General features: G+C 47.5%; 1 protein-coding gene across 1 annotated transcript; it reads left to right on the top strand.

Annotated features, from left to right (window-relative positions):
• Positions 1-27,807: 27,807 nt before the first annotated feature.
• Positions 27,808-64,225, top strand: LOC142766076 (solute carrier family 13 member 4-like). The gene is made up of 14 exons (XM_075867909.1): positions 27,808-27,991; positions 28,495-28,644; positions 29,106-29,381; positions 32,976-33,219; positions 37,669-37,731; positions 44,757-44,823; positions 46,657-46,776; positions 48,628-48,744; positions 50,918-50,998; positions 52,685-52,792; positions 58,031-58,199; positions 61,522-61,683; positions 62,367-62,504; positions 63,874-64,225. Exons 1-14 carry the CDS (start codon positions 27,857-27,859, stop codon positions 64,036-64,038), a joined length of 1,995 nt encoding a protein of 664 aa, XP_075724024.1. The 5' UTR covers positions 27,808-27,856; the 3' UTR covers positions 64,039-64,225.
• Positions 64,226-72,089: the final 7,864 nt, after the last annotated feature.

Here is a 72,089-nt window from a genome sequence, read left to right as displayed (position 1 = left end):
CAGCGAGAAAGCCGTTCTCTCTGCGTGTGAGAAGCTTAAGTGTGGAAATGGGTGTTCCGCTGCTAGAACTTTGTCCTATGCCCACAACAAAACATTTACCGCCGTGGCAGTGGCAGCTCATACATTGTGACACTTTCTTTGTCGAGATCACTAAACATGCACCAGAAGCACATATTAAAATGCATTTCCGACAACTTCAGTCCAACTACTCATGCGTAGAGTTTTATACTGATGCTTCTAAGTCGCATGCAGGGGTGGCTTATGCAGCCGTCGGACCATCCTTCTCGGGATCCGGTGTGCTGCACCCGGAAACAAGTATATTTACGGCTGAGGGATATGCACTATTGTCGGCTGTGAAGCATATACGGAAGTCAAACATACAAAAATCTGTTATATTCACAGACTCATTAAGCATCGTAAATGCATTAAGATCCCTTTTCAGAATAATAAATCCGGTTATAATTGAGTTGTATTCCGTCCTAAGTACTGCGTACATGTCCAACCAGCATGTTACTATTTGCTGGGTTCCTGGCCATAGAAGCATCGAGGGCAATGTGTTAGCTGACCAAATGGCCACGTCAATTATATTGCGTGCTATTAACCCCACCGCTACTGTCCCTGCAACAGATCTAAAACCCTTCCGACGTAAGAAACTGCGAAACCACTGACAACGCTTGTGGGACACAGAAATAAATAATAAGCTTCACTTGATTAAGCCGCGGTTGGGTTACTGGCCCTCCGCTACAAGAACACGGCGAACTGATGTCCTATTCTGTCGCCTCAGAATAGGACACACTTATGGTACCCATAGCTTCCTGCTGACTGGCGATGAACCTCCTACTTGTGGTAGATGTGGTGAGAGGCTAACCGTCCTCCACGTCCTCCTGGAGTGTCCGGAAGCTGAAAGTGAGAGAAAAAAATATTTTGCTTTAGCATACCGCTATAATCTTCCTTTACATCCGATTATGTTCCTCGGCGAAGAGCCGCTTTTCGATGCAAAATCTGTTTTAAGCTTTTTAAAGGATGTAGTATTGAATGTTTTTAGCCCAAAATTGCATGTTTTTAGCCAAACAGGTTCATAGCGCATCCTCTGTTCAGAGGATACCGCTGTGATAGCAGCCTTTAATGAGCCCAGGCCTCCATGCTCTTGTTTTAAGGGTTCTGTCGAGGCACTGGTGTTCCATGTCAAGTTTTTATTTCAGATACATATCACTTTTAAACCATTTTATGTCTCCATAGCACACATCATTTGTCATTGCCATAATTTTACTATATATATATTTTTACGCACCTACAGCGACTGTTTTTAGGCCCATTTACAGCCACATCATATCTGTTTTATCTACACTGCACATCGTACAATTCATTATCATCGTTCTGGCGCTCTTTGGCCACATCTGGCCCTTGCGCCAATAAACTGCACTAATCATCATCATAGGTTTAAAAATAAACGTGGAACTAATTTTATCCTTCGGAGTGATTACATTAGGTTATAGCCACGGGGAGGTTTTCTCTGCTGTGTGCGAGTACATAAGGGCAACAAAGAGATTACCCTGTTAGCCTATTGTTATTATTTACGGCTACGAGACTACCTGAATGCCTGACTGAACACACCTGATGATCCTGCCGCCCGGTTCTTGGCCGATCCCCCTTTGTGGGCGAGTGCGAGCAAAGCCGAAGGTTCATCATCATCATCATCAGCAAGCCCACATACTTCTGTCCACCATTCGAGTCGGCAAGCATCGAAAAAGATACCGTCTGGGTCCATCTTCAGGATCCGGTGATGAAGGTTGAGCAAGACGAGTCCCTGGGCAAGCAGTCGGAAGACACCTGCGCCATTACTTTTGCTGCTTCGGTACAGCCCTTCTTCAAAACCGACGAAGAGGAGAAGCACTGCTCGGGCACAGAACGGCCGTTCGACACATGCCCTCTCGCTGCCAAGACGTTGAGGAACAAACCAATCAGCCAACCGTTCAACACTATTCGTGGTGGTTCCAGTCGCGACCATGACAGCGTTCCTTGGTACAAATCCGCGAACTGTTGCAGCGTCGCTGGTGGCTTCTCGAACATTAACCATGCACTTGAAACGCCACGTCAGAGTTCCAACGCTTCTGTAACCGAAGACGCCGAAGAAGATTGTTCCAGAGCTCTGCGATGGCACATCATGCTGTCTTTCGGAGCAGGCCGGCCTATCGAACGACGCTTGCCTTTTGATGGACTTAACTCGCGACCACGGGGACTCTTCGTAAAGCAAGCGAAGAAGGCAAGCGAGTGCTCGCTCGGCGTCATTCGATATCCTCGTCCCGGCTGCCAACGCGCCCATTGCCATTCGTACATTCTGCGAGACTCCGAGACTCCTGGTGGGGCATCGAGAGTCAGCGATCGCAGAAGGTCACGCTACACAGGAGTCCAGCTCGCTGTCCCGGCATCGACGTTGTCCTGCGTCGATGTTGTCGTAGCGTTGGTGCGACACGGGCGTCGATCGGCACGTAAATCTCCTCGGCCAGGACCTGGCGCATGAGACGGGAGAGTCGTCGTCGTCGTCTGAACGCTGGAAGCGAGAGAGAAAGACTGGTGGTTCGCTTCTTTGCTGCGATGAAGACGAGACGACAATGAAGAGCAACTTTCAGAGTCTTGATGGCCTTGAGTTGAACAGAGGAGCTGCTGTGCTTCCCGACCTCTAAGATCCTTTGTGCAGTCGGCCGTGTCCAGTTGGCGTCGGCTGTCATTGCCTTGGATGTCCTAGGCCAGTAATGCATCTGCTGGCCCAAAGCGTGCCCAGAGTGCTAAGCGGCGGGCTTCTGAAGGCCGGTACCAAGGAGCACAAGAGAACCAAGGCTGGGACTCCGGGTGGGGTTTTTCGCAGAGATGGTTCTCTGTATTTTGTTAATATTTCACTTTAGTATTCGTTTTCTTGGCTTCGTATTTTCTGAAGTGTGTTAATTGTGATAAATGTGCGATTCCAAAACTCGTCGTCTTCGCAGTTCGAGACATGAAGCTTCGCGAGTACTATACCGCACTATCAAGCTGTGAAACCTCTATGTGCAAGACCTGTATCGAGTGTGGCAAAACTTTTGAGTTTAGGAGCTAGATGTGGAGGGCCCCATCTCCAAGGCTGCACTTGCTTGTGCCGTCAGCTGAAAAGGTTCTCACGAGACATGATATAAGTGGCGAGTCGCGGCACCACATTTTGTGCAATCCAAAAAAAAAAAAAACAAATTGGATAGACCCCTTTTAACCTACAGATGTGTATGGTGCCTTGCCCTTCAAGGGACCCGGTAACACTTTCTTACGAATTCAGCCACACAAAAAAATTTTTAGAGGCCGTCGTGTACGAGCGAAGTTACAAACATTTGTCATACGCCACAATTGCATCCTCTCGTCCCATCGAAAGCGCTGGAAGCGGAGCAGAGATGGATGGCGCGGACAAAGAAAATTGGCTGTTATATGCCAACCACGAAAAAGAAATGTTGATACGTCACTTTGAAAACAGCACAACATTACGAGGGGGGGTAAATGATGCGGTACATGACTTCCGTGTCATGATTATTATGTTTGGATGTGTCGTTCACCTTCGTCATCAATTCACGTCACGAGATACCAAATTTAGTGTGTGGAGTTAGCGAAACGGCCGCGAGCACGCTATGAGCGAGGTATGTTGTCATGTTCTTACATGGCACGCGTGTCAGAATTATTCTGTTTGCATCAATCATATATTTCGTCATTCATTGACGCCACATAATACCAAGTTTGGTATTTGTGGAGCTAGCAAAACGGCCGAGAGTGCATCATAAAGAACCCAATATACTCCGATGTAGCGTTGATGCGCGAGAACGCTGGGCGCAGCGACGCTACGTTAGCAAAACGCGAGCGTGCTATAGTCAGATGCCAGGCGCGACCAGCGTCCGTCGGAGCGGCCCGACGGCAACCGGCGCGAAATGCGATGCGTTATCCAAACAACATTGCGTCTCCCTCTTTTCGTGACGGAGGGACGCCGCACGCGCTGAAACGCGCATGCGTCAAAACAACGAAGCATGGCGCGCGCCTGCTAGTATATGGCAGGACCGGCACCGGGCGCGGCCACGCCGCCGTGACGCAACGAAATGAACGCCAACGAGCACGCCCACTGTGTCACGTCGAAATGTATGGGCGCGTTGACTGTGGCATGTAGTCATGTTCTCACATGACACCCATCTCATGATTTTCATGTTTGCACCAGTGACATGCCTTCGCCATCCGTTGGCGTCACGTAATACCAAATTTGGCATATGTGCAGCTAGCGAAACGACCGCGAGTGCATCATCAGTGTGGCATGTAGTCATGTTGTTACATGACACGCATCTCATGTTTATCATGTTTGCACCAGTATCATACCTTCGTCATTCATTCAGGTACCGTAATACAAATGAAGCTAGTAAAATGGCCGCCAGCGCATTAGGGGCATGGCATGTATAGTCTTGTTGCTACATGACACACATCTGATGATCATCATGTTTGCACCAGTCACATAACATTGCCATCAATATACGTATATTGTAATACTAACTTTAGTATATGCGACGCTAGCGAAACAGCACCGAGCGCATCACGAGCATGGAATGTAGTGATGTTGTTAAATAAAACGCATGTCATGATTTTTATGTTAGGGTTAGTCGCTTGTGTTTGCCATCCAATCATGCCATATCATACCAGTTTTGCAACATGCCATGTGAACGAAACCACCGCAAGTGCTGCAGGACCGCCAAATGTAAATCATGACATTCATGACATACATGTCATTATTTTCATGTTATAACTAGTCAAACATGTTCTTCATACAGTCATGTTATGTCATACCAAGTTTGGTATCGATACCATTAGCGAAACGGCCAGGAGAGCTAAATGTCGTAGGCGGCTAGATAGATAGATAGATAGATAGATAGATAGATAGATAGATAGATAGATAGATAGATAGATAGATAGATAGATAGATAGATAGATAGATAGATAGATAGATAGATAGATAGATAGATAGATAGATAGACAGACAGACAGACAGACAGACCGATAGATAGATAGATAGATAGATAGATAGATAGATAGATAGATAGATAGATAGATAGATAGATAGATAGATAGATAGATAGATAGATAGATAGACAGACAGACAGACAGACAGACAGACAGACAGACAGACAGACAGACAGACAGACCGATAGATAGATAGATAGATAGATAGATAGATAGATAGATAGATAGATAGATAGATAGATAGATAGATAGATAGATAGATAGCAACTCAGCTCACACGCGGCGCCGTTGTCATCCGTCGTCGCCGCGGCTGTCCGTAACCACTTTGCTCGATAGAGTGAGAAAAACAACATGTATTAAGAGTCCGGCGATGATAAATCGGTGCGGGCTTGAACCCCGGCCTAGGCATCGGCCGCGAGCCCTTGGGCTCGGGTGGCTTCCTCGGCTCGCTGGGCGGCTCATACTTGCGGAGCTGAGCAGAGCCACCTCCCAGCACGCCCTGCAGTTCGAGACTGCCTCCATGTTTGTACTGCTGACTGTGTCATTGAGACTCGAGCACTCCTATAACATATGCCCCAGGGTTGCGCGGGAAATGCATGCTTTGCATTTATCTGTCGAATACAGGTCAGGGTAACAGAGGCAAAAGATCACTGGATTTGGAAAAGTGTCTGTTTGGAGTTGTTTCCGTGCAACTGACTGCTTCTTAGTTAATTTGCTATGTCTCTTTGCTCGAAATAAAGAAAACTGGTACCAAAAGCGCAGTGGGGCTCGAACCGGGGTCCGCTGTGTACCAGCCCTGTATTCTATCTCTGAGCCACACCGGCGCTTGGGACTTGTTTGCAACGGGGTTTGCAATTGAGGTGGCGATACGCACAATGCCTGATTAAACGCTATCGCCTTCTGTTTTTATAATAATATTATTTGGTGTTTCACGACCCAAAACGACGATGTGATTGTTAAAAACGCGTAGTGAAGGGTTCCGAAAATTGGTACCACCAAGTTTACGGGCGTCACACATTTTCGCCTCAATCGAAATGACTTCTATTCTCGAAGGCGCAGCTCAAGCGTCCTCCAAGTTTTTTTTTTCTGTAACGCACAAAACGTTTTACCCTTTTAAAATGTACAACGCAGCCCACTTTCTGGAAATAAAGGCTTCGTCATCGATTTCCCGTCGTGCATCACGAGGAAAAGATGATGAGGAAGCAACGACCTCGTGCAACGCGCACCGAGAACGGTGAAGAAGTTCGTAGTACTGCCAGATATATCCAATTCTTTCTCCCCCTTCCTCATTCTTGTTAATTTGTTTCATATATTCTGGTTTATCGCATTCTTCTGAAATTTTTCACGTTTTTTTAAAGGAACATTATTATTGTTTCTATCTAATTTCTCTTTATTCTTTAGCAAGCGTTGTAAAAAATGATCTATTATGAGGTACACTGTGGCCAATCCCCCTTGTGGGTATGAGCCAAGATCTCCTAGGAGACAAGACAAGACAAGACAAGTTCCTGCAGTAGTTGGCGCTTTCGATTGCACGGCCTGTGAGAGGGGATTGGCCACACTCATCACCTTTGGTTCTTTATTAGCGGTAGAATTTCTTTTTGCTGATTTTTCAGGAGCCATCAATGCCGGTCTCCGGCCCCGGCCGAGGCTCGCCCTGGTCGGCCAGTCGCCCTGCTGAGTCTGTACCACTGGAGTGTTTCCTCAAGAACGGCGTAAGCAGTTTGCCTGTCGCGCTTGTGCCCACTGACGGTGGAGCCATTCGGTTGAGTGAAACGGAGGTGTTCCAAGAAGAACTTCGCAACATAAGCGGTAATTTTCTGGACATCTCGGAGGTGAGGCGTTTCGGCAAGACTGGCATACTATGCAGGTCTTCAAATATTCAATGCTTAACAGACTTACTGGCCGCCACGAGATTTGCGTTCATTGCTGTTCGCGCTTTTATCCCCCCTCATCTTGCTTGCGTGAACGGCATTGTTCGTGGTGTTCCAACTAACATTAGTCCTGAGGAATTCTTAAAGATGGTCTCTCCGGCTGGCGTGACATCTGTCTACAGATGCACCAGACCTGTAGGTGATACGCGAGTCCCTACTGAAAGCGTCATCGTTACCTTTGCTGGTCTCAAACGCCCCTCTGAACTGAAGGCCTGGCCTTATGTATTCCGTGTGGAGGCATTGACACCTCGCCCACTGCAATGCCGTAACTGCTGGCGATTTGGACATAGCGCTAATGCTTGCAGGTCCTCATTGAGATGTGCGAATTGCGGTGGGGCACATGCCGCATCAAATTGTCAGGTAGACAACTGCAGGTGTTGCCTATGTGATGGAGCACACACAGCCACGAACAATAGCTGCCCTGCTCGAGAACGTGAAACACAAATTCTAGATATAATGGAGAAATGCCGTTGTTCTCGATCTGAGGCAACTTCCTTCATTAAAGAGCGCGAAGTGGGGTACGCTGCTGCTACGTCACGCCAGTGTGGGTCAATTGAAGCGACGCTCGCTTCCGCATTGTCGGCAGCAATAGATAAGGCCATGCCAATGATTATGGAACGGCTTTTCAACACCTTTGCTGAAGGTCTGACCGAGATGCTCGCCGCCAGGTTAAACAGCCTTATTCCCTCCTTCGCTGCACACACTGTTACGGTCCAGGGTGAAGCTGAGCACCTCGACAATGAACAAAATAATCGGTGTCAAGAAGATGTTACCCCTGAAACGTTCGTCAGCACTCAGTCGCCGACCCCTGCGGGGCCCAGTGGGTCGTTTGGGGGCATGAGGCTTGGTAATATCACTCATAAACGACGCAATGCTCCAATGTCTCCAACCAGTTTGCCAATGTCAAAACCAAAAAAAGTTATTACTGATACCAACAATGACCAGGACGTTTTGCGTTCTGCAGTAGAGTCAACTATATTAAGTCCATCATAGCGCCTGTAAAAGTTCTTTAGTGGAATTGTCGCTCCGTATCTTCCGCGTACAAAGATCTTATTTATCTCATACAGCAAACAAATCCTAATATAATTTTACTTCAAGAGTATTGGATTTCAGTAAACCAAACATTTACTCTGAAATATTTTCGAACTTTTACGCTGGATCGGCCAGATAGAGGAGGTAGATTATTCGTTCTAATATCTTCAAAAATGTGTCATCATGTTACTGTAACTTTTGAACATATTTGTCTGGATTGTGAAATGTTAGAAATAGATTGTTTGTTACCTGACTCCAACAGGATAACAGTGATTAATGCGTACTTTCCGAATGAAGTAAGACGCACAGATCACCTAAATTGTGTTATCAAGAATTCTACGTCAAATTCAATTTTATTGGCTGGGGATTTTAACTCGCATCACACTTCTTGGGAGCTTAAAACAGATGGCTGTGGCAAAAGATTGTGGAATTGGTTGCAGGATAATAATTTTCGCTGTCATAACTCTGGACAAGTTACCTTTCTACGCGGGATAAGCTCATCAACATTAGACCTAACATTTTCGTGTGGCCAGTTTATGATTTCATCGTGGGAAGCGTTTCATAATGGGACGAGTAGTGATCATGTACCAATTACCTATAAAATCATGCTACCACTACTTACCTCTGCTATCCGGCAACAACGGTTCACCAACTAAAAAATTTATAAAACTGTTTTAAACTCCGCGCTCTCGTCATTGAGAGGACGCGTCGGACAGCAAAGAGCTGCTTCAGTCGTAGAGTGTCTAAGTGACTCTGTTCAGCCGGCAGAGTTTACTGTTAAGTACGGCAGCACACCGTCAAATTCAGCTTGGTGGAATGAAGATTGTACGCTTGCGTATAGGCGACGTAAGGCTGCTTGGAAACGTTTACGCCAAAACCATACTCCGAAAAATTGGGTTGACTATAAATTCCACGCAGTGCTGTTTAAACGTACAGTTGCAATAGCTAAAGATTAAAACAATTCTGACTTACATTCGCGTTTATCAAAACCTGATAAAAGATCTGCCCTGTACAGGTTTCTCCGGAACAAAAAATCGACGCAGGTACCAGCATATTTGCATTCAGTAGTGCTGTCTCCTAAAGAGACAACAGATTTGTTAGAGGGCATCGCGGAAGGACTTCAAGCGCGTTTCGCTTCGTCATGCTTGAGACCTGTGAGATTAAAAAGCGCAACCTCGGACTTTCGGGAGGTCACTATGGCTGAACTGGCAGATGTCATACTAACTGTAAAGCAAGCGGCTCCCGGTCCAGATCAGATTACAAACTCTATGATTAAATTGATATTTAATTCCCATCCCGAGGAGCTTTTGAATATTGTTAACTGCTCCTTACAGCACGCATCAATTCCAAGCGCATGGAAAATTGCTAAAGTTGTGTTGCTGCGAAAAAATCCAAGCCTCGGATATGTCCTGGATAACAAACGGCCAATTTCGCTTACTTCAAACCTAGTTAAAATAATTGAAAGAATTCTTCATAGAAGGCTCAGTGAATTCATCACTCGTCAGGACATCCTTTCACCAAGGCAAGTAGGATTTAGACAGGGGTGCTCTATATGGTCGGCTCATGTTGATTTGGAAAGCCGAATTCACCTTGCAAAAGTATCTGGTGAGCTTTCTGCATTAGTCACGTTAGATATCGCCAAAGCCTACGATAGTGTGGAATACAGTACATTAATTTCAAGATTAGTGAACTGTGAGGTTCCCAAGTACATTATATCTTGGATTCAGGAGTTTCTCTTTGAGAGACAATTCTTTTGTTGCCACGAGGGAATTACTTCGGCTTTATATAAGCAAACAAGAGGTGTTCCGCAAGGATCAGTCCTGTCACCTCTTTTATTTAATATATTATTATCATCTATTCCTGTTCATAAAAATGTTCCTCTTTACGTCTACGCCGATGACATTGCTTTTTTCTCGTCATCCCGAGATATCAATAGTTTGTATCAAATCTTACAGTCATATTTCAGTGAGCTTGAGGTATGGCTTGGCGGGCTGTCTTTTTCACTTAATGTTAGCAAATGTGCTCTGTTTGTATTCCCTCTATCCGTTCCCGTATTTCTTTCACTGCATTATCGAAATGATCCGATTCCACAAGTAACAGCGCTAAAATATCTTGGTATTGTTTACGTGGACAATTTAAATTGGCAGCAACAAATAGAATCAAACACCCGTAAAGCAGAAAGCGCCGTAGGATTGCTCCGCCGGTTTTGCAATAGGAAGTCAGGGATGCGTAGGGATACGTTACTTATGATATACAAACTTTACGTACGCCCAATTCTGGACTTTGGCTGCCTTTTGTTTTCTGGAAGTGCTGAGTACAAATTAAGACCTCTTATATTGCTAGAAAGGCAAGCTCTGCGGCTTTGTCTCGGGCTACCTAGGTGTGTCGCGAATAGCGTGCTTTATTTGGAAGCTAGAATCATTCCACTTGATGCTAGATTTCGACAGCTTACTGTGCAAACATTTTTAAAACTTTACGATGCACCCTTCGTCTGGTCACAGACAGTTTTCATCCAACATCCAGTTTCTTTCTTTCAGCGCCCGTGGTTTCGTTATCAAAGACCCGATGTCATTTTTGTCGAGTCTCTGTTATCAAATATTCACGTTTCCCTACGGTATTTAACCCCCTAAACCCAATGCTCAGTGCCAGTTGACTTAATTTTCGATGATATTTTTCCGAAAAATGCCAAGTTACTTCCAAAGCATGTTCTGGAGGGCCTCCTTCAAGACCATCTCAGTCATTTTCCTAAATACGTAGTAATTTCGACGGACGCAACGCCAAATCTTCAGAAGGCTGAAGTAGGTATTTTTTCTCATCAGCTTAATTGGTATTTTGCGCTCCAATTGCATGACTTCACACCAATTTATCTCGCAGAATTCCTGGCTATTACATTGGCTCTTCGAAAACTAAATTATCTGCAATCAAAAGCTATTATTATTTCGGATGCTTTGTCTGTATGTACACATTTCACGTCCGCAAAAAATTCTTCTCTTCTCAGGATATTTTGGTATCTCGTACCGCATAGCCTATCGGAAGTTCGGTGTATTTGGGTCCCCGGGCATGCTGGAATTGAACTAAATGAAATTGCTGATTCGCTCGCTTCGGCATCTTTAAATTTCTGGGTGGTGCTAGTAGCTCCACAGTTTCCTTTTATTACTGCCGAACGATTCAAACGCCTGTTAATCTTAAAAATCAACGAAACGTCGCTTATACAATCTGAAGAATTTCGGCACTTGCAATTAACGTGGAACACCGCGAAATGCCTTTCCCGTCAAGGTGAGGTGACGCTCACAAGCTTTCGCTGTAGAGTTCCTCTGTTAAATTTTTATCTTAACAAATCAGGATTTTCATTAACTAACCTATGTGTAGTTTGCAATGAACCGGAAACAACAGATCACTTTCTTCTCACATGCCGCCGCTTCGCCTCACTGCACCGAATAATTCTTGAAAGACCGATTGGTATGCTCGGATCGCCAGTCAATACATCCACCCTATTATCGTTTGGAGCCAGTCAGTTGGGTGTGGGCCGCAGTGCTATTCTGTCAGCGCTACATAAATTCATTCAGGCAACCGGAAGGATACGCTGCTAGTGGTACTGCCAGATATATCCAATTCTTTCTCCCCCTTCCTCATTCTTGTTAATTTGTTTTATATAATCTGGTTTATCGCATTCTTCTGCAATTTTTCACGTTTTTTCAAAGGAACATTATTATTGTTCCTATCTAATTTCTCTTTATTTTTTTAGCAAGCGTTGTAAAAATGATCTATTATGAGGTACAGTGTGGCCAATCCCCCATGTTGGTATGAGCCAAGATCTCCTAGGAGACAAGACAAGACAAGATAACGTGGCTTCGCGAAGCAGAACGCAAGCCTGCGTGCTGTGGGAGTTGCCGAGCGTCAGAAGAGGAAGTCGCGGTCAGAAGAGAGACCGTCAACGGTCCCCATTCGGGATATGGTGATGCAGCTTCAGGAAGACGAGTCCCTGGGCAAGGAGTCGCAAGACACAAAGGAAGACACCTGCACCACGACTTTTCCTTCTTTAGCTCAGCGCTGCTTCGAAACCGACGAAAAGGAGCAGCGTTGCTCGGGCGTGGAACGGCCGTTGAGAGCCACAGCAGAGAAAGAAGCAAGCAAGCGAGCAAACGCCATCCACGGCTGCTCGAGTTACGACCACGACAGCGTTTCCTGGTACGACTCCGTCGACTACATCGGCGCTGCCAGTGACTTCTGGAGTATCAACTATGCACTGGAAACGACACGTCATAGTTCCGATGCTTCCGTAACCGAAGACACCGAAGACAAACGCCACAGAGCTCGGCGAGGGCACTTGATTTTGCCATTCTTAAATGGCTCGCCTACCCGACGATACTTTCCTTTCCACGGACCTGTCTCGCGACCACGTGGACTCTTCGGAATTGTAGATGGCAAGCGGGTGCTCGCACGGCATCGTTCCATCACCTCGTCGCGGCTGCCAACGCACCCATTACCAGCCTTACATGCAGCGAGACTCCAAGACTCATGGTGTGGTACCGAAGTACACGATCTCAGAGGCGTCGCTACATAGGAGTCCAGCTCGCCCACCCGAAGTCGACGCCGACGCGCGTCGGTGTCGGTCATAGCGTTGTCGCGTAACGGGCGTCCATCGGCGCGCGGATGACGTCGGCTCTGACGGGGCGCACAACGCGGGAGTGTCGTCGTCGTCGTCGTCCAAACACGCGAAGCGAGATTAGCACACCCGCGGTTCGCTTAGTTGCTGCGATGACGACTGTACGGTGATTACGAACAACTTCCTGAGTCTTGTTTGCCTTGCGTTCAACAGCGGAGCTACTATGCCTCGACACTTCTAAGAAGCTTCCACGTGCCGTCGTGTATGTCTTGTTCGCGTTGGTGATGACAGCCGTGAAAGTGTGAAACTAGCGATGCATCGCAGCGGGACATGGGCGCACAAAGAGTGCGAAGCGGCCGGGGGCAGAAATCCAGTGCCAAGGAGCACAAGTCGTTCAAGGCTTGAAATGCAGCTAGAGTTCTTCACGCAGATAATTCTTTTTTTTGTTACAATATCTTGCTATAGTATCTTTATTTTGGTTGCATATTTTATGAAGTTTGTTTTGTTGAATAAATATTCGAATCGAAAAGAACTTTTAGTCGTCACTGTTTGCGGCACGGAGTTTGGAACCTAATATTTCACACCCCCTAAGCCGAGAACTCTACCAAATGGGTGAGACCTGTGCTCGTTGGAGAGAACGATTGAAATTTTAAACCTATCGGTGCACAAAAGTTGGATGACCCGTATCTAACGGAAACAAAATTCTAGTTATCTTACCAGCAGGCCTTGACTGAAGCGGTCTGCGATGATAGGCTCAAAAAACTTGTTACTGCATAGAAGTGTTGCCATTTGGGTTGTTGTAATGGTGAAGTGAAACTGTCGACTAGACCTATCATCCTCTATGTTTCGTTGCACCTTCATTTCATCACAGGGGAAAAGAAATATTTTGTGAGCTTGACTGCGGTCGTGAAGAATTTTATTATGGCTGAAGATAAAGTTGGCCACCATTCGACTTACGTAGCCACTAGATCACCATGGCAGAAATAAAACGTTCCCTACGAAGAACGTTCGTGGCGGCGAGTGGGTTGTCTGAAGTGTTATTCGTAAAATAATTCCCACTCCAGCAATGGCTATTGACGCCTCCCCCCCCCCTAAAAAATAAAAGACGTCAAAGGTTTGAAAGTTCACGCAGTTCGTTCAGACAGCGCTATCTTTGAGATGCGATCGATACCAAGAGTTGAGACATGATAGAGTGCACTCTAGACGTGACCACGTATGAGAATCAAATTTCAGGAGCCCGCATCGTCATTGTTTGTCTTTGTTCGCGCATAGCGAGCGCAGATGTCTACGTAGGTTAGGTGCAACGCTGTGGAGGCCAGCCAGACTTCTTGCAATGAATGCGTTCGCAATAAGAGACAGCACGATTTTTTTTATCTGAGACATGACTTCCTTTCCTCTTGGAGCTAAGTAATAAATGAAGGTGCTAGGTTTGTCGGAAATAAATACACCCTGTTGTACGGCTGTCTATAATTCGTTATGGACCAGATAGTGGCCCGCGGTGTCGCTGGCAATTCTTCGGATCATTATTGTTCTTCGTACCGTACTTACTGTATCTTTCTTCGGATTTCTTGATGTTTTTTGTGAAGGCTTTCGCGACGCTGTGCGTTTGTGCTGGTCTCGCACGACTGTTTACAACGATGAAAGCCAAGAACAACACAAGCGTAATCACACATATTGCCGACCAAACTTCTTCCACAACGTTGCAGCCCAAGGAGAGTTTTTTTAACAAGATATCTGGAGTGGAAATTATTGCCCAGGAATGAAGCCGTACCTAAGGCAAGATGGCGGCTGTGGCTGCCATCTAACTAGGAACATTATAAACTATCAGCGTTCAGCGATTTAAAATGAAACGTTTCCCTCGAACGCCAAACGAGTTTATTGTAGAAACTTTTCGGGTCATTAAGTGCTGCAAGTGTGTCTTATAGTGTTACTAGTTTTTCTTAGTAAGCCTATGATTGGAGGCAAAGTTCATTGGAAATTCAGTCACCTATACTCGTTTCTACGTGTTATTTCGTCGAGAGCTATCTTTTGGTGTATGATACCATTGCATTTGAACTAACATATCTGTTGCATCGTACGTAATGACAGTCACGGCATAAATGGGGGCATCATCTTTTCCATCTTCTTCTTCTTCCCCGTGGCGGCCACCGAGCGCGTGCCACCGCACAGCGCTGTAGTCGGTAGCGACGCCTTATACCACATATCCCCTCTTGCAAAAAAAATAAAATAAAATAAAAAATAAATGGTAGAAACACACAAAACTGTTTTTGTCTACTTCCTAACGAAGTCCTTCAATTTCTTTGGGGTCTTCTTTTTACGCTTGCTTTTCCTTGCAGGCGCATTAAATCCTGGACTGGTCAAAGTTTGCGTGCCGTCTGGTGGAGATGATACGGGGTCTGCCCTTTCATGACCATCCGCTCTTGATGTGTCCCATTGGGGCGCACTAGATGACCGATCAGATGCAGGGGACCAGTTCATAAGAGCAGAGGTTTCAGGCTGTAATGCATGAGAAGACCGATTAAATGCAGGTGTCCAGTTCATAACAGCAGGGGTGCCCGATTTCATTTTGTTGACCGCTCCGGGGTGAACTGCGATTAACTTAGATGCGTTCCACACACGCCCATCGTCCAAAAGGTACGAGGCCGGTCCCCGTTTTCCAATGATCTTCTTGGGCGCGGAGAATTGTGAAGACAGCTTACCGTGAGCTGCAGTTGTCTTAACGCGCACGTAATCACCAACGACGAAACTGGGTTCCTTGGCTCCACGTTTTTCATCGGTGTAGCTCTTCGAGATCATTTGCTTCTTTTTGACATGCTCTCGTAGCTGTTCAATCGCCCTTGACGGGTCCGTGCTGAAGCATCTGTCAGGCAATCCCAATATGTCAAGTCTGGTGCGAGGTTGGCGTCGATGAAGGAGAACTGCGGGTGCCGCACCAGTAGTCGCGTGAGGTGTACAGCGATATACTTGTAGGTAATCAAGCATGGCTGTTCGTATGTCACGACGTTCAAGCAGGGCTAGTTGAATATATGACTTCAGCACCCTGTTGAATCTTTCGACCAAGCCGTTAGCTTGTGGGTAATACACGGAAGAGTTGTAGTGCGTTATTCCACGCTCCGTGAGAAATTCGTCAAAGCTTGCTGACGAAAACTGTGGTCCATGATCGGATACAATACCACGTGGGTATCCTTCTCGCGCAAAAAGTTCAAGTAAAAACTTCTTCACTGTAGAAGTGGTCGCATCTCGCACGAACGCCACTTCAGGCCACTTGCTATAATAGTCAATGGCAGTAATTGCATAACGGTAGTCGGCCGAAGCTTGCGAGAATGGTCCCACAATGTCGATGGCAATTTTTTCCCACGCCGCGTCAGGAAGAGGAACAGGTTGCAGTGGCGCTGGAAAGGTACGTGCGGACTTGTCACAAGACTGGCAAATCACGCACGTGCGCACCAGTTCTTCAATGTGACTATCCATGCACGGCCACCAGTAAGACTCTCTCAGGCGAGCTTTTGTACGACCAATGCCTGGATGAGACTCATGGGCCAGATCCATAAGACGGCGTGTCAAGGTCGCCGGCACGACAATCCTGTCACCGCGACATAGGATGTCACTTACGACAGAAAGTTCAGCCTTCACATAAAAGTAAGGTAGCAACTCTTTTAACAGAGATTTCTTGTCAGGCCAAGAAGTAGTCGTGAAGTGCTTCACTTGACAGATAACCTGATCATTGGCACTTGCTTCTTGCAGTTCTTGCATGGTCACAACTGGAGATAAAAGGCATACGAATTCTTCCTCAGGTGCACCGTGGAGTAAACTCTGTACGGGAAGCCGGGAGAGAGCGTCAGCCACGACGTTTTCACTGCCCTTTCTGTATTCCATGGTGTAGTTGTAGCAAAGCAACCGTGATGACCAGCGCGCGATCCTCAATGGACGGTGACCTGTACCTTTCGTTGAAAAGAGCGTAACCAACGCTGCATGGTCAGTCCGTAGGATAAATGGCCTTCCCCACAGGTAAACGTGCCAATGTTCGCAAGCCCAGACGCAGGCAAGAGCCTCACGTTCGCCAACTGAGTATTGTCGTTCATGCGGTTGCAGAGTGCGTGAGGCGAATGCGACAGTTTGCAGTGAGGTTCCGTTATCCTGCTGAAGCACCGCACCTAATCCATATCCTGAGGCATCCGTTGTAACATACACAGGTAGATGAGGATCGAAGAGATGAAGCACTTGGCAAGATGTGAGCCGAGCTTTCAGTTGCTCCAAACTGCTTTGTGCTGCCGCAGTCCAAACGAACGGCGCATTTCCTCGAAGCAAGGCACGCATTGGCTCCACAACGTCAGAAAAGTGGGGAATAAACTTGGAATAAAAACCTGCAAGTCCCAGCATAGAACGCAGTTCGTTGACGTTTTTAGGTGATGGTGCCTTGGTTATTGCCTCAACGGATGACATTAGTGGAAATAATCCTCTAGCGCTGACAACATGACCAAGGAAAGTCAGTTCTGCGACGTCAAAAACACACTTGTGATTGAGCCTGAGGCCCGCTTCAGAGAGGCGCTTCAAAACGGCGCGCAAATTGCGCAGATGATCCTCTCGGGAACGTCCATACACTATTATATCGTCAATGTAAAATAAGACACATTTGCACCCTTTTAGGATCATATGCATCATTTTTTGAAACGCTGAGGGTGCCGACGCCAGTCCGAAGCAAACTCTCTTGAAACGAAAGAGTCCATCGTGAGTGATGAAGGTGGTAAGGTCCCGGCTCTCTGGACTGAGTGGTAATTGGTGGTACGCAGATGCTAGGTCAAGCTTCGAGAATCGCTGTGCCCCAGCCAAGCTGTTCAACAGTTCTTCAGTTTGTGGCAGAGGAAAACTGTCCACAACCACAGCTTTGTTTGGCTCCCGTAAGTCAACGCACAGGCGAATGGAGCCATCTTTTTTTCTAGCCACCACAATAGGTGACACCCACTCCGACGAGTCAACACGCTCAATAATGCCCTGGGCTTCCAATTTCTGTGTTTCTGCCGAAACTTGCTCCCGAATGACAAGTGGTAGCCGTCTCAGCTTGCTGGCCACTGGCTGCACCGAAGCACGTACTCTGACCTTGTGGCAGAAACCTTTAACTGTTCCGAGTTCTTTCGAAAATAAGTGCTCAAATTCAGAACGTAACTCTGGAGGTAGTACAGGTGCTTCTTGTGACAGCAGGAGACATTTAAGGGGTGAGCCTTGAATTTTCATGTCCAGAGCCGCGATGCCATCTAATCCAAGAATGGTGGTTCCTCCAGGCACAACGTACAGTAATATAGCGGTGGATCTACCATGGAATGAGGCCGCAGCAATGAAACATCCTTGAACTTGAATTGCGGACTTTGAATAATCGAGAAGCTGGACGGAAGTAGACGTTAAAGGGTACCGATTAGAAAAATGACTCTGGTAAAGGTCTTCGGCCATAATTGAAACCGACGATCCCGTGTCGATCAAGAATGAGACAGGAATTCCCTCAATTTCTAATACTGCATAAATTCCTTTCTTTCGACTCAAGATTTGACAGATCGTTAAGTTATCGTCGTGGTCAACTGTATCGTGATCATCCGCGACATGCTGAACATTTCTCGCGAACTTCCGTAGCGATTTGCACAGCTTTTCAAAATGGCCAATTTTCTGACAATTTCGACACTTATGTGCCTTGGCCGTGCACTGAGAGCTATTTGCAAGGTGCGTCGTAGAACCACAACGATAACATTTTTGCTCTCTCAGAGATGTGCGACTTTGACTTTGCATATTATAGCAAGTACACGTGCTACAATGCCTTTCTCTGTTATTTGAATCATCCTTAACACGATTAACTTGCGAGTCACTTTGGACTAGTTCTCTTGCTTCATTAGTCGCTACATCATGCTGTTTTGCAATGGTAAGTGCTCTAGAAAGCGTGAGGGACTCTTCCAGCAGAAGACGTTCACGTAAGTATCCACTTGTTGTTTTCTCTATGAGCTGATCGCGTATCATGTCGTCCGCTAGGTCACCGAAATTGCATGCTCCTACAAGGCTTCTCAGCGCGGTGACGTAATCAGCTGCAGTCTCACCTGGGGCCTGCGTACGTCGACGAAAACGGTGACGTGCTGCAGTGACGTTCAACGTGCTCTTGAAGTGACCCTCCAGCGTCGCAATGGCACGGTCGAACTCATCAGGGCTAGAAGACGTCAGTGTAGCTTCCGCAACGCTCGTAGTCATGAGGCACGGGTCGTCCGTAATCAGAGTCTGGAAGATGCGTTGTCCTTCCAAGCCCAAGCAGTTCAGCAGGATCGCCTTCCGACGAATTGCAGGTAGGTCGGAGGCGCCCGAAGCCACCATGTAGTTCGTGAAAACCAGGATCCATTGCTCCCATGGAATGTCTGGGTGTCCTGGTGACGACAGGAACGGAGGTGGTGGTTGTAGCCCCGAAATACTCATCGTAGATGATGTCAAGCAAGAAACGACGTTACTGATAAAGGTCAAGTCGGTAGCACATGGGTTGGTGAATCCTCGTCGCCAAAATATGTTGCATCGTACGTAATGACAGTCACGGCATAAATGGGGGCATCATCTTTTCCATCTTCTTCTTCTTCCCCGTGGCGGCCACCGAGCGCGTGCCACCGCACAGCGCTGTAGTCGGTAGCGACGCCTTATACCACATATCAAAGCCACTTGATCTCTAAGTGGGCACTACCCGTAAACAGCATGTTTCTGACAACTTTGGAGGGCAACTTTTGCAGCTTTGGAGGACATAACTTTTGCGGGCAAGGCATTGCGGGAGCTTCCATTCAGAATTTTTTTACACTTCCTTGGTTCCACCTGATATAGAAAACAGAGTATGTATAATAGTGGAGCTTATCTACTAAGAACTCCCTGTATATAGCAGCATAATATACAGCACATTGGACAGCCTGCCAGCCATTTCCAATCGCAGGCTGCATAGTAAAGCTGTTACGGACGCACAACAAAATATGGTAAATAAATATTTAATACCACTAATCTCCAGCATCGTGTTTGGCCCACCCATAATGAGGAGAAAACAAAGAAGATGTTAACGCTCGTGACGCTATTGCACGTGAGGGCGCTCAGCACGAGCAGAACGTGACTTCACAAAGCCATGGCAAGCCCACGTCGTTCTGTCCGCCATTCGAGTCGGCGGGCACCGAAAGAGATACCGTCTTGGTCCATCTTCAGGATCCGGTGATGAAGCTTCAGCAAGACGAGTCCCTGGGAAAGCAGTTGGAAGACGCCTGCTTTATGACTTTTCCTGCTTCGGCACAGCGCTTCTCCGAAACCGACGAAGAGGATAAGCGCTCTTCGGGCACCGAACGGCCGTTTGACACATGCCCTCTCGCCGCCAAAACGTTGAAGAACCAACCAATCAGCCAACCGTTCAACACTATCCGTGGTGGTTCGAACTCCGTGATCTGCTGCGGCGTCGCTGGTGACTTATGGAGCATTAACCATGCACTTGAAATGCCACGTCGGTGTTGCAACGCTTTTGTAACCGAAGACACCGAAGAAGAACGTTGCAGAGCTCTGCGATGGCAGTTCATGCTGTCCTTCAGGACAGGCCGCCCTATCGGACGACGCTTTCCTTTCCATAGAGCATACTCGCGACCACGGAGACTCTTCGTAATTGTAGAAGGCAAGCTAGTGTTAGCTCGGCGTCGTTCGATCCCCTCGTCGCGGCTGCGAACGCACCCAATGCGATTCCTACATTCAGCGAAACTCCGAGACTCCTGGTGGGGCATCGAAAGTCAGCGATCGCAGAAGGTCACGCTACCCAGGAATCGAGCTCGCTGTCCCGCCATCGACGTTGTCCTGCGTCGATGTTGTCGTAGCATTGTGGCGACACGGGCGTCCATGCGCACGTAAATCGCCTCGGCCGGGACCTGGCGCATGAGACGGGAGAGTCGTCGTCGTCGTCGTCGTCGTCGTCGTCGTCCGAATGCTGAAAGCGAGAGAAGGACACTGGTGGTTCGCTTCTCTGCTGCGATGAAGACGAGACGACGATGAAGAGCAACTTTTGGGGTCTTGTTCGCCTTGCGTTGAACAGCGGAGCTGCTGTGCTTCGCGACCTCTAAGCTCCTTTGTGCAGTCGGTCGTGTTCACTTGGCATCGGCAGTGATTGCCTAGGATGTCCGAGGCCAGTAATGCATCTCAGAAGGTCCAAGGCGTGCCCAGAGTGCTAAGCGGCGGGGTTCATAAGTCCGGTACCAAGAAGCACAAGAAAACCAAGGCTGGGACTCTGGGTGGGGTTCTTCACGGAGAATATTCTCTTTATTTTGTTGATATTTGGCTTTAGTATTCATTTCCTCGGCTTCGTATTCTCTAAAGTGTGTTAAGTCTAATAAATGTACGAATCCAAAACTCGTCTTCGCAGTTTGTGGCATGAAGTTTCGCGAGTACTATGCCGCAATATCAAGCTGTGAAACCTTTATGTTTAAGATCTGTATCGAGTGTGACAAAACCTTTGAGTTTGGAAGCTATATCGGGAGGGCCTCATCTCCAAGGCTGCACTTGCTTGTGCCGTCAGCTGAAAGGGGTCTCACGAGATATGGTATAAGTGGCGAGTCGCGGCACCACACTTGGTGCAATCTAAAAAAAATTGAATAGACACCCTTTTAACCTACAGATGTGTACGTTGCCTTGCCCTTCAAGGGATCCAGTAACACTTCTTCACGAATTCATTCCCACAAAAACATTTTTAGAAGCCGTCGTGTACGATTGAATTTACAAACATTTGTCATACGCCGCGATTGCATTCTCTCGTCCCAACGAAAGCGCTGGAAGCGGAGCAGAGATGGATGGCGCGGACAAAGAAAATTGGCTGATACATGCCAAGCACGAATAAGAAATGTTGATACGTCACTTTGAAAACAGCACAACGTTACGAGGTGGAGGTAAATGATGTGGTACATGACTTCCGTGTCATGATTATCATGTTTGGATGTTTCGTTCACCTTCGTCATCTATTCATGTCACGGGATGCCAAACTTAGTGTGTGGAGTTAGCGAAACGGCCGCGAGCACGCTAAGAGCGAGGTATGTTGTCATGTTCTTACATGGCACGCGTGTCAGAATTATCATGTTTGCATCAATCATATATTTCGTCATTCATTGACGTCACGTAATACGAAATAATATATGTGAAGCTAGCGAAACGGCTGAGAGCGCATCATCAAGGACCCAATATACTCCGATGTAGCGTTGATGCGCGCGCACGCTGGGCTCAGCGACGCTGCGTTAGCAAAACGCTAGCGTTCTATAGTCAAATGCCAGGTGCGACCAGCGTCTGTCGGTGCGGCCCGACGGCAACCGGCACGAAATGCGATGTGTTATCCAAACAACACTGCGTCTCCCTCTTTTCGTGACGGAGGGACGCCGGACGCGCTGAAACGCGCATGCGTCAAAGCAACGCAGCGTGGTGCGCGCTTGCTAGTATATGGCAGGGCCGGCGCCTGGCGTGGCAACGCCGCCGCGACGCAACGAAATGAACGCCAACGAGCACGCGCACTGTGTCCCGTTGAAATGTATGGGCGTTGACTGTGGCATGTAGTCATGTTCTCACACGACACTCATCTCATGATTTTCATGTTTGCACCAGTAACATGCCTTCGCCATCAGTTGGCGTCACGTAATACCAAATTTGGCATATGTGAAGCTAGCGAAACGGCCGCGAGCGCATCATCAGTGTGGCATGTAGTCATGTTGTTACATGACACGCATCTCGAGATTATCATGCTTGAGTGTGTCATTTACCTATGTCGTTCGTTCGCGTCACGTAATGCCGAGTTTGGTACATGTTCAGCTAGCGAAACGGCCGCGAGCGCATCACGAGCGTGGAATGTAGTGATGTTGTTAAATGAAACGCATGTCATGATTTTCATGTTAGGGTTTGTCGCTTGTGTTTGCCATGCAATCATGCCATATCATACCAGGTTTGCAACACGCCATGTGAACGAAACTACCGCAAGTGCTGCAGAACCATGAAATCTAAATCAAGACATTCATGACATACATGTCATGATTTTCATGTTATGACTACTCAAATATGTTCTTCATACAGTCTTCATACTTTTCTTATAGTGATGCAAGTTTCTTGCAGTTTTAATACCAGCTGGTAGTGTGCTCCAAAATGCTATAGATGAAAATTCAGCACTTAGTTTACCATAATTAGTACGTACCTTAGGCAAAAGTACGTATCTTGCGCGAGCACTTGTCAAGAAACTCGTACATAGTGTAGTGATGTCTTGTACAGCTTGGAACCAAAACTAGCCTTTCCAAACATACTGAAGTCATTCCTTCAGGTCGCACTCGCGTCTGGTAGAAGATTTTCAAGGCTTTCTAAGGCATCGGCCTTTCGCTTGTAGAGACCCAACACTAGAAGCCCCGACATCCCCCTTTCTCTCTTTCCTTGAATAAACTTTGCTTCTCTGATGCCAAACGAAACAACAAAAAAAAAGCTTAGCCGTGGGTAAGCTCGGCTATGCTAGGATATATACGCACCGGGAGCGACGGACGGACGGATGAACAGGCAGATTGATGGACTGATTGATTGTTTGATTGATTGATTGATTGATTGATTGATTGATTGATTGATTGATGGATGGATGGATGGATGGATGGATGGATGGATTGATGGATTGATGGACGGACGGACGGACGGATGGATGGATGGATGAATGGATGGATGGATGGACGGATGGACGGACGCATGGACGGACGGACGGACGGATGGACGGATGGATGGATGAATGGATGGATGGATGGATGGATGGATGGATGGATGGATGGATGGATGGATGAGATCAAAACTCAGTTCACACGCGCCGCAGTTGTCATCCGTAGTCGCCGCCGGTGTCCGTAACCACTTTCCTCGATAGAGAGAGAAAAAACAACATTTAATTAGAGTCCGGCGATGATAAATCGGTGGGGGCTTGAACCCCGGCCTAGGCATCAGCCGCGAGTCCTTGGGCTCGGGTGGCTTCTGCGGCTCGCTGGACGGCTCATACTTGCGGAGCTGAGCAGAGCCGCCTCCCAGTGCACCCTGCGGTTCGAGCCTGCCTCCATGTTTGTAGTGCTGACTGCGTCATTGAGACTCGAGCACTCCCATAACATATGCCCCACGGTTGCCCGGGAATCGCATGCTTTGCATTTATCTGTCGAATACAGGTGAGGGTAACAGAGGCGAAAGATCACTGGATGTGGAAAAGTGTCTGTTTGGAGTTGTCTCCATGCAACTGACTGCTTCTAGGTTAATTTGGTATGTCACTTTGCTCGAAATAAAAAAAAACTGGTACCAAAAACGCAGGGGGCTCGAACCGGGGTCATTGAGCCACACTGGCACTTACGACTTGTTCGCAACAGGGTTTGCAATTAACGTGGCGATACGCACAAAACCTGAATAAACGCTATCGCCTTCTGTTTTTATTATAATACAATTTGGAGTTTAACGTCCCAAAACCACGATGTGATTGTTAAAAAAATTGCCCGCAGCTTCCCTCGGGGGAACACTGAGGAGGATGCGGAGCATATAATTGGTTAACGGGGTGTTAAAGTGCGACTTACTTGGGTCGATGGCTACATTGGTTAACGTGGTTGTGAAATGGGGTGTTAAATTGCGACTTACTTGGGTCGATGGCTAAATTGGTTAACGTGGTTGTAGGAGGGGGTGTTAAATGAGTGAACACGTACACACGTATGCGAAAGGGCGGCGCTGGTCGAAGGGACGTCGATCATTGTGTTTGTGGATTCGTTGGAATTCATTTCACCGTGACCTTGGACGTCGAGGCGCCGTACAAACCAACCGACGAGCGGCAACTGAGCGAGCGAGCGCCGACCTTGAGTATATATACAGCGCGACGGCGCATGCGCTGTCAGCTGTCGAATGTTCTCGAAGGAGAAGCGCGCGCGCGGCACAGATGGCGACGGCGCGACGGCGCATGCGCTGTCAGCTGTCGAATGTTCTCGAAGGAGAAGCGCGCGCGGCACAGATGGTGGGCGACGGCGCGACGGCGCATGCGCGCGCGTCAGCTGTCGAATGTTTGAGAAGTGGTGCGGACGGCGCACTACAAGGCGCGAGTATAAGATGCTTCCGCATCTAAAACGCGTAGTGGACGGTTCCTAACATTGGTACCATGTAGTTCAAGGGCCTCGCACATCTCCGCCTCAATCGAAACGACATTTATTCTTGACGGTGCAGCTCAAGCGTCCTCCAAGTTTTTTTTTCTGTAATGTACAAAACGTTTTATCCTTTTAAAATGTACAACTTTGCTCACGTTCTGAAAATGAAGGCTTTGTCGTCAATTTCCTGTCGTGCATCACGTGGAAAAGAAGATGAGGAAGCAACGACCTCGTGCAACGCGCACCGAGAACGGTGAAGAAGAATCGTGGCAGCCTGCGTAGGTCGATCTCTCCAAGTAGGGCTTCGTGGTACGGCAGCGTTCTGTCCTCAAGCGCTTCCCACCTCTGGAACGTGTCTGGTGCTCAGGAGGGGATCGGGACTGCGAAGGCGCCGCAACTTGTTACAACGAGAGCTTTTAGCGCGTAGGTAAGTGAGAGGTATAGCCGTGGACCTTGTATCTGTGCGATGCGTCTATCGTGGATGCTACGCCGATATTTACGTTTAATCATTCCCAGGATTTAGGGACGTGTACTTGGCGCCATCTCTCAGCGGCAGCAACGGTGTCCTGGCATTACTGAATGGTAAATAGGTGAAAAAATTGTATGTTTTTATATATTTAAGCTAATTATTGAAAACGACTACGAGATATATAATGGCAGAGACCTAGTGCAACAATCTGTCGAAACTTCAGTATCGTACTACATGATGTCTGGCTTCCCGAAACAATTGAACACCACCCTTTCGAAATACATGGGGCCCATTGAAAAATATTCAAACACTCTGGGAAGCCACGTGGTTTATGGTGCGACACTGTAACGTTACAGAATGTTTTATTAAGTCTGCTATGCAGAACCGGGAAGTCGTTTCCCATAACTATCTTTTCCTGTCAGGTATACTATTTTCGCCTATTTCCCATTTAGTTACGGCATGCCACCACTCTCACCGACAAGAGATAGCGCCACGTGCAAACGTCCCCAAATTCTGATCGCGACTGAGCAAAGTTTCTGCCTAAGCCATGCGACTCCGCCCTATGGGCCTTTCCCGCGGTGTAGTAGCTACCCATCAGGCATGATCATCGGCTACGTTCACACGCTTTCACTCGCACATTTAACAAATGACGCGCGAGTAGAAGTTTACGATTTGTACTTCACAACGGACCCAACAGCACCGCTAACGGCGATGGCTGAATGCATCGGGGCTGTTCACATAATTGCGATTTCAATAAAACGGTTAGGCATTCGGCGCCTAATACTAGATGAGTTTCGAGGAGTAGGCGCACGCTTTGAGTGCTTTCTGCTTTCGCGCCAGCTGGTTCGCTGGAAGCTGCGCAAGAAGGAGATGTCGATGGAGTCGCGTGACATGTGTGGGTCAAAAAAAAAAAGGTTTAACAATAGCCTAATATCATTATCGAATTTGGATGGAACAACATAAAAGCCCTACAAGCACAAACCATTTACGGTAGTTCGTGACTTTAGTGAAGAAATTATGAACCTTATATTGGACCGAGCTTTGTCGTCGGTTCTTATTCACTATGGGGTTGCACGGGTTACACGTCGGCAAGGGGGTGAAAAATGGGCACTTGCCCCCTTCAAGCTACACTAGCGTTTCCTTCACTCCATCGCTCAGCCATGACGCCACACGGTTTTGCACCACCCCGATTAAGACTATGTCCTACCGACATCCATGTAAAGGGAAAAAAAGATGAGTCCCTTCGTCAGCGCGCCTCATGACCTTGAGCACTTCATTCTTTCAGTGATCGCGAGAGCGTGCATGTGGAGGCACCCGGCGGCGGCCACGGTGACAACGTTGCTCGCGAAGCTCAAGTCAGCCAACGGCCACACACTTGGTTGTATTACGCAATACTTTGTGTATATGAGTTCACTTGTAGAGAGGAGAGGGACTGATTTATAGCTGGCTTTGAGAATTCAATCGAAATCCCAGTATACGCGTGCTGTACAATAGATAGTTAGGCTCACGCGGTTCAGGGAGCCTCGACGGCCGGTCGGCAGCGTTTGCTGACCACGCTCAAAAAGTGTTACAGGGCCTCTTTGAATTGTCAAAACCTCGCCTGCGTGCCATTCGAATCTTTTTAAACCGCTGAAAATTCGATGCTTCCAAGTAACGAGCGGCAGACTACTTAGCATGCAGGGGGAGGTAGCACTCTTCAAAGGACAGTAACGAGCGCATAATGTTCAGGGAAGGAAACGTGTATCAGCAATGCAGGAGACAATTATTGTTCAGGGACAAGACGCGCCTCCAAGGAGTGCAAAGCTTCTGAAAAACACTCTCTCCACTCTGCACACGATGTTGAGACCCGTGCGAAGGTGGCTTGAACGTTGCGTTGGAGTATCTGCACAGATGTCACGGCCTATGCCGCTCGGAAGGAGAAATGCACGTATGGCAAGCCGTTTATCTGCTTCTCCGTTAAACTTCGAACGTCAACAAACTGCCCCAGTTTTCCAGGCCTCTGTATAATCAAGTATAGGTGATCATAGGGCACTAATGCAGCCTTCATCGAGTCACCTGGCTTATTGCGTTATTGATTTACGGTTTTCGTCGTTTGAATTAACTACCCTTTATTCAATTTCATTGTTCAGTGCGTAGTGGCCGCACATTTTATTCACTATAAAACCGTTTGTGCTTAGCACAACATTATAATTACGAGCAGCATGCAGCTTTGGTGGCAGGCCTTTGAAATCGGGAAGCAGGGCAAAATGTCATGCGTGAGATAACCTTTGGTTTTTCTCAGAGAAAAAGAATTTGCGTTTCTAGATAGCTGGCAAGCTTCACGTTTAGTTTTATCGTTGTTTTACACGTTTAATCCTCTATATACAATGAAGCGCGTGAGTTTGACATGGCTCAGATGGTCTTTTTACGCATGCGCTGCTGATTCTTGCGTTGGGGTGTGTGTCTGATTCTTCAATAAACATTCAGAGTAAAGTTCAGCGCTTGTCCTGTGTGGTTTTTCTTCTCTGTCTTCGTTTGGCTTTCCGCTGACTTCATCTTCCTGTGTCTCAAAGTACAGGCCTGCAGGAGGCACGATGAGCTGTACGTTCAGTTTCGAGTATTGCCGGGTGCCTCAATGTTTCAAGGGTCACGTGACCATTTTTTTTGCGAACACAGGCGCAAACAGGTTGGGGTCATGCCTTCCTCCAAGAAGCAGAGCGGCAAGAAAGTCGTCTGGAAGCAGGCGAGTCGAAAGGGGTGCAGCGTCCGCCTGTTGCTGGGCTACGCGGCACCCCTACTCCTGACGCCGGCGGCTGTCGTCAACAGCGACGTGAGTACACACCACCGCACGTGTTCCACGTCGATTTTCCCCTCAGCTGAGTGCAGAGCTGCGAACGAGCCGCACTGATTGGCGCGTACGAAGTGCTCTCTTGTATGTCAAAGCCAATGTACTATTGGCGTCAAACGAGACTAAGGCACGTTGACTTTGAATGCATGTTTAAGCTGCGCGACGTCCAATCGTTGGAAATATTGTAAACGCGCACGCAAGAAGCACAGACTTCCAATGGTATCTCTTTCTAGAAGGTAGAAGGTTTATAAACGGTAAAAAGTTGCAATCGCATTGATAATCTTAGTATACGAAAATGTTGCAAGAAAACGCTGAAAGACGTTTTCCTTGCGTGTTCGATTATAGCACTGACCCCCGGCTATCCGCGTTGAACATACTTAAGAGTGACGTCGTGTAACAGTTTCTATCACTCGCCCAAATAAGCTTGGACAGCAGAGCGTAAGTGCTCGATCACGTGTTATTCTTGCTTGTTTGGTTCCCTACAGATGATGTGGTGCCTGTCGCTGTGTCTGCTCATAGTCACGTGGACCCTGCTGGGCACCGTGCCTGTGCCGCTCGCCTGGCTGCTTCCCTTCTTCGTCCTTCCCCTGGCGGGCGTCACCTCCATCTCGGACCTCTCCCACATGTTCATGGAGGTGAGTTGCGCCACCTGGCCAGGACGTGACCTATTCGTGTAGATGCATCGAAAAGGTATCGTATTGTTAGCCGTACAGCTGAACCGAGACATATTTGAGAGGCTGCCACGCAATGAGGGATCGGTGAGAGGAGGGCAATAGGAGAGAGAGAGCTAGCCATGGTGGAAAAGAGCCCAGGACAAACTGTCTATGCTATTGTGTAAAAGCGCTGCTATTGAGATTAGGGAAAGCCCAATGAGGAGCTATATAGGTTGAGTGGTAAACGGGTGGTAAACGGAATAGTGGGTGAGGAGTGATGTAAGGTTTACGAAGGCGAGAAGGAGGTGGGGAGGGTTTAAAGAGCATCACAACCAGAAGTGAGGGTGAGGAAGAAGAAAATGATGGTCCACTGCCAACTTCTGCTGTTTTTCCCACCAGTGCGTAGATGTCTCACTTTTTCGTTCTCTCGTACAAACCACCAGGACAGCCTGTTGATCCTGCTGCTCGGCATGAACGTTCTGGTGGCCGTGGGCGAGGAGACGGCGCTGTGCTCGCGAGTGGCGCTGTACGTGATCGAGGCGTTCGGTCTGCGCCTGCGCGGCATCCTGCTGGGCATCACGGGCGTCACCTTCCTGTCGGCGCAGCTGCTGATGGGCGGCTCTGCCACGCTGCTCATGTGCGCCGTCGTCGAGGCCACCATGTTCGAGCTGCAGCACGACATCATCGCGGCAACCATCGCGCACGGCAAGCGAAGAAACGTACGTTGCGCGTTGGTAACGTAGCACGGCGGAGATATGTACGTATGCCATCGACGATGGAACCCTCGTTTACACCCCGTATTGCGTTCTCACTACCATATCGTTGTTTTGGCTCGTGAAACTCCGGTGGTTATTATATTCTTTAGAGATACAGCTGTATTGAAATAGAATACTCATCACTACAGTTTCTGCAGTAAAAGTTATGTGCTTGCCCAGTTCACCTCTACGCTGCGAGATGGCGCACCACCTATCCAGCCACCCACGTTGATGGCTGCTGTAATACCGTAATGTTATATAACGATGCGAGTTTGCGCTTGAAGTGAAGATATCTTCCACTTTTTCTGCGAAAATTTCACCGACGATTACTTTACTTACTGCCTGATGCAAATCCTGAGCGCAAGCTGTTTAGGTGTTTTGATTTGGCAATAAGTTGAGGCAAACCAGTTGAGAGAGGCGTGTGCGTGTAGTCGAACGGTTTACGTTAAGAGCGCCGCGAGTAGTGTGACTCGCGTGGACTCTTCCGTGCAGCCCGTTTAGAGTGAGTGTATAGAACGACTTCTTCGCCAGCCTGGAGACCACAGAAGGCCGCATGTGGGCGCGTTCCACAACAGCTGCCGCACATGGGGCTCCATCCACACAGCTCTTTATTTCTACCTATCAGGAGTCTCTGATACGCGGCCCACGAAACTTGTAACTTGCTCCCCGAGGCCCACACATGACTGTTAATAAGTATGTTCGTGAGCTATACAGGCGTGACTCGCCTCAACTATTGTTTTCGTGAGGCACCATACATTGAAACATAACCGTGGAAGAAAAAAATCACAGCATATCCACGGAGTGAATGATGATGAGTGGGGTGAATCATCCGTCAGCCCGTCCGTGATTCCGTCCGTCCGTTAGGTCTTACTTCCGTCCGTCCGCGCGACCAATCGTGCGTCCATCCACGGGTCCGTCCTTCCATCCATACGTCCGAGCATCCGTCCGTGAGTCCGTCTGTCACAGGTCCCGTTAATTAGGGAGGCGATCGCCGGGCTAATTCCAAGGGCCGAAGTATCGGCCCCCCGAACCTCACCACGAAAGCGTGGACAATTTAGAAGTGGTCCTATTTGGCGCGCCAGCGGACGCCGACTGTGGCCCAAAGAACGAGTCCGAGCTGAGAGCTGATAAACAAAACAAAATTATATTCTCAATTATGGCAGATCAAAACGATACACAAGTATGCACACTCGACAATAGTTGAATACAATATGTCAACTATCAAACAATATGTCAACTATCAAACTACACAGTACAATCAGCCACTCTCGAAACAACGGACACAGACAACAACACCGACTACAATGCAGTCGCATGCATCGAACAACCAAGACACTTAAAGACTAAAGAGATAGAAAACCTATTCAGTCCAATGTTCTTGGAACAAAAGTCTCGATGATACTTTTCCGAGAATCACTCACTCAAAGCCTAGCGTTGTTGTCGTTCCGCTGCCCCCGAAGTTTTTCTTCCAGGAAACCTCGCGTCTTCACTTGGCCGCTCTCCAAGCTTCAAACTTCTTCACCGGAAACACGTCGGCTTCACACTCGCAGCTGTTGCCACGCGTCTTCGCTCTATAGCGGTAGACACAAACTCTTGCCTGTAGCTCGAGTCGTCACCCCTCAGGTGAAAATCCTCTTCTTCTCCTCCTTTGTCTCAGAAGACAAAAGGCTTCGCCCACAAGGCGGAACACCCTACGCACTCTGGCGCATACTTTCTTCTTCTCCTGCTTTGTCACTAAGGACAAAACCTTCACCGACAGACGTGGCGGGATACCCTACGCACTCTGGCGTTAACTTCCTTCTTCTGCTGATCTCCCATCTCCGCTTTAAATACCTTCCGCGCGAGATTCCAGAAATTCTCATCATTTCGTCGGCGCGATACGCAGCGAAGGTTGGGGAGAGGGCGAGATGGTTCGAAGGCCGTCCGCGACGGATGACGCAACCCGGCATCACCCCACCCCTTTCCATCTAGAACATTCCAGGGCTTGACCGGGCGCCGATGAGACGAGGCTCGTCGGCGAACCCACGCTTCTGAGGGGAGAAGGACGCGCGCCCGGGGAGTCTTTGGATGCTTGTTTTCTGTTTTTTTATCGTTGACCTCTCGGCGCTTCGTCGCGAGAATTTGGCGGCGCGCCCTTTTTTGAGCGCTCGTTTTGTGACACCGTCCATCCATCTGTCTGTTTGTCTGTTTGTGCGTCCATCCGTCCATCCGTCTGCTAGTCCGTCTGCCCGTCCGCGCGTCCATCCAGTGAATACTCCAAGTACCGCCATCTATCCTCTCGCATCCCATGTGGCACCTACGTGCTATAGAGTGGGTATGTGCAACTGGTGGCTACGTACTACTACATACATACAAGGGATGGACCGGCCCACGCCTTAAGGAGCTTCACCCCTAAGACTTCATTTTAGAATAGGTGTCCAGGTTTTCGTCATTGTGGCGATCGGTATCGATGTGTCGTTGGAGTCTATGTTGGAATACTGTGCCTCATATCTCCTTTAGAAATGGTCCTTACAGGAGATGTGGAAAGGTGATCTTTTAAAAAAAGGTAACGTGCGTTTGCTGACACTATATGCAAACTACAACCACTCCCCCGTCTCTCCCGCTCTTACCTTCTTCCCTGTACCGAGTGGCCTTTGTAGATTGTGTGACTACGTCCAGCTGGTTGAGGTACGGGAGTTTGGGAATTTTAGCATTGGCATTTTTTTCTGGCGTGTTGGTAAACGAAACTCGAAAACATAATGAGCGCTAGCAAACAGGGCGTTTGGTGTTTCCTGGAAATAGAACTGCTGAAGTTAGCACATTGTGCTGTCGTCTTCTTTACGTTCCTTTGTGTTAGCTCTCAATGTGTTTCCGAAATTGGGATTCCTGCTACATATGGCATCAGCGGACGCCCGCCCCGCATACCATAGTAATGACGTAACTGGAAGAGCTCGATGATGCGTGCTGCGGTGGCGCCGTGGGTGACTGCAGCGGAACCTGTCGTTTCGTTACGGTCGTTCCTTCCTCCTCGCGCTCTCCTCGATATCGCCGCCTTATATCCTCCGCTGCACGTTCGCTCTTTTTCATCCTCAATGAATGAATGAATGAATGAATGAATGAATGAATGAATGAATGAATGAATTATTGAACAGATTTTATTTCTGAAAAGACACAGGAAAACAAAGTGAAGCTAAAGGCCATTCGGCCTGACGTGGCTTCGCTACGGTTAATGCCAAAACGTCCAGAAAGCAGTGCTACATTTTTCCATTGTTATCAAAGTAAAAGAAGCAGCAAAAAATAACAGAGTACAATACTATAAATATTCTCAAATAGGCTACGTACAAAATCAGACGACATGGCTCTTCACATTGTATACAAATAAATTTAAGACACACACTCACAGCATTGTATGACATATTCATACACTCGTATAATACACTCATATATTTATACATACATCTGCACAAGTGTACCATCGTTCACTTTGCCGGTTATGATGACGACAACGCTACTCATCTCGAGAACTAAGAGCTTCTCGCTAAAAAGTTTACGCAATGCTGCCGATATCCTCGGACGCAGGTGCGCACCACCGTGGGCGGAGACGTGGTGATGACACCCGTGCACGTGATGATCATCTCGCCGCGCAAGACGCCCTCCAGTGGCACCTCTCTCGACGACGACGAGGACGACTTCGACGAGATGGACGAGAGTAGCGAGGACGACGAAGACGACATGAGACCTCGCGTTCTGGTGCCGTCCATGGCTCCCTTCGACGCCCGGAATCCGGGCGCTTACTATCAGCTGCACGGGAGTGTGCCTGACGGTGCGTACGCATGACGACCTTGGGCTTTGGCTAATCTTCTTCACGCAGAAGTGCGTGGGACGGGGTTGCCATATTTGATGCCATGTTCGTATCCATGTATGCGCTCGAGTGCGTGTGCACGCACACGTGCAAAAGTGAAATTATTGTTTTTATTGGGGGCGGAGGGGAGATATGTGTCTGAAACACGTTCTGCACATTTAATAATTGCTGTGATTTTACGACTCGCAACACCAATATTAATATGAGGAACGCCATAGTGGAGGGTTCCGGAAACTGCGGCCGTGTGGGGCTAAATGGAAGGACATGGGCGTCAAACATTTTGGCCTCCGTCAAAGACTCCTCCGCCGTGGCAGGTAATCGATACAGCGACTAGTGGGGCGTCACATTTACTGCCGGGTGGGTCGTCTTCGACTCGTTACGCTATTCGCATTGTGCGACGACTGGTTGTTCTTTCACTGTTTCAAAACGCTCTCTAAGTCTTAATAATGTGGTTGCTTTCCCGGCATCAAACCTGCCTAAGGCAAATTTGCCACCAAGTCCCAAGCACCGGTGTGGCTCTGCGCCAGGGGTGCCCAGATTTCCTTAATCAAACCGATTGAGAAAATATGTTACGAAATGCGGATACGCTCTTGAATAAATCTTCTGGGTGAGTAATTGAACGTGCCGGCGATCTTCCATTTGAGCGAGCGAGTTCTCGAGGCGAGAAGCTGAGAAATAATTTAAAATAGGCAGAAGCGCTTTGTAGTTGCACTATCATCTGAAAAAAAAAAGAAAAACAAGCCGCAGAAGAAAACGCAATGTACGCCTAATGAAGCTTGCCGTTCTCTGCACTGCTAAATCGCAAGATGTGCTATATTAAGCGCAATAGCGCTAAAAAGTCGTTTGACAGAAATTTTGGCGTCGGCGTAGTTGTGAGCGAAAAATAATCATCTTCTTCGTGACCGAAAAATTGCAAAGGTTGCGAATGAAATAATAAAAATTTTTAGCTCCGAGTGAGAATAGAAACCAGCCCGTTTGTGAGGCGAGCAGTTGTACACAAACTTCTTTTGCTTGAAAATGCAGTGAAATCAACGTTCACGCTTCAGAAAGACGCGCTTTCTGTATACAGGCTTCACAATACATGTAATATCGCAGCAATATTGTGTGGTACAAGCGTATACACTGCCATCGAGCGTCAGAACACGTGATTGCCATTACGACTTCGTTGTTTACAGTCGCTCACCCACTGCTAAAGGCGCACGCGTTGCTGCAGCGCGTATTCTGTAAAGGTCACGTGGTGCGTGCATTATAGTAAGTTTGAAATCATTGTTGCTCGTGGTTTAAACCATATTACCCGTTACATGCGACGCGGCCCCGTGCGAAAGCGCTTCGCTGACAGGAGCCATTTTCAGCTTTATCGATTACATTGTCGTAATCCACAATTGAAACTTCTCGAGCAACATCGCACAATGAATATTGAGCACTAAGTCGTTGAAGTACGCACTACGGACGGGATATTGTTATTAGATTTGTGGGGTTTAACGTCCCAAAACCACCATATGATTATGAGAGACGCCGTAGTGGAGGGCTCCGGAAATTTTGACCACCTGGGGTTCTTTAACGTGCACCCAAATCTGAGTACACGGGCCTACAACAATTCCGCCTCCATCGGAAATGCAGCCGCCGCAGCCGGGCTTTGAGCCCGCGACCTGCGGGTCAGCAGCCGAGTACCTTAGCCACTAGACCACCATGGTGGGGCTCGTGTTTAGCTCTCGAAGGCGAAGCTTAAGGGTGTTTATTAGTCGTTTCCTTTACCACCGACAGGCGATGCCACAATTGGTTTACCTGCTGTGGCATTTCGGCCAACGTCGTGTTTCTGATTCTGCTATTGAAAGCTCATGAAGAGTTTCGCAACTCGTAAGATTCAACGTGGCCTTTGCGATCGGCTCCCCGAACACGTGTGTTAGAATAAATGCTCTACGATTTTGAATACGGTGTACTGTTCTCTTGTAGAGAAATAAGCTGTCCCATCAAAGATTCACTACAACGTTGTTTCTTTAGAAAAAAAAATTACACCATATTCATGAAGTGGGGCGAATGATTAGTGAGGCAAAGCTTCGAAAAGTTTTATCGGCGAACTGTGAAGCTGATGGCCGCGTTCATTCGTCCGTCTGTCTGTCTGTATGTCAGTACGTCCATTCGTCTGTCCGTCCAGCTAGTGAACACTCTAAGTACCGCCATCTCGCATCTTTTCATCATATATTCATCATAATCAAGTGCCACTATACGGCGGACATTCCAAGGACTAAAAGTAGAGGTGGCTACTAGATACAGCAGACGGACGTCCCACGTCTTATGGAGCTTCGCCCCTAAATGTGTAATGATCTAGAGTAACAGGTACTCTACTTAGGGAGAGCAAAAAGGCGCCCCGGATTCCCAAGTCAGGACACTATGTGTGACACGAAGCCACTTCCTGTAACTGTAAACCAGACAAGGAACTTGGGACAAATGTGTTTTGAGTACTTAGTTCTCAACTATGGGAAAGTAGTGGACCGTCCCTAACACGACACGAAAACCTCACTGACAGGTACTGTATGTTGATGCATATATGAAACGTTACACTTAACTAAAATCATCTCGAAAAACCTCCATGCTAGATCGGGCTACTTATCAAGATTACGCTCCTATGCAAGATAAGTTTACTTGTAACCTTCACAGCAAAACGTACAGCAAGAATACTTAATAGGTCTGCATTTTATCTTTTAATCAAGCGGCTGCAACTAAAATTTTAGAATTGTGCTTTTCAAATGTCTGCCATGAATTCGTCCCCAAGCAATAAGATCGACAAGAAGTAGTAATGGTATGCCTGCGAATGAATAAAAAGAAATGGCAGCATATCCACGGGGTGGATGACGGAGAGTGTGGCTAAGCATCTGTCCGTGTATTCTTTCTTGCTTCCGTGCGTCCATGCGTCCATCCATGCGTCCACCCATACGTCCATCCGCCCGTCCATTCGTGCATCTGTACGTGCGTGCGCACGTCCATCCATGCGTCCGTCCATGCGCTCGTCCATGCATCCACCCTGCGTCCACCCATGCGTCCATCCGTTCATGCAGCCCTCCGTGCGTCCGTCCATGCATCTGTATTTGTGTCCATTCGTACATCTAGTCAACACTCCAAGTACAACAACCTCGCATCTTTTCATTACATATTCCGTATATAGAAGCACCGTTATCCAGCAGACATTCCAAGGACTAAACGAGAGGAAGCACACGCACACTTTCTTACGGCTGGCGCTTCGTGCCTACTTCCCACCTTTAACCACCTCGAGTTCATGGTATATATAAGTTCACTGTATTCATGGCACTGCGGCCCAACGCTCGCTAAACCTTTCTGAAACAAAGGAGATTATGTCCAGCAAGTATAACGTAGCAACCTTTTCTTGTCAGATACTGCTCAATGTGCATGCCAATTGCTGCTAATGGGGAAGGAGAGACAGAAGAATTCGGCTTTTAGTTAACGCAAACGCTGCGATTTTTTTTATTGTTCAACAACCCACAGGACAAATCTCCCACGGGCACCCCCTTGGAGGTCAAAGCGTAAGACATGTTACGTACTACGAGGGACGAACGGGGGCCACTTTAAGGAGCTTCGCCCCTAAAAAAAGCTCATTTATCTGAAGTGGGCGCCGGGCAGGCCAATGGTCATTTAGTGCTCTGTATGTTATGGCGAAGCGAATTTCGGTGAAAGGGGGTGGGGGGGGGGGCACGAGTTGTGTGACACTCCCAGGCTCCGCCACTGCCACCACCTAGTGTTTCGCTTAACATGATACGTTGTCTATCGCTATTAGCACCAACTGTATTAACTATTTACCCGGGCAGAGGTGGTTTGTAAAACCTTTACGCTGTCACGTTTTCTATCTTTCGTACAAGCAAAGAGAATTATCCCGGGCTCTATATATTTCTTTGGAAGGTGAAACTGCCTAAACTGCATACGAGTGTAAACTGTTCAAGCTATTCTGCAACATCCTTCGCTCCAGGTTGTCGAAGTTTTTGCAGACCTACACGAAGGCACGCCTTGGCGCGATGTCGTTGTCTCGGCACGCAGAACTTCAGAAATTAAAAACCACCTTTCAAACCGCGTTCCCCAAAATATGCGGGTTAACCGACAAAAAAAAAAGCTGCCATCCATAACGACTCGCTGGTTAGTGGCAACGATGCCGAACGATTGATGGTTATCGAGTAAAATAATTCATTAACCATTCATTGAAAGGAGGTCGTAATTTTGTGCGCAATGCGCGTTTTGTGCGCGATGCATGGTGTGTTGCTGCTGTTCGCCATTGTCACCGGCGGCTGATAATTACCTTCAGAATTACGCGCAACCTGACAACAAATCGAGCTGTAGCCTTTTGTGTGTTGTAACTATCTAACTGCCATTCTCCTATTTGTTTTTTCTTCTCGTTTGACGTAGATCCAAGATACATCGTTAGCATGGACGCTGTTATACCAGAGATTGAGGAAAATGAGGATCCCAGTAAGTCGCATGTGCCATTCTTTTTTTTTTCGTATCGACCAGTCTGATTGTTTCGTTACCATATATGAACAGACGTATGTGGAGATATATGTGCTTGCGGTAACTGCGTTCGAAAAGTAAAAGTTACCTCAAACAATCAGAAGCAAAACTCTTTTTTCAAAACGTCTGTACGGTGGTTGAGGTTTGCGATGTACATACATACATGTACATACATACAAACATACATACAAACGATGTACATACATACAAACGCTATCGAACAGCACTTCGAGCGTTCCGAATGAACGGCATTTGGAACAAACGCTATCACGGTGTTATCGATACAATTCGACTATTCGAGAAACCCTCGCGCCGAGGGGTATATATTCCCGCACAGCCGATGCCGCGACATTTGCTCGCCGACGCTCACTAGCGTTCCCCGTCGTTTTGCCGGCCGCTGCTTTGCCGCTTGTGTATTCTTTCAGTTGTTTGGGGAGCACAGGTTCACTCCAATAAACTTGTTTTCCTTATAGACAACTGCGTCGTCCTTTGCAGCGTGACTATATATATATATATGGTCACGTTACTCTCGACAAACTTGATAAAAAAATGAGCTCGTTTAGTCGACTACTCAAGCAGCGGCTCAGAGAGATCGTCTTTTTCTTCTTTCCCTCTTCGATCTCACCCAAGCAAACCATGTGGCAATAGTCCCCCCCTTTGAAAGCATCGACTCGATGCTCGTAAATAAAAAAAAATGAAGGTATACACACGCAGATATAGAGAGCCAAAAGAGGAAGAGTGCCACTACTCGCAGCGCAAATGAGGAAGTTTCGCCAACACTTCCGCCAAGCGCAAAAAGATAGTGCATAAAAACACAGGAGAACACAAACAGCAGCAGCAACGCAATGTCACGGCATGTCGTAGCACGTGAAACCACAAGGGCTACTGTGTGAAGTAGGGCTTCAGCCGAACGACATGCAAGGTTTCGGGCCGAAGCTGTCGACGAGAAGACGCTGCGCCGTCCGGAAATACCTCGCAGGTAAGATCTGTGATTCGTCTAAGAACCTTGTACGGTCCAAAATAACGGCTTAGGAGTTTTTCGGATAAGCCTGGTCGCCGGACAGGGATCCACACCCACACTCGGTCCCCAGGGTGGTAGGTGACATTTCGATGGCGGAGGTTGTAACGTCGTGCGTCTGCATCTTGTTGGTGACTGGTGTTTATGCGAGCTAGCTGACGAGCTTCTTCGGCGTATTGAGTGTATTGCTCAGCATCTTGAGCAAGTTCATTGCTTTGGTCGCACGGAAGCATAGCATTGAGCATGGTTCGCACGTTACGTCCGTAAACAAGTCGGAAAGGCGGAAATCGCGTTGTTTCTTGCGTTGCCGTATTATAAGCAAACGTGATGTATGGAAGAATCTCGTCCCAGGTTTTATGTTGTACGTCCACGTACATTGACAGCATGTCCGCTATGGTCTTGTTAAGCCTCTCTGTCAGTCCATTGGATTGCGGATGATAAGCCGTTGTTTTTCGATGACTTGTGCAGCTCAGTTTAAAAATGTTCTCCATCATTCGTGCTGTAAACGACGTCCCTCTGTCCGTAATCACGCATGACGGGGCACCATGCCGTAGGACGATTTGGTGCACGAAGAACTGCGCGACTTCAGAGGCCGTGCCATGGGGTAACGCCTTTGTTTCAGCATAACGCGTAAGATAATCTGTCGCAACTATAATCCATTTGTTCCCAAAGGACGACAAAGGGAAGGGTCCGAGAAGGTCCATTCCCACGAGGTCAAACGGTGTCCGTGGTGGTGCGATCGGCTGGAGCAGGCCCGCGGGTCTCACAGGTGGAGTCTTGCGGCGCTGGCACTCACGGCAGCCTTTCACATATCGATGTACACTAGTTGATCGTCGCGGCCAGTAATACTGTTGGCGTACTCGGGCGAGAGTTCGCGAATAGCCCGAATGTCCTGACGTGGGCTCGTCGTGGCACGCCAGGGGGATTTCATCACGCATGTCGGTAGGAACAACGAGTAGGAAGGCTTTGTCGCTACCACGGGCGTTTTTCTTGTAAAGAATGCCTCTTCTTAGACAAAAAGAGGACAGTTCACGAGCAATGTGTTGAGAGACCTGAGAGTTGCGGCCTTCCAGGGAATCAATGACAGGGCGTAATTCATCGTCTGCCCGCTGCTTTGACATATATTCGGAGTCACTAACTGCTCCGAGAAAGGCATCTTCATCTTCGGAGCCCCTGACAGCGTTCCCCACAGGTGCTCGAGAAAGCGCGTCGGCGTCTTCGTGTTTGCGCCCTGACCTGTACACAATCGTAGTATCAAACTCCTGCAAACGCAAACTCCACCGTGCGAGACGGCCGGATGGATCTCTGAGATTTGCCAGCCAGCAGAGCGAGTGGTGGTCAGTCACCACTTTGAAGGGACGACCGTAGAGGTAAGGCCGAAATTTGGTCGTCGCCCACACGACTGCGAGGAATTCTTTTTCTGACGTAGAATAGTTGGTCTCAGCTCGAGAAAGAGTACGACTGGCGTAAGCTATCACATGCTCAACACCGCCGTGTCGTTGTACAAGGACAGCGCCAAGTCCGACGTTGCTGGCATCTGTATGAATTTCTGTAGCAGCGTCCTCATCAAAATGGGCAAGAACAGGGGCTGTTTGCATTCTCTGTCGTAACTCTGTGAACGCTGTATCTTGTTCTGCGCCCCAAGTAAAGGGTACGTCATCTCGGGTGAGTCGCGTGAGAGGTTCAGCTATCTTAGAGAAGTTGGCGATAAATCGGCGATAATACGCGCACAAGCCGAGAAAACGGCGTACTGCTCTTTTATCTGATGGGACAGGGAAGGCGGCGACAGCAGCAGTTTTGTCTGGATCAGGTCGCACTCCATCTGCACTAATGACATGTCCCAGAAATTTCAGCTCTTCATAGCCGAAATGGCATTTTTGGGGTTTCAGCGTAAGTTCAGCTGTGCGAATGGCTTCCAGAACCTTTCTCAGACGCTTCAGATGTTCTTCAAAAGCTCTCGGAAAAGATGACCATATCATCGAGGTAGACAAGGCAGCTTTGCCACTTCAAGCCAGCGAGAACTGTGTCCATCATCCTCTGAAAAGTGGCTGGTGCAGAACAGAGGCCGAAGGGAAGAACTCGGAATTCGTAAAGTCCGTCTGGAGTCACAAACGCGGTTTTTTCTCGGTCTCGTTCATCCACTTCAATCTGCCAATAGCCACTCTTTAGATCGATGGACGAAAAATACTTCGCACGTCGTAACCTGTCGAGGGAGTCGTCTACCCGTGGAAGCGGGTAGACGTCCTTTTTTGTGACGCTATTAAGCTTCCTGTAGTCAATACAGAATCGCAGCGTTCCGTCTTTTTTCTTTACTAGAACGACTGGCGAGGACCAAGCGCTGCTGGATGGTTTAATAATCCCGTCATCGAGCATCTCTTTTACTTGTGTCTGAATAGCCTCGCGTTCTTTGGCAGAAACGCGATAAGGCTGCTGCCGGATGGGGCGGACGTCATCGTCGGTAATAATTCGATGCTTCGTGAGGTGTGTTTGACGAACTTTAGAAGAAGATGCGAAGCAAGATCTAAACTCCCTTAAAAAGTCGTGAAGTGCAGCCTTTCTCTCGTCTGACAGCGTCGAATTAATGTCGATGTAGTCTAGAAATTCCTTACCTTCATGCGTTTCCTCGGACGCGAAGCACTCCGTGACGTCGGCAACAGGTTCTCCATAAGCTAGGGTGGTTCCACGGAAAAGATGCCGGTGCTCGTAATTGAAGTTCGTAGCTAGTATCGTTGACTGTCCGTCACGGACGCGCACAACACTTCGGGCGGCGCATACACCTTGGAGCAGCAGAAGTGATAAGTTGCTTTCAGCCACCACGTCGCCGTCTTGGAAGTCTTCACAAGTGACTTCGATGGGAACAGTTGCTCGAGGTGGCAGCGTCACACTGTCGTCAGCAACACGCAGCGCAGGTCTACGGCAGTTATCAGCGTCTCGATCTGTTGCGCCTTGAGTCGAGAAGGTCACGATGCGCTCACGGAGATTTATGATGGCACCGTATTCCCGAAGGAAGTCCATGCCGATAATCAGCTGACGCGAACAGTCGGGAAGAACGAGGCAGCTGAGCACAAACGTTGACGCACGAATTTTCACTCTTGCGGTACAGCGACCCAGCGGTGTTACAACGTGTCCTCCAGCTGTTCGAATTCGCGTTCCATTCCACGGCGTGATCACTTTCCTGAGATCTTTCGCCAGCCTCCCGCTGATGATCGAATAGTCTGCACCAGTGTCTACCAATGCACTAACCTGAAGACCGTCAACCAGCACAGGTATGTCGAGCGACACGCGGTCACTAAGTTCAGATGCGGATGTCGGCGTTTCTTCGGCACTGCGATTATTCTCTGACGAAATGCCTTCGGCGTTGCGTGCAAGCATCGATGGGAGGTCTTCCGCACTTTGAGTCCCAGTGACCTTGCCCTCGAAGGCCACTGCCTTCAGTTTTCCCGACGAGGGCTCGGGGAGCGTTCCCGTGCCGTCACCCCAAAACGTGGCATAGTGGCTGCGGGTCTCCTCGGTGATGGTGACCGCGATTGCCGTCGTGTAAAAGGTGCACGCTGTTGCGCGAGATATTCTTCGATATCCCTTGGCCTTTGACCAATTCGGGGACGAGGGGAATTGACGGAAAATCCGCGCAGTCCAAGTTGCCGGTATGGGCATTCGCGGTAAATGTGACCAGCCTCCCCACAATGATAGCAGAGGGGTCGTCTGTCTGGCGTACGCCAGAGATCAGACTTGCGCGTCGGTGTACGGCGACTATCGATGTCCAAATCAGTGTGAGCTGACTGAATCGCGACTGACGGCATCATTGTCTGGATCGGGACGTATGGCATTATCTGGATCGGGACGTGCGGCATTGTCTGGATTGGGACGTGCGGCACTGGCTGGATCGGGACTCCTTGACCCGAAAGAGGAGTGGCAGATCGCAAGGCTTCCGCGTACGTACGACGGCGACTGTCAGTAGACACAAAGCCGTTTCCGGATGAACCGACGTGGGCGGCAAACGATGGGCGTGCAGCACCTGCTGGACCTCGTCGCGGATGACACTGGTGATGGAACCAACATCGATTTGCCTTGTCCCGTACATCTTTTCCATTTCTTCCCGGACGACAGATCGAATGATCTCGCGAATCCATTCGGGGCTCTTGCTCCCAGGGGTGGCGAAAATTTCGGGAGTTGAGGCAGCATTCACTTGACGGTCAAACTGGGCAGACCGTTGGTGCAGTACTCGCTCCATTGTTGCCGCTTCAGTAAGGAACTCAGCAACACTTTTGGGGGGACTACGCACCAAACCAGCAAAAAGTTGTACCTTCACACCACGCATGAGGTGGCGCAACTTTTTCTTCTGCCATAGCAGGATCCGCTCGCTTGAAAAGCCGTGTCATATCCTCGACGTACATCGAGACGGTCTCGTTGGGCATCTGGATGCGTGATTGAAGTGCACGCTCCGCCCGTTCGCGGCGGTCGGGACTCCTGTAGGTCTCCAGGAGGCGACGCTGGAACTCGCGCCAAGATGTCAGAACATCATCCCTGTTCAAAAACCACGTCTTGGCACCGTCTTTTAGGCACGTGTACACGTTCCGGAGCTTCGCGGCATCATCCCAGTAATTGATCGCTGCGACACGTTCGAACTCACTCAGCCAGTCGTCAACATCTTCATGCTGCTATCCGTGAAAGGGGCTAGGCATGAGCGGGTTCTGGACGGTGCAGTACACCGGCGTGGAAGGTGTCGGAGCTTGCATGGGATCTTTTGTCGAAGTCATAAGTAGCTGCGTCAGTGGTTGGTGTCTCAGGCGGTAGGCCTCGTTGGCGGCGGCTTACTCTATGAACAGGAGTGGTTACGGGTGCAGGGCTTGTGTTCCGGCTGCTGGACGGGGTCTTGGGCATCGGGTGGATTGCGAGACGTTGTACCCAGCAACTCCACCAGTCTTGTCACGTTACTCTCGACAAACTTGATAAAAAAATGAGCTCGTTTAGTCGACTACTCAAGCAGCGGCTCAGAGAGATCGTCTTTTTCTTCTTTCCCTCTTCGATCTCACCCAAGCAAACCATGTGGCAATATATATATATATATATATATATATATATATATATATATATATATACCGAATTTGTTGAACGTCATTCACGCTGGACCCGACGTATTGTATGTAAGAAAGAGACGACGAAACTTTCGTGGAAGCGTCTTTGCTTAACGTTTTCAGCTGGTGGACCAGCCTTCGTTAGAGTAATGTGACAAGTCGCGTGTTGGCTTGTCACATTACTCGGACGAAGGCTGGTCCACCAGCTGAAAACGTTAAGTAAAGACGCTTCCACGAAAGTTTCGTCGTCTCTTTCATATATAAATATATATATATATATATATATATATATATATATATATATATATATATATATATATATATATATATATACATATATATATATATATATATATATATATATATATATATATATAGTGTGTGTGTGTATGTGTGTGTGTGTGTATTGTACGCAGATCTTTGCCAGAATGTAAAGGCGCAGTGCATAGGAGCCTGACTACACGAACGTGTCGCAGCGTGTCAGCGAGTGGCTGTATGACGCGGCGCCGTGCCTTCTCCCTGTGGAGAGAGATAAGGCACCCAGCTACGCCAATCTGCGTGCCCTTCCTCTCCATAGAAAGAGGGCGTGGCGTCATAAAGAAGAGGGAGAGGAGTTAAACGAGCGCATCGATGCACTCTATTATAAAGCCGCTCGTTTACACTCTTCATACAGTACATGTGGTCAGGCAGTAAAGTCGTGTTAAGTTATTCGAATGCTGTATTCGGTCTTCTTGTCAAAGAAGAAAAAATTCACTACGCAACAGGTAAACTTTCTTTAGAGAGTGTCACTACATGTTCCACTGGCGAACAGTGTATGAGGTCTATTGTTGGATGGTGACTTGTATACGAGCTGCCGTCATTGTTCATGTAATTCGTTCTTCTCGTTTCTGCAGACGCGCCGAAGAAGAGCCCCATACTGAGGCACCGAAACACAGCCAAGGTATTCCTTCTGGAAGCGCAGTGAGTGCCTTATCTCGCTTAAAGAGGCCATGAAATATTTTTTGGATTAAACATAAAATTACTTGACTGGAAAAGCGTATTACCGCACATATTGAACGCCACGAAAATTTCAAGAATCTGCCCAGTACCAGCGGAGTTACAGATTCGTCACACGCTGCAATCACATTCTCTTTTCTGACGTCCCGACGGAAGCGCTTGAAGTTGAGCAGGGAGGGGAGGGGCAAACAAAAAACGTAACTCGCGCCTCGTGACCTCGAGCATATGTTTTTTTTTAATACGCGGCTTTCTCAGTGCGATCACGTGCGCACGCGTGGACAAGTGGCGGCCTCTCGCGGTGACCTCTGAAACAACCGAGCGCCCCATGTTCAAATCAGCCAATGGCTGACAGATGGGCGCACTGGGCTTATTTTCCGTGATTTGTCGAGAAAAGAGAAAGCTATTTCTAGCTGCCTTTGATAATATAATGTGAATTCCAGGCGGCGTGCTGGGCTATAATCTTTGGCTCGCGTGTTCTCGGGAGCCTCTACTACCGATCGGCGGCCTTTTCTGGATATGCTCAAAAAGTGCTGCAGGGCCCCTTTAACCGATATTCCATCTCACCGCTACCGTTCAGCGCTGCCAATGCTACGGCAAGTCATACGCTTGCACAGCGAAACGTACTTTCATATGTAGTTGACACAAACTAACAAAGTAAGCATAATATTTGTCCGTTTATATAAAAAATAGTTGACTGAATGCTAAGCAATAGGCCAGGTTAGACTAGTTGCTTCACAGTTCATGTTCAGGCTCTAGCAGATTCTGAACCGCTCTGGCGTACAGACGTAAGGAAACACTTCTCGGAAGCTCAGCCAGATTTTTTCTATTCTTTATTTTCTGTTGGGGGTGGGGGAGCAGAGGAGGTGCAGCTATACTTAACACTTGATACTGTATGCTTTTGTATACGTGCGGGTATGCATACTGAAGCTGAAAGAAAAACGAACATTCAGAGAAGTGGCCGGGGGGGGGGGGGGGGGTTTGAACTTAGTCTGTGCCGTGTGTCATTCCAGGTCGTTTTGTTCTTCGAAAGTCTTGGTTTTCGCTTCATATGCTTTCATTATACTCTATTATGTTCTTGTTGTTTTTATTGCGTTCTCTCGCGTTCTTGCTCTTTCTTCTTTCAATTCAACTTGGGGTGTATATCTCATAATCGTATTGGGAAATTCGTTTGTGTTTATTGCGTGTCATCAATGTTTAATAATAATAATAATAATAATAATAATAATAATAATAATAATAATAATAATAATAATAATAATAATAATAATAATAATAATAATAATAATAATAATAATAATAATAATAATAATAATAATAATAATAATAATAATATTATTATATTAATTATTATTATTATTATTATTATTATTATTATTATTATATTATTATTATTATTATTATTATTATTATTATTATTATTATTATTATTATTATTAAGAAGAAGAGGAAGAATATCTCAGTCTTACCTCTCAGAATCACGATATGATTATGAAAGACGCCGTCGTGGAGGCCTTAAGAGATTTCGACCACCTGGTGTTCTGAAACGTGCGCTGACGTCGCACAGTTCATGGGCATCTGGCCTTTATCTGCCGTCAACTTTTTTTTTGTTTCATCTATCTTTCTTTTTTTCTTCGTTCGTTATGCGTGTCTTTCCTTTTTGCGTCACCTTCTTCTCCTTCTTAACTGAACTACATTTGTTCATCCATCACACCCACAGTATTCGCTTACATGTTCATTTTTCTTTTGTCAGCTGTTTTTATTGCGAATCTTCTGTCATCGTCATGCTCACCTTTGTAGCCGGTTTCACAAGATCAAGAAGGCCCTGCTGATCAACGTGGCGCACACCAGCGCCGTCGGTTGCATGGCCACCATCCTGGGAAGCACGTCGGGAATCTACCTCCGGGACTACTTTCACTTGTGAGCCGCATCCCTGCTTCGTACATAACGGATGTCTCGGATGATGTGCCCTGAAATCTTGTAAAATTCTCGCATTTTTCATGGGATGGCCCAAGTTGTCGACAGCGGCACGGACTTTATATTCAGCTACGGTCGCGCTGCTTCTTGTCAAGAATAGCTGTGCCCGTTAAATCGCACGTTAAATGTTTAGATGTAAGGGCAACTGTAATGATAATAAATGCATATTTATGATTATCACATGGATATACGTAGAATTACTATGATTCATTATTATGTATTTGCGGTGGTTAAACGGTCGCGAATCCACGATATTTTGAAGGACACCGCACTAGACTACTCCGGAAATTTCAACCACCTGGGATTCTTTGACGTTCACCCATATCCAAGGACGCGGACCTCGAGTGATTTCGCTTCCACCTAAAATGCTGTCCCCACGGCCGGCATTCTTTCCCGCGATCTCGGCTCAGCCGTCGAGCACTGCCAACGACGTCTTTTGTAATCGTATAGCAATTTGAGGAAAAACGCCAACAACTATATTACTGAGTCGTACTAAAAATTACTGACAAAAATACTTAAACTTGAACCGTATGCCGATCGAGTCTGAAGGCGGACTGAAATTTCTTCATACAGAGAACCTATAGTCATTTAAGGGTCTGAAAAATGGCGAGGCTACGGTCGATTTTCGCAGGCAGATGATGTATGGCTACTTTCACGCAGGAAAAGAGATAGCGTTAGTGCATGGCGATCGTTCAGGCGGACGCAGAGACGCAGGTGTGATGAGTGACCATTCATGAAATGATCAGCTCGTGTCAAAACGCAATTTGTCCTAAAATAAAAAAGACATTGCTCTCCACGTCGTATCTTATCAGCTGCGTCTTTGCTTATCAACTGCGTCGTTCCTTAGCCGCCGCGCCTAGTTTGCCTGGCTTGGCGCGTGTCGAGTACGAAAGACAAAAGGCCCGCGCTCCTACCGTGCATGCCATAGCCACCTTTTCACGTTACCTTTGGCATTGGAGTTGGGACTTTCTCGCGTGGTTTGTGTCGGGATGTGGTTCGGCTCTATTGTTAGTTTGTTCGCGCTGAGGAAAGACATAGCATCAGCCGAGAAGGCCACGTTAACACTATATATACCAACAAGCTTCAATCGTTTGTACGTTTTACACGGCTGGTGTAGACTTTGTCTTTTTAATCGTGAAGCATTTTTTATTGAACTTCGGCGAGTTTGAGCGTATCTATCTATCTATCTATCTATCTATCTATCTATCTATCTATCTATCTATCTATCTATCTATCTATCTATCTATCTATCTATCTATCTATCTATCTATCTATCTATCTATCTATCTATCTATCTATCTATCTATCTATCTATCTATCTACCTATCTATCTATCTATCTATCTATCTATCTATCTATCTATCTATCTATCTATCTATCTATCTATCTATCTATCTATCTATCTATCTATCTATCTATCTATCTGTCTGTCTGTCTGTCTGTCTGTCTGTCTGTCTGTCTGTCTGTCTATCTATCTATCTATCTATCTATCTATCTATCTATCTATCTATCTATCTATCTATCTATCTATCTATCTATCTATCTATCTATCTATCTATCTATCTATCTATCTATCTATCTATCTAGTTGGTGTTCCCGAATCTTTCTTTTATTGCTGGCTTGTTAAAAAGCGTGAATTAGTGATTGCTCTTGAGTCGTTTTTCTATTGCTGACATAAAAAAATACGAGTACTATCGGGTGACTTCGAGTCGTTATCTTGTTGCTGGCTTACCGAAGAAGCGTGGATTAGTGGGTGTTTGTGAGTGAGCTTTCTCATTCCTGGCTTCCCCGCAGCACGTACGGCTACGACGCCGTGACTGCGCTGTCGTGGACGCTGCTGGGTCTTCCCGTGGCCGCCGTGTCCGTCCTGCTGTGCGCATTCATCACCTACTACCTCTTCCTGCGCTCCTAGTGAGTGTGTCCGGCATGGACGATACTTTACACGCGTTCTCCACCACGTTTTTATCCCCATCATTCGGGCAGCCTTGACCACGGTTAAGCTAACTAAAGTCAAGGTAGGTATACGCGACGGATGTAATTGCAGTTAGTGTTGTAACCGCGTTCGCCCTGACGAGATGGTGGACAAGTTGCCAGTGTATCAGCAGTGAACCGGTTCAAGTACTATAGGCAGCCAAGGGAATTTTTTTCGTGTGGGCAGGGGGAGGGACCATTTTGATTTCGGGGAAAAAACCGCCTTAAAATGGTCATTTTGCGCTCTGTTTACCATGGCAAAAGAAATATATTCGAGCGAAGAAGGAGGACACGGGTGTTGTGTGCCACCCTCAGGCTACGACCCTCTAGGCAGGAATACTTGTTGTTTGAAGAATTTTGGCGAACGCCAATTCAGTCACTGGACGATAGTCAATAAAAACTCTGGGTGGCAAAAGGAGACTCGCTGAGGAGCACGGCAAACAACAGATATATCTGCTGCATTTCGATCCTCGGAAGAAGTAACGAAAGAGTGCAGCCATATCGCTCCTCGTTTTCTCAGTCCCCACGTGGGAGCTGCCCGCAGCACAGTGATCTGTGTTTTGAAGGACCAAATAAAAGTTTATCCAATCCAATCCAATTTCAGGCGAAACTCCTTGCGCATTGTTCGCGTCTAGCGGCCTCTTATTGTGGCGAACGCTGAATACGCAGTAGCATGGGGGCGTGCCCAAATGAAACCGGGTTTGCACACCTGTCCCTTGCTCAACCTAACTTTTTTAAGTGTGAATACACTTTATAAGCGACCCCAAGCCATGCACCGCCGTCGGCGGCGTCCGTCCGCAGTCTTCTCTCTATCTTTCAAAGAAAGAGGACTTGGCGGGCCGCAGCGCGACGCTCTACCAAATAAGCCACGGACGCGACGCTATCCCCCTTCGCTCGCTCCTACGCTCTCCCCGCTCGCTGCAGCTGCGCGCGCACCCCTCTCTCTCGTGCGCCCGCCTTCTCTCTCAGTCTCCCGTCGAGAGCGGGTCGTGCGATGGATGTCCCGGAGGCAACGCTACCATCATCAACGAATGCAGTACAACCGAATGCCAGCACTGCACCCGTCGTTGGAGATGACGGTACCGTGGTGGTTTCTCCGACGTTGGAAGACAAGGCGGCGCTGCGAAGGGCTGGTGAAACCGAAAGTAAGTGGGCGAAGCGTGCAGCGGATGCCGAACTGCGTGCTCGCGAGGCCGAGGACAAGTGGGCGAAGCGTGCAGAGAATGCCGAACTTCGCGCTCGTGAGGCCGAGGACAAGTGGGCGAAGCGTGCAGCGGACGCCGAACTTCGTGCTCGCGAGGCCGAGGACAAGCGGGCGAAGCGTGCAGCAGATGGTGAACTGCACGCTCGCGAGGCCGAGATGAGGCGTAAGCATCGAGCCGCGAACGCGGCCCAAGAAGCGGAACGACAGCGCAAGCGTCAGGCGGAGAAGGGCGATGAAGGCCGGCGTCAAGACGCCGCTCGCAATCGTCAACGGCGAGTGGACGTTCCCGAAGCCGTTCGAGCCAGTGAACGTGCCGCGCGGGAGAGGGTGCCAGCCCTGGACTTTGCTCGTCCGGGGCTCGCATGCTATGAGGAGGAGTAAAGTTAAAATCCGTTGGCATTCGCCAGTGAGTTAACGCAAACTCCCCCGTGTGATCAAATTGCGATTCCCAGGAACTGATACACCATAAAGGCACCATAGTGTGATTAATAAATATAATGGTGCGAATTAATAAATACCCCTCATAGCATCACCCCGTGCATTCGCACTTAACCATGTTCACCCTCGGGGAAATCCTTGGGAGGTTTTTCGTTCACCATGGCTACATACCCCAAAAATGACACTCGACCACATCTGCCTGCCTGACCCCCACTTCATGAGCCTCCCCCACCCCCACCCCCTGCTCCTGAATAAATATCTGCCTCCGCCCATAGCCTAACAAGCCCGTTGAGAAATGACAAGCCACGTTTTCGTTAACAGTGGTTCAGCCTGCAAACTATGGTTAAGCATAACCGCAGTTAAAGCTGTCCGTATAATAGGGGTATTAAGGGGAAATTAGGCTTGCCTCATCTTAGAGCGTTAAAACGAACATTACATTAGCATGCCGCTTCTTGTGCCTCGTTCATGCAGCAATATCCAGGAAGACAGAGACACCCTTAACGTCATCACCGAAATCATCAAGAAGAAACGAAAGTTCTTGGGCAAGCTTACGTGAGTAACTTTCTCTCTTAGAGTATAATTTGTAGAACTACGCTATTTGTTGTGTAAGACCATGTTTTCATGAGCTGGTTCGTGCTTATCCACCCTTAATTTTTGGCTCAACAAGACGACAGATCTTAACCGTCTTTTTTGCGTATAAAAGATGTGTTACGCAATGAAGTGACGTCACGTCACTTGAAGGTAGCGCGGTGCCTTGTCATCTATTTTGCATCGCCTTGTGGCGCTAAATGTGTCTGCGGTCTATTTGTGTGTCTCGCTTTGAGGCAAGCAGTGCAGACAAGAAAAAAATCGCAAAAATATCGGTAATGCTCTAGAAACAGCATGAACTTTTAGGCTTGGCCCTAGCCTTCTTCGGCTTCTATACAAAGGGTGCCTGCCCACCGGTGCACGGAGTAGAATGCGTAATGCGTGTGCAGATCCAATGCGCCCTTTTAGTATACACAGACAGCGGAGCTTTGCTTCGCAGCATGTTTAAGTTTTCCTTGCTCGTCTCTGAATCTTTCCGCTAGTTGATGTCCAGTTTTAAACTGCGCGCTTTGTTATTGTACTTATAATGATGCTATTTTAGATGCGGAGCATCTTATACTCGCGCCTTGTAGTGTGCCGTCCGCGCCGTCCGCACCGCTTCTCGAACATTCGACAGCTGACGCGCGCGCATGCGCCGTCGCGCCGTCGCCCACTCTTCCACCATCTGTGCATCCCTTCCTCCTCTACACACCGCGCGCGCTTCACTCCTCCACCATCTGTGCACCCTTCCTCCTCTACACACCGCGTTCGACATCTACAATTCTCCTGATTCTCCAGTGGACGCGCATGTGGCGTCGCGCTTCGAGAACATTCAACAGCTGACAGTGCATGCGCCGTCGTGCTGTATATATACTCAAGGTCGGCGCTCGCTCGCTCAGTTGCCGCTCGTCGGTTGGTTTGTACGGCGCGTCGACGTCCAAGGTCGCGGTGAAATGAATTCCAACGAATCCACAAACACAATGATCGACGTCCCTTCGACCAGCGCCGCCCTTTCGCATACGTGTGTACGTGTTCACTCATTTAACACCCCCTCCTACAACCACGTTAACCAATTTAGCCATTGACCCAAGTAAGTCGCAATTTAACACCCCATTTCACAACCACGTTAACCAATTTAGCCATCGACCCAAGTAAGTCGCACTTTAACACCCCGTTAACCAATTATATGGTCCGCATCCTCCTCAGTGTTCCCCCGAGGGAAGCTGCGGGCAATTTTTCAATATTTTCAGTTTCTGCTACATTTTCATTGTACAACTTCTTCCACGTCGTTGACTTTGTTTTACCCCCGTATTCATAAACGCTCCTTGGCTTTAGCTTGACTTGAAACCACCTTCAATGCAGCGTGTTTGAAACGCGTCTGTGCGTTTGTGCTGCTTTGGCACCGCCTAAGAACAGCGCATTCGAAACTCGTTTGTGCTGCATTGAAGTCGGCTGCAAGTTAAGTTCAAGTAAAGCAGTGTTTCTGAATACGGGGTTAATCTACTGTAGTACATATAACCCACGTCATCTAACAGACAGAAGGTTTGCCTTAGCAGATTTCTGTGGAACATTCTTATGTAAACTTATGCATATGTAAACACGTGTGCTTTATACGCAAATAAACTGAAAACTGGACAATAGAGACACCTAAATAATAAAGAACGTTCTCAGGTGTAAGGAACGAATCCTTATGGCGGCGCTCGCCCTGCTGTTTGTTTGCTGCATCACCATCAGCGGCATCAGCAGCCTGTTCGGACTCCAGGAGCAGCTGTCAGTCAAGTGAGTCACATGTCTGAAGTCATAATGTGAAAATCATGACATGTATTTCATGAATGTTACGATTTACATTTTATGGTCCTAGATCTCTTGTGGTGGTTTTGTTCACATGGCATGTTGCAAAACTGGTATGGTATGACATGATTGCATGGTGAATACAAGCGACAGACCCTAACATAAAAATTGACATACGTGTCATGTAACAACATGAGTACATGTCATGCTCTTGATGCGCTCGCGGCCGTTTCGCTAGCGTCACATATAAAAAATTCTATATTACGTTACGTGAATGGATGACAAAGGTATGTGACTGGTTCAAACATGATAATTAAGAGTTGCGTGTCATATAATACCATGACTACATGCCATGCTCATGATGCGCTGGCGGCCGTTTTGCTAGCTTCACGTGTACCAACCTCGGTATTACGCGACGTGAACGGACGACATAGGTAAATGACACATTCAAACATTATTATGACGACATGCGTGCGATGTAACAACATGACTACATGCCACACTCATGATGCGCTCGCAGCCGTTTTGCTATAGATTCCCATATGCCAAATTCCGTATTACGTGACGTAAATGAATGACGACGGTATGTGACTGGGGCAAACATAATAATCATGAGATACGTGTCACCTGAGAACATGTCTACATGTCACTGTCAAGGCGCCTATGCATTTCGACGAGACGTGGTGCGCGCGCTCGCCGGCGTTCATTACGTCGCGTCACTCCGGTGTTGCCACGCCAGGTGCCAATCCTGCCATGTACTCGCAGGCGCGTGCCGTGCTGCGTTGCTTTGACGCATGCGCGTTTCAGCGCGTCCGGCGTCCCTCCATGATAAAAAACTCCCAAGCATTTCCCCGAGGGTGAACATGGTTAAGTGCGAATACACGGGGTGATGCTATGAGGGGTATTCATTAATTCGCACTATTATATTTATTATTCACACTATGGTGCCTTTATGGTGTAATGGTTCCTGGGAATCGCAGTTTGATCACACGGGGGAGTTTACGTTAACTCACTGGCGAATGCCAACGGATTTTAACTTTACTCCCCCTCATAGCATGCGAGCCCCGAACGAGCAAAGTCCAGGGCTGGCACCCTCTCCCGCGCGGCACGTTCACTGGCTCGAACGGCTTCGGGAACGTCCACTCGCCGTTGACGATAGCGAGCGGCGTCTTGACGCCGGCCTTCATCGCTCTTCTCCGCCTGACGCTGGCGTTGTCTTTCCGCTTCTTGGGCCGCGTTCGCGGTTCGATGCTTACGCCTCATCTCGGCCTCGCGAGCGCGCAGTTCACCATCCGCTGCACGCTTCGCCCGCTTACGTTCGGTCTCACGAGCCCTTCGCAGCGCCGCCTTGTCTTCCAACGTCGGCGAAACCACCGCGGTACCGTTACCTCCAACGACGGGTGCAGTGCTGGCATTCGGTTGTACTGCATTCGTTGTTGATGGTAGCGTTGCCTCCGCGACATCCATCGAACGACCCGCCCTCGACGGGAGACTGAGAGAGAAGGCGGGCGCGCGAGAGAGAGGGATGCGCGCGCAGCTGCAGCGAGCGAGGAGAGCGGAGGAGCGAGCGAAGGGGGATATCAGCGTCGCGTCCGTGGCTGATTCGGTAGAGCGTCGCGCTGCAACCCGCCAAGTCATTTTTCTTTTAAAGATATAGAGAAGACTGCGGACGGTGCCGATGGCGGTGGATGGTTTGGGGTCGCTTATAAAGTTTATTCACACTTAGAAAGGGAGATGCAGTGTTGTCTGGGTAACGCATCGACGCGAAACACAGCATGTCGCATTTCGCTCCTGTTGCCGTCGGGCCGCGCTGACGGACGCTAGTCGCTCCGGTCGCGCCTAGCGTCAGAGTGCTCGCGTTTTGCTAACGTAGCGTCGCTGTGCCCAGTGTGTGCGCGCGTCACCGCTACATTGGAGTATACTTGGCCCTTAATGATGCACTCGCAGCCATTTTGCTAGCTCCACATATACCAACTTTGATGTTATGTCACGTCAATTGATGACGAAATATGTGACTGGTGCAAACGTGATAATTTTGACACGCGTGTCATGTCAGTACATAATAACATACCATGCTCGCGACCGTTTCGCCAGCTCCACATATGCTATCACGTGACGTTAATTTGATATCACGTGACGTTAATAGATGACGAAGGTAAACGACACATCAAAACATGATAATCATGACAAGAAGGTCATGTACGGCATCATTTATCTCCCACTCATAACATTCTGCTGACTTTAAAGTGATATATAAAGCTTTCTCAGTTGTGCTTCGCATATCATTGATTCCCACGGTACGTGGGATCTGCCAATGTTTTTTTTACAAATGAGCGTTGTGTGTCTCACTAGGAAAGGTAAACAATGAAATCTATCGATTTGTGCAAACTTCATAGACTGTCACGCACGCATGCGTTCAGTGAAGTAATGATTTACAGTACTTCGCGCTCATATGCAAGAGCAGGAAACCGCCCCGTCTTGTGTTATGAACACATGTTCAACGATTAAGAATAGGATGTACTCTTACTATAGCAGAAAGCTGTGTTTGGAAAAACTTGTTAATGATTTAAAGTACCTGGGACTCTACTATGGGAGAGCAAAACACCGTCCCGTGGGCCTCACCCACAACGCATATTTAGCGGTACGTTACACTTCGAACCTAAGACACGGAGATCTACCGTTCAGGGAATCAAAGACTTTGTGAAAGCACGTTTGCAGTCCATATGACTAACTACCGTTTTTGCCACAGTTGTAATTTGATGGTATATACCTTTCTAGAGTAAATATATTGTACAAGGCCGAAATTCACACCCATGAAAGTGTTCCATCGTCCCGTGCGTGACATCTTTTATCAAAATAGCTACGAGAAAATTTTAATATTTAGCATATAGCTCAAACCATACGCGTTCAATGACTAAAGACATCATGAAAAAAAAATTGGCAGCATATCCACGGAGTGAATTGTGGATAGTGGGGCGAAGCATCCGTCCGTCCATTCGTTCTTGCTTCCGTCCATCCATGCGTGCGTCTTTGTGGCCGCCCGTGCGTCCATCCGCCCGTCCGTGCGTGCGTCTGTTCGTGCGTCCGCACGTTCATCTGGGTGTCCGTCCCTGCGTTCGTCCATGCATCCACCCCTGTGTCCGTCCATGCGTCCATCCGTCCGTGCAGCCATTCGTGCGTCCGTCCATGCATCTGTCTGTGTGTCCATTTGTCCACCTATTCAACACTCCAAGTACCACCATCTCGCATCTCTTCATCATATATTTCTCATATAGAAGCACCGCTATCCAGTGGACATTCCAAGGACTGAACGTGAGGAGGCACACCACTTTCTTACGGCTTGCGCTTCGTGTCTACTTCCCACCTTTAACCACCTCGAGTTCATGGTATATACTAGATCACTGTATTAATGGCACTGCGGCCCAACGCTCGCTAAACCTTTCTAAAACCTAAGAGGTTACGCCCAGTGAGTATAACGTAGCAACCCTTTCTTGTCTTCTGTGCGTTGTTGAACATTAAAAAATTCGCAGCGTGCGCGTTAACTAAGAGCCGAATTCTCCTGTCTCTCACTCCCCCTTAGCAGCGATTGGCATGTAAATTGAGAACTAGATTTTATTGGTCAACAATGCGCAGAATAGATATCTCACCGGCACCACCTTGGAGGGCAAAATGTTATACGTGTTACACACTACTACAACGGCTACGAGGGACAAACGGGTGTCACTATATAAGCTTCGCCCCTAAAAAATTGTAGTGATTCTGACCACTTAGTGTGTATTCGTCGGCGAAAGCTGTGAAAACTGTCCCCTGTATTCAGAAACGCTGCTTGACTTGATCTTGACTTGCCGCCGACTTCAATGCAGCACAAGCGCGTTTCGAACGCTCTGTCTTTATGCCTTGCCAAGGCAGCACAAATGCACAGACGCATTGCAAACGCAATGCATTGAAGGTGGTTTCAAGTCAAGTTCAAGTCAAGCAGCCTTTCTGAATGCGGGGGTTTCGCATACACGTAATGCCTCCTGTTGGAGCAGTATTGGGTAGTACGAAGTCCCGACTCCATTGCACAGTTTGCTGTGCAACCAATCTGGTAGTCCGTTGACCTTTGATTGCACAGCTTGCTGTGCAATCAATCTGATAGTCCGTTAAGCTTTTTGCTGGGGCGTACCTTGCATATTGGAACAATAGGGGCCTGAAACACGTGGTCCGCGACTTTGCTAAATAGTGGTGTCATTATTTTTCTAGTTAATCGCAGTTATTGTTTTCTTTCAGAAAGGTAGAGATACTCAACTGGTATCACTTTTTTGCGAGGCACGTCATGCGGTCACGTCAAGTTCAAGTCAAGCAGCCTTTCTGAATGCGGGGGTTTCGCATACACATAATGCCACCTGTTGGAGCAGTATTGGGTTGTACGAAGTCCCGACTCCATTGCACAGTTTGCTGTGCAATCAATCTGGTAGTCCGTTGACTAACACAATCAATTCTATTAGGAATATCAAGTTATTCAACGAGAAGATTGCGTTTACTCCTTCGTAGTATTTATTTGTTCCATATTGCCTCATGAAAATGAGGTTGTTCATCTTGAGACAGACAAAACACCCTTTGTATTACCCGTGAAGGTATTACATTCTCTTGTATGGCTCCCACTCGCCAAAACGTTCCCAAACATACCACTCAGTCTCGTGCCACAAAAGCACTGTTGTATTCGCATGTCTTCTACTTGAGTGAGTGAAGATTTCGCAGAACAGCAGTCAGCAAGCTTCGAGTTTAGGCAGGCACTTCAGCAAGGGAAGGCCCTTTCCTCTCCCCTACCTACGGAATTTGTTCAGTTGGCTACACTTCCAGGCAACCTTTTTTTTTTCTTGAAAGACTTTCTTGTCAAACAGTTAGGTCTTGCCCCCCTCTGCCCTCCTTACTAGAAAATATCCTGGATACCATGCCTGAGTCGAGGTATGGAGTGTGCTCGTGACGTCATCCGCGAGGATCGCTATAATCAGGGTTGCCAATTTAGAGGTCCGCGCCCTCACTGCACATGCTGTTTACGAGATCGCACGGAAACGTGGATGCCTAGGGAGCTTAAGAACACTTGATGCTCGTCCTAGCACGGACAGCAGGAAAGCGCGTACGAACGGGCCTTCAAAATGACACAACGATCGTTTTGGCCCGTTGCGGATCAAGACTTAGTGCATAAAATGCGAGGGTTACATTTCTTTGATCCTATGGCCACAGGTATGCCCACGAGTCGGTTAACGTGATGGTTGTCGTGGTGCTGCTGTCTTTCCTGCCGCACGGTCGACGGAAAGGATCGGTGCTCGACTGGAAGAACGTGTCCGGTCGCATCTCCTGGCGAGCCTTGCTGTCCGTGGGTGGTGGTCTCTCGCTTGCCGGAGCCGTCGAGGTGAGAGCTAGAGTAACAAACAGAAAAATCGTGGGCAGCTCTACTCTTAGTGAATGCTGAGAAATTGCAATGCGCGTCCTGAATCTGTGTTCGTTTTCGCAGCGTTTCTTTTTCAAGGCCGCAGCTCGTGATCCACTCGATACCGGGGTTTAGCTTGTGTTTTAGCTGCTGTGCCTTGTTTTTCTTCGGTAGGGTTGAGCAATCGATGTAGTCGTTCTCCATTGACGGCGGGATGCATCAATACTGATTGCTGACCAAGTTGGTATTTGCTTATTCACTATGTGTGATATTTCGCGGAAAACTATGTCATTTAGGCGGGATGCTCTCTTCGTCGGCACTGATGTTCTCAGGCAAGTGCACATAGTGTTTTTGGCGAGCTTCCCCAGAGCGGCCTCCATGGCGGGAAAGACTACCCGACAAACGGCCCCTTCCTGTTACTGATAGGGTTACCTTATTTGCTACAACGGTGCCATATACAGTAACGCTATTGGCTTCAGCTGTAGCTTCAGCGTAGGAACGCCGGAGGCGAAACCATCACAGACGTTGCAATGATGCTACAGTGGCGCTTTCTTTCGACCTATCACGGTGAAGCTCGGCGGTTCTTTAGGTTGAAAACTGCGTGACTCCGTGCACCATTCAACTTCGGTCTATGACGGCGTTGCACTTAATATACTAGTTCACTTTTTAGAAGAAAGTACTCGCCACTAATTTTTTTAGATTTGGTCAGCTTATGGCGGAGTTCATTCCCTTGTGTGGAATGACCACACCTACTGCTTATGCGCCACCTCCCCCCCCCCCCTCTCCCGGCGTGAGCGCCAGGATGTGGGCGGACCTACTCTTTACGCTGCACGCGAGGAGAGGAAGGAGAGTAGGCGCATGTGCAGTGGGGGAGCGGACGGTCACCCAGGGCTCTCTCCTCGCTTGGGCACGAGGACGTGGAAGGAAGTGGGGTGTAGGATGTGATAGAGCGCTGCCTTCCACTTGGTTTATCCTCTTTCGTTAATTTCTCCGTCACCGCTATGTGCTCGTCAATAATGCTGCAAGCGCTCTCTTTTTTAAGGCCGGAATCCACGTAGCCGTTGCAGCGCGTCGGCGCGTCGCTTCTTGAGGCGGCGCCGCGCCCTCTCCCCATGAAGAGAAAGGGTGCATGGCTACGCGAAGCTGCGCGCTTTGTCTCTCCACATTGGAGAGGGCTCGGCGCCGCGTGTAGAAGACACGCGCCGACGTGCTGCAACGGCTACGTGGATTCAGGCCTTTACGCTCTCCTAGCAGCGCTGGGTGTTCACTTCGCAGCACACATATGGTGATACACAAAAAAATGGGAGGGAGGGGGGGGGGTAACATAATCGGTACACAACGTATACACATATCCACACACATACACGGAAGCATACTAATGGAAAGACAAGTGAACACCAGCGCTGCTTTGCATACCCACATGGTTCTCTTTACTAGGGGATGGTGTAATTTTTTCTTTTTCCGAATGCTCTGCTGCACAGCCCTCAAGCATGCGTGCAAGACCGAAGGAAAAAAACAGGATTTTTAAGGAACAGTACTTTTATCAACTACTACACCAACCATAAGTGTACTCATTCTGACATATGGCCACGGTAGGAACGTTGATTCACCAATCCCGCAACTTATGTACAGTGTCAATTTTTATAAAAACGAAGCACAGAAACGCGTGGACTGCGCGCTCCGGCGGCTAATGCATCGCGTTCACGCGGGAGCGATAGCAACCGCAGTCTCTTTTCGCGTCATCTCGCGGCGAGCAAAACAACGACTCGTTGCTGATATGAACCAGCGGCAAGATTGCGACCCCCTTCAAGGCGACTACCAGTGAGAGGCGAGTAATCACCTTGAAGGGGGAGGGGGTCGCAATCTTGCCGCTTGTTCATATCAGCAACGAGTCGTTGTTTTGCTCACCGCGAGATGACGCGAAAAGAGACCGCGGTTGCTATCGCTTCCACTTCAACGCGCTGCCAGCAGCCGCCGGAGCGCGCCGGCCACGCGCTCCCATGTTCCCTTTCATAAAAATTGACACTGTACATACATTTCATCAGCCAATTCTTGAGCCACGTTTTCAATTGTCACCAAAATGCACGCGCTCTCCAGCAATTTTTCACACGTTCGTTTCTTGCAGTGATACCGCAAATGAAATTGTGTTCTGCCCCATTTCAGACAGACGAGGCGTGCTCTGGTAAACGGTCATTAAAGCGGCCAGCTTTCTGGATGCATTGCTTGCCCCAGATAGGTGAAATTTCGCGCGTGCAATTCCACTGAGTTTTGGGAAGACACGTTCCACTTCTTATTTTTTTTACACACAAGAATTCTTCGATTGCTGACTTGCTCATTAAAACGAAAGGGGAATTGCGAGAACACAGATGAAAGAACTGGGATCTTACTCGTAAGTAATTCTAATGTTTAATATAACAGAAAGCTGAGGTAGTTCATACTTATTAATTCTGAAAAACGCAGGGCGTGCAAAGACTGACAGAAGAAGGAAGTCAGGACATCACAAACTGAAGATATGGTCAATGGCGGAAGAGAAAGAAGATACAAAAACTTATTTGCGCATCAGAATGAAGAAATGATATAGCTCACGTCTCTATCCTACCTTTCTTTTGTATCTGGAGTGCGTTCTATCCTATCTGTCTTCTTTCTGAAGCGTTCCTTGCACTCTAAGAAAGTATATTACCTGCGCATGCCCATGCAATATGCGAACTTATCACTCCGGCATGCGCGGCATTCTACGGGAAAGATAACTAATAAGACATCTGATTTCATCTATATACATAAAGTTAATCGTCCTTTGACTCAGGCATACGCTACCGCTATTTTCCATAGACTATTTTACGAAGAGGTTTCAGTGCTGCCATGTTAGGCTGTTAACCTTTGTGGTTTGCACCTTTAAAAACTAAACGAACATAGTTACGGTAGATGCAGACACATGCAAACGGTTGAGTTGGTGCATACGATGATTCATGGCATTATAAATTCACGTCACATTATAAAGAAAACAAGAAAACATCCAATTAACAGGCCCATATGGTGGCGCTCATGTTTCTTGAATAAGATAGTCTACATTCCTTGCCTCAGTCATGTAGCGTTTGTGATGTCGTCCTGACCTCCTCCTCGTGTCCATGTTTGCGTACCCTGCTTTTTTTTCAGAATGATTGTTATGTTATTTGTTAGTTGTGAGTGTGAAACACACAGGCACCAAGAGCTTTTAGTTGTTAGTGCCTGTGTGACCGACCTACTAGCGTGATTTTCACGTATTTGCGCGGGAAATGGGACTTGAAGTGCAATCGCGTTGACGCAGTGGACGGGTCTGTCCCGGCGCATCACCGAGGAGCTGAGCAGCCTGGACTTCCTGACGCCGCTGCAGACGCAGGTGGTGCTCATCCTGCTGACCACCGTGCTCACAGAGGTCAACACCAACGTGGTCATCGCCAGACTCCTCATACCGATCGCCTCGGACATCGTGAGTGGCTATCTCCAAGCGGTGCTCTCTAGAAATCAGATCATGCGTGGGAGGTGCGGTGATGCCATGCCGGAGCAATGCTCGAGATGATCGGGCTTGTGCCTAAAAAAAATGGAACATTTTTATGGCGATGAATTGTTTCGGAGGAAGGCAAGAGGTGACAGCACGTTCGAATGTAGCATTACGTGTGTAGCTTTCATATTCAGAGGGAGGGAACAACTGAACACGAAGGCCCTACACTTGGAACAAAAAATATACCCTTATTCGTACATTGGTGTACACATGAACAAACAGAACGTAAAACTGTAGTTGAATGTTGAAAGTGTATCACTATATTTAGTCTCTCGAACCACAATAGCTACTGACATTGATATAAATTACTATCACCAAAGTACAATGCATATATATTGCCGAAGATCAAAATTATCGATAGTAACATACACCTTTCTAAGACGTCAAAGTTGCGTCGGCATCGTTAAATAGTTCGTTTGCTGTTGCTATCTCGAGTGATGCAGGGGCACATAAAAGCCTTCCACAGACATGGAACTTCCTACGAAATTCTTCTTAACAATAGCCCCCAGAGACTCCTTAATACGTATCGTTTGACATGCGGCTTCTGAAGCAGGCAAGCCTGTGAAGTATTCGCATATTCACGATTAGAGGCACGCATGCACGCGCCGCAGGGCGTGCTCACCAACGTGCACCCTCTGTACTACGCCCTACCCGTGGCCATGGCGTCATGCACGCCCACTGTGCTGCCCACGGCGGCTCCCAGCATCGCCGTCGTCACCTCGTGCATGGACATCCAAATCGTCGACATCGTGAGTACATCGCTGCCTATATGGAGAAGAAGATATGTTTTAGAGAGATGGACGCGTTACGTCTTGCAGTCAATGTTCTTACGCAACTTCCTTATCAAACCCAAGGTAGAAAGCCTTGTATCGTTCCCGGATAAAAACAAACCTGTAGCCTGGGGTCGTCCTCGACACAAACGGTATTGAAATTTCTCGTGTCGTTAAACACGCGTGATGACTGCAAGTTATAAAAAGTAAAAATTTGAATATATCATGTCATATTCACAAAGTGAATGATGATGAGTGGGCGAAGCAGGAGAATAGTTCAGTGTTACCGCAAATCACCCGTGACATTGATCACTAACGCATGTAAATTAGTGACATACAGCTACATACAATGCTTATTGGTCATAACTGGTACGTTGTCCGAACCTTGCATCTTCTGTTCCGTGATAGCTGGATAAGAAAGTGGGGTCTGGAACGCGCTTTCTCTTCATCGTCAATGGCACCATCGCCATCGTCATTAGCGGCTACGACGCGATAGAGGACAGGCCTCGTTCATAAGCAGCTTCGCATTTAAAAGGAGTGGCGATAAGTGCGCAATTACAGGCAAACAATGAATGAGGAAGCGAATAAAGTGTGGTCAAAACGAGCGCTCAGGTGGTTGAGCATGAGAATCTTTATCTCACAGTCGTTGGTTCGAGCCCTACACAACACTCATATTAGTAACCCTTTCGCTTCCTCAGTTTTGTAGTTCCACACTTCTTCGTTTTCCGCTCCTCATCAGTACCATGAACAAATAAAATAAAGCTTAAAAGGAATCGGCGTACATTGAAGTAGATCAAGTCAATCAAGTGTGAATAAAGAGTGAACCTGATGACATAAGTTTGAATCAAAGGTGAGTCCAAGTGACTCGGGTGCATCAATATAAATCAAGAGTGAATCAAAGTTCTTTTGCCTGTGATCTCTTTGGCCCAAAACGACGGTGCAGATTCCCCCACGCCCCATTATTTGTTGTACAAAAGCACAGCAGGTAAATCGGTTAGGTTGATTGATGCTTTTGTGGCATAAAATTGCACCAATAAATCAATCGTTCAATAAATGAAAAAAAAACCGTCAAATCAATCAGTCCAGTCTAGTCCAGGCCGTTTCAGTTCAGTCCAGTTTGGTCAAGTCTAGTATAGTCTAGTCTGATTCAATTCAGTTCGTTGGTTCGTTCGTTCTGTTCGTCAGTATACTTCAGTAAATTGGGTTCAGGTAAGTTCATTTTGCTTCGTCGGTTCACTCAGGCTCAGTTTATTTTAGTTTGTCCGTTCAGTCAGGCCCTGTTTATTTCTGTTCTTCAACTCTGCCGTGTTCAGTTTCAATTCAGTCAGTCCGTCTCTCGCGCATGCAGCTCTACCCGGGCCTGGCCGTGAAGCTGAGCTCCATTCTCCTCGTGCTCGCCACGGTGAACACAGTCGGCGTCTCGCTGTTCTCCCTCAGCGACCTGCCCGCCTGGGCCGTCGCCAAGAATGGCATCATGACGGGCGCACTCGCCAACGCCAGCAGTGCTGCCTAGCGGCGTAACGGCGCAACACTGGCGTGTCGCCCCAAGACCGACGGGAGTGAACGTGGCAGGCCGGGCCTACGGTGTCGGTCACCATGACTCGGCAACTTTTTGCCTCCTCCTGTCACCTCCGACAGTTAGCGGACATAGTTCGCAAAAATGACTGTTTTTACTTTTGTGATTCTTGTATTTCACGTTCTTCTCTCTTTTTTTCTCAGCTGAGATTGTATTTTTTCGTCTAATATAATGTTTTATCACACTAATCGTTATGAAAGGCACAAAAAAAAAACACGGCACACAAACGAAGCAAAACACAGATACGGGCGCCCTCTGTTAGCGGCACCACTTAGCGCTTATTCCTGCTTTTGTGCCGTCTCATATCCTTTTTTTTTCTATCCTTCCTAGCCGACCACCTGCGAACTTGCGCATGCACGTCAAGTTTCAGAATAGCAGTGAGGCGAACTACATGGTGTGTATTCATCCTAAAGGACAGGTCACGCAAACACGGACACGAGAAGGAAGTCATCAATGTGTCTTATGTCTTTCTTGTGTTTGTGTTTGCATGTCCCATAATGATGGCAATATTTGGGGTATTACGTCCCAAACCCACGATATAATTACGAGATAGACCACGTACAGGGAACAGCTTCGGAAATTTTGACCATCTGGTGTTCTTTTACGTGCGCTGACAGCGCAAAGTACACGGACCACTGTATGCAATTCTACCTTCTTCAAAATGCGACCACCGCGACAGGGATCGAACGCGTTACCTTCGGATGAGCTCGGCTGCTGACCCGCAGGTCGCGGGTTCATATCCCGGCTGCGGCGGCTGCATTTCCGATGGAGGCGGAAATGACGAGGCCCGTGTGCTCAGATTTGGGTGCACGTTAAAGAACCCCAGGTGGTCAAAATTTCCGGAGCCCTCCACTACGGCGTCTCTCATAATCATATGGTGGTTTTGGGACGTGAAACCCCACAAATCAATCAATCAACCTTCGGATGAACAGCCGAATACCCGAGCCGGTGATCCACTGAGGTGGACAATGTCGAGAGGTCAGCGCTCGGGCGATGTTGTTATTAAAACTAATAAGGGATTAGCTGTAACACCCAAAAACTACGATACGTTTATAAAAGACCCCCGTATAGTGGAGGACTCAATAAATTTCGACCACCTCGCGATCTTTAACAGTGCACCTATATTTTAGTACACGGGCCACGAGCACTTTCGCCTCCACAATAAGTGCTCCCTCCGCACTTTGGATGCGATCCTTCAACCCTCGAGTCAGCATTCGAGCACCTCATAACCACTGGACCGTGCACCGCGGCGGGTGGAGCAATATTTTTAAAATTTTGCTTGGGCGTACCTTGCATATAGGAACAATTAGGGTCTGAAACACGCGACCCGCGGGCCTTTCGTTCGTGGTCCGCGACTTCGCTAAACAGTGGTCACATTATTTTTCTAGTCTATTGCAGTTATTGTTTTCTTTCAGGAAGGTACAGATACTGCACTGGTATCAGATCTTTTTTCTTTTCTTCTTTTGCGAGGCCTGCCATGCAGTCACCGAGTTGAAAGATCACCGTATGACGAAAGCTGTATCTCTGAATCGGCGTCCAGATTTCAGACGTTGTGGATATCAGTATCGATGTGCTTTTTTTCTTCTTCAAAAACCGACGTTTATATCACCTTCATAAATGACCCATTAATGGAAAAAGTACTTTTTTTCAAATGGGGACGTTAAAGGACGTTTCGCTGCAACTACCCCACAACCCTACGTTCTTCACTGTCCCGGAGTTTGTTGGATTACATTCGTGAGAGAGAAAACAAACTTTATTTAATGTAGAGAGGTTTCGGGGGCTGTTGTTGGCAGTCCCTGACGGTTACTGTGACGCGCTTGCTTATATAAGCTTCAGACACCATTGATTGATTGATTTATTGCCCCTCTTATTCTGGACCACGAAACGAGCGGTACCTTGCGATATAAAATAATTTGTTCATAATGTCAAAATATACGCAATAGATATTTGAGATCACTTGTATTAATTCACAAGAAATTTAGAAAAAAAATAGACAAATGTTTTAATTAGTATGGTTGATTTTGATAACCTTGGAATTGAACTCGTTTTAATAAATAAAAGGAAGATGATAGGCAATGTTTTTGAAAATTCTGTTGGATTTCCATAAGCTTGGCATTCGATTCATCTCGTCTCACGTAGCAAATCGCATACGGCCTCGCAAACAATTCAATATTGTGGCTAAAACCCAGCCCGGTAACCCCATCGGAAGGAACCACCGGAAAAAATAATATATTTCGAAGCTGGTCATCTATCAGTCTTTTTATATTACCGCGATATATATATATATATATATATATATATATATATATATATATATATATATATATATATATATATATCATCATCGTCATCCTGACTACGTCCACTGCAGGACAAAGGCCTCTCCCATGTTCCGCCAGTGAACCCAGTCCTGTGCTTGCTGCTGCCAATTTATACCCGCAAACTTCTTAATCTCATCTGCCCACCTAACCTTCTGTGTCCCCTAACCGGCTTTCCTTCTCTGGGAATCAAGTTAGTTACCCTTAACGACCAGCGGTTATCCTGTCTACGCGCTACGTGCCCGGCCCATGTTCATTTCTTCTTCTTGATTTCAGCTATGATATCCTTAACCCCCGTTTGTTCCCTAATCCACTCTGCTCTCTTCTTGTCTCTTAAGGTTACACCTACCAGTTTTCTTTCCATTGCTCGCTGCGTCGTCTTCAATTTGAGCTGAACCCTCTTTGTAAGACTCCAGGTTTCTGTTCCGTAGCTAAGTACCGGCAAGATTCAGCTGTTATATACCTTTCTCTTGAGGGATAGTGGCAATCTACCTGTCATAACTTGAGAGTGCTTGCCGAATGTGCTCCACCCCATCCTTATTCTTCTAATTACTTCAATCTCGTGGTTCGGCTCCGCGGTTATTACCTGCCCTAAGTAGACACAGTCTTTTACAACTTGAAGTGCACTATTACCTATCTCGAAGCGCTGCTCTTTTCCGGGGTTGTTGTACATTACTTTCGTTTTCTGCAGATTAATTTTAAGACCCACCTTTCCTGCTCTCCTTGTCTAATTCCGTAATCGTGAGTTGCAATTCCTCACCCGATTAACTCAGCAATGCAATGTCATCGGCGAAGCGCAGGTTACTAAGGTACTCTCCATCAACTTTTATCCCTAACTGTTCCCATTCTAGGCTTCTGAAAACCTCCTGTAAGCACGCGGTAAATAGCATTGGGGAGATTGTGTCCCCCTGCCTTACACCCTTCTTGATTGATATTCTGTTGCTTTCTTTATGAAGCACTACGATAGCAGTTGATCCCGTGTAGATTTCTTCCAGGATGTTTATATATATTTCATTGGCGCCCCGATTCCGCAGTGTCTGCATGACGGCTGATATTTATACTGAATCAAACGCCTTCTCGTAATTTATGAAGGCTATATATAGTGGTTGTTTATAATCTGAGCATTTCTCTATTACCTAATTGATAGCATGAATGTGGTCCATTGTTGAGTAGTCTGTTCGAAATCCTGCTTGTTCATTTGGTTTATTGAATTCTAATGTTTTCTTTACTCTGTTAGCAATTACCTTTGTAAATAGCTTGTATACTACAAAGAGCAAGCTGATCGGCCTGTAATTCTTCAAGTCCTTGTCATCTCCTTTCTTATGTATTAAGATGATGTTAGCATTCTTCCAAAACTCTAGTACTCTTCCCGTCACGAGACACCTAGTAAACAGGGTGGCTAGTTTTTCTAACACTATCTGTCCTCCATCTTTCAGCAGATCTGATGTTACTAGATCCTCACCAGCAGCTTTGCCTCTTTGCATGCTCTCCAAAGCTTTGCTGACTTCTTCTATCAATACTAGTGGGGTGTCATTTGGGTTACTGCTAGTTCTTATAGTATTAAGGTCGTGGTTGTCCCGGCCACTGTACAGATATCCGTAAAAGTCCTCCGCTATTTTCACTATCCTATCCATATTGGTAGTTATTTTGCCTTCTTTGTCCCTTAGTGCATACATCCGATTTTCGCCTATCCCAAGTTTCCTCTTCAATGCTTTGACGCTTCCTTAATTTTTCAGAGCGGGTTCACTTTTCTCCATGTTATACGTTCTTACGTCGGATATCTTACGCCTATTAATCAACTTCGAAATATCTGCCAGTTTTATTATGTCTGTTCTACTTGAGACTTTCATGATTTGACGCTTCTTAATGCGATTCTTCGTTTCCTGGGAAAGCTTGCCAGTGTCCTGTCTAAGTACCCTGCCTCCAACTTCCACTGCACACTCCGTAATGATACTCGTCAGATTATCATTCATTGTATCTATGCTAAGGTTGGTTTTCTCACTAAGAGCCGAGTACCATTTCTGAAGCAAGACTCTGAATTCCTGTACATTCCCACTCAGTGCTAGCTCATTGATTGGCTTCTTGCGTATGAGTTTCTGTCGTTCCTTTTTCCAGTCTAGGCGAATTCGAGACCATACCATACTATGGTCCCTGCATCGTACCTTGCCAACCACTTCCACATCCTGCACGATGCCTGGGTGTGCCCTCATAATAAAGTCTATTTTGTTCTTATTTTCGTCATTAGGACTCCTCCATGTCCACTTGCGGTTTCCTCGTTTTCGGTAGAAGGTATTCAAAATCCGTAAATCATTGCGTTCTGCGAATTTTACTAGTAGCTCTCCTCTGGTGTTTCTAGTACCGATGCCATAATGTCCTGCTTCCTGGTCTCCAGCCTGCTTCTTCCCTACCTTTCCATTAAAGTCTCCCATCAGTATTGTATACTGTGTTTTTACCTTACTCATTGCCGATTCCACGTCTTCATAGAAGCTTTCAACTGAAGCGTCATCATGGCTGGATGTAGGCGCGTAAGCCTGTACTACCTTCTACTTTTATCTCTTATTCAGTTTAATTATGATACCACCCTTTCATTAACGCTATAGTATTCCTCTATGTTGCCAGCTATGTTTCTGTGAATTAAGAACCCCACTCCCAGTTCTCTTCTGTCAGCCAAGCCCCGATAGCAAAGGACGTGCCTATTCTGTAGCACCGTATAGGCCTCATCTGTCCTCCTAACCTCACTGAGCCCTATTATATCCAATTTAACACCTTCTAGCTCCTCGAATAGTACAGCTAGACTTCCCTCACTAGATCAGGTTCTAGCGTTAAACGTTGCCAAGTTCAGGTTTCAATTGCGGCCTGTCCAGATCCAGAGATTCTTAGCACCCTCTGCTGCGTTGCAGGTCTGACTGCCGCCATGGTCAGTTGCTCCGCAGCTGCTGGGCACTGAGGGCAGTGAGTTATTTGACGTATGCATGTGGGAGGTAGTGGCAAGATACTGCACCAGGGTGGCCAATCCTTCTTTGGTGAGGAAGTGTGTTCCCGGCGGTGGATGCCGGTGAGGCCGCACCCCAGGCTCTAGTTATCTTACCAGCAGTTCTTGACTGAGGCGGTCTGCGATGATATATAGGCTCAAATACCTTGTTACTGCTTAGAAGTGTTGCCATTTGGGTTGTTGTAATGGTGAAATGAAACTGTCGTCTAGACCTATCTTCCTCTATGCTTCATTGCACCTTCATTTCATTATGACCCCAAAAATAAAGGGGACAAGAAATTTTTTTGTGAGCTTGACTGCTGTCGTGAAGAATTTTAATCCAGCTGAAGATAAACTTGGTCACTATTCGAGTTACATAGCCACTAGATCACCGCGGCAGAACAAAAACGTTGCCTTCGAAGAACGTTCGTGGCGGCTAGTGGGTTGTCTGAACTGTTGTTCGTAAAAGGATTCCCCCTCCAGTAATTCCTTTTGACGTCTCCCCCTCCCCCCCCAAACAAAAACAAAAGAGGTCGAAGACTTGAAAATTTACGCAGTTCGTTCAGACAGCGCTAACTTTGAGATGCAATCGATACTAAGAACTGAGACATGATAGAATGCACTCTAGACGTGACCACATACGAGAATCTCATTTCAGGGCCTCGCGTCGCCATTGTTTGTCTTTTTTCGCGCAGAGCGAGCAAAGATGTCTGCGTAGGTTAGGTGCAACGCTGTGGAGGCTAGCCAGACTTCTTGAAATGAATGCGTTTGCAATAAGAGACAGCACGCTTTTTTTTCATGTGAGACATGACTTCTTTTCCTCTTGGAGTCAGTAATAAATGAAGGTGCTTGGTGTGTCGGAGATAAATACGCCCCGTACGTCTGTCTATAATTAGTTATGAATCTGATAGCGGCCCGCAGTGTCGCTGGCACTTCTTCGGATCGTTAAAGTTCTTCGCACCGTACTTAGCGTATCTTTCTTCCGATTTCTTGATGTTTTATGTGAAGGCTTTCGCGACGCTGTGCGTTCGCGCTCGTCTCACACGAGTGTTTATAACGATGAAAGCCAAGAACGAGACGCGTGTAGTCACACGTATTGCTGACCGAACTTCTTCCACAGCGTTGCAGACCGAGGACAGTGTTTGTTTTTTAACAAGATATCTGGAGTGGTAATTATTTCCCAGAAATGAAGCGGTGCCTATAGTAAGATGGCGGCTGTGGCTGCCATTTTACTAGGGGCATGATAGACTATCTATGTTTTGTGATTAAAAATAGAGCGCTATCCTCGAACGCCTAACGAGTTGAATGTAAAACTTTTCTGGGTCACATAGTGTTGCAAGTGCGCCTTAGTGTTACTAGTTTTTCTTAGTAAGCCTCTGGTTAGAGGCAAAGTTCATTGGAGATTCAGTCACCTATACTAGTTTATCCTCTTTATTTCGTCGGGAGCTATCTTTTGATGTCTAATACCGTAGCATATACACTAACTTATCGAAGCCACTTGATATCTAAGTGGGCACTATACCAGAAAAGAACATGTTTCTGACAACTTTAAAGGGCAAAAGCTGACATAACTTTTGCCGGCAAGGCATTGCGGAAGCTTCCATTCAGAATTTTTTTAAAAACCTCCTTAGTTGCACCTGACGTAGGAAACAGAGTATGTATAGTAGCGGAGCTTACCTACTAAGAGGTCTTTGTATATAGCAGCATAATATGCAGCACAATGGACAGCCTGCCAGCCATTTCGAATCGCCGGCAGCATAGCGAAGCTGTTACGGACGCGCAACGAAATATGGTAAATAGATGTTTAATACCACTTATCTCCAGCATCGTGCTTGATGATGATGATGATGATGATGAACCTTCGGCTTTGCTGGCACTCACCCACAAAGGGGGATTGGCCAAGAACCGGGCGGCAGGATCATCAAGTGTGTTCAGTCAGGCATTCAGGTAGTCTCGTAGCCGTAAATAATAACAATAGGCTAACAGGGTAATCTCTTTGTTGCCCTTATGTATTCGCACACAGCAGAGAAAACCTCCCTGTGGCTATAACCTAATGTAATCCCTCCGAAGGATAAAATTAGTTCCACGTTTATTTTTAAACCTAGCTTCTCAATTGTTTCGACCAGGTATCTTTTCCTTTGATAAGCATTACGTTTACAGGATAAAAAGAAATGATCTATTGATTCCGATTTCTTGCAAAAGAGACACAACGTTTGGCCCAATAATAATGTGGAGAATACAAAGAAGACGTTAACGCTCGTGACGCTATTGCACGTGAAGGCACGCAGCGCGAGCAGAACGTGACTTCACGAGGCCTAAGGCAAGCCCACGTCCTTCTGTACGCCATTCGAGTCGGAGGGCACCGAAAGAGATACCGTCTGGGTCCATCTTCAGGATCCGGCGATGAAGGTTGAGCAAGACTAGTCCCTGGGAAAGCAGTCGGAAGACACCTGCCCCATCGCTTTTCCTTTTTCAGCTCAGCGCTGCTTCGAAACCGACGAAGAGAAGCAGCGTTGCTCGGGCGTGGAACGGCCGTTGAGAGCCACAACAAAGGGACAAGCAAGCAAGCCAGCAAACGCCATCCGCGGCTGCTCGTGTTACGACCACGACAGCGTTCCCTGGTACGGCTCCGTCGACTACATCGGTCCGCCAGCGATTTCTGGAGTATCCACTATGCACTGGAAACGACACGTCCGAGG

The sequence above is a fragment of the Rhipicephalus microplus genome, chromosome 6 (genome assembly GCF_043290135.1).
Source record: "Rhipicephalus microplus isolate Deutch F79 chromosome 6, USDA_Rmic, whole genome shotgun sequence".
NCBI classification, from domain to species: domain Eukaryota; kingdom Metazoa; phylum Arthropoda; class Arachnida; order Ixodida; family Ixodidae; genus Rhipicephalus; species Rhipicephalus microplus.
Note: the sequence above shows the minus strand (reverse complement) of the source record. Positions and strands in the feature narration are given on the sequence as shown.

Bases quoted from the DNA above. Each gene is read 5' to 3' on its own strand.
- LOC142766076 (XM_075867909.1), top strand. From the start codon at position 27,857: ATGCCTTCCTCCAAGAAGCAGAGCGGCAAGAAAGTCGTCTGGAAGCAG. The intron at 29,382-32,975 runs GTACGTTGCGCG...CCTCGGACGCAG, and splicing joins CGCACGGCAAGCGAAGAAAC to GTGCGCACCACCGTGGGCGG. The intron at 46,777-48,627 runs GTGAGCCGCATC...GCTTCCCCGCAG, and splicing joins CTCCGGGACTACTTTCACTT to CACGTACGGCTACGACGCCG.